This window comes from Staurois parvus, unplaced genomic scaffold (assembly GCF_062004578.1).
Source record: "Staurois parvus isolate SC_StPar_1 unplaced genomic scaffold, SC_StPar_1.0 ptg000249l, whole genome shotgun sequence".
NCBI classification, from domain to species: Eukaryota; Metazoa; Chordata; class Amphibia; order Anura; family Ranidae; genus Staurois; species Staurois parvus.
Window position 1 is genome coordinate 4,007,832 of NW_028318045.1, and position 72,089 is coordinate 4,079,920.

Genomic DNA, 72,089 nt, shown 5'->3' on the forward strand with positions numbered 1-72,089 from the left:
GTTGGATGCTAGCATGGGCCAGCCCCCAAGAACAGGGATGCTGTTAGAAACCACTGGGCCCCATACGACCTGACAGCCCCCCCACAAAAAACCCACAGGTTTCTAGGCTTCAGGTAGAATGAACACAGTGAGTGATCGGCATCAATCACTCATTGTGTTCATTCGGGATAGGAAGGAGCTGGTAAATGTGATATATTTCCCGTACCCTTACCCCACTCTTCATCCTGAAGGATCCTATTGTGTGCTTGCAGCTGCCAGTGGGAAGGATAGGAGGGAAGCCAGTAGCACTGTGGGGGTGGGGGCAAACAGGGAGGCCTAGGTAGCAGGCAGAAACGTATGGTGCACAGGGAGGGTGATGGGTGCATCAGGGAAGGGGGCAATTACTAGAACTGATCCCCTGTATGGCTCTCTGCAGCAACTGAAAGCCATCAGGAGGGAGAAGAGAAGAAGCCAGCTTTCAGCTGCTGCAGAGAACCATACAGGGGATTGGTTCCAGTAAATACTCCCCCCTCCTTGCGGATCACCCCACATTGGATTCACCCATCTGCCTGGGCCCCCCTGCTGGCCTGGGCCCCATACAGGAGGATCGCTGGTACCCCCTTATCCACGGCCCTGCCCAAGAAGAACAAGCGAGAGAGAGAGGAACACAAGCCAGGGACAATGATTCCTCCCCCTACCTTCTCCATAGCAGCTGATCAGGCACTCACTCCTATTCGAAACATCCTGGAGGTGGAGTCTGCTGCTAGGCTCACATTTTGATTGGCCGTCTCTTGGGGAGGGGGTGTGGCTAGCCTCGGAAGTGCACATGCAGGACTCCAGAGAGCAAAATGAGAGTGGTGAATGTGCTGTGCAGACTGTGGACTCTGGCTGACTGTACTAATCTGCAGTGCCCGGACTTCATACCACATTACACTACAGGTCATACACCATGACATCAGGAGAGTCTCCTCTAAATTAGAAATCAGGGGAGGTACAGGGTCAGGGATGAAGAAGATAATGGTAAAAAGGATGGTGGGGATGAGGATGATAAGTGGTTATAGATTATGCAATGGGCTGCTGGAGGAATGAGGATGATGATGGAGACAGGGATGAAGATGGATCACGTGGTGACAATAGAGGGATGACTGAAGAAGGAGTACATAAAGAATACGAGGATGACTATGATGGCTGGATTAAAAAGCAGAAAGCAATGAGGATGAGTCTGAAAAGGGATGAGGATGATTACAGAGAGGGAAATTGGAGATGAGGATGATGAGGCTAGATATGTAATAATAATCCAGGGATGAGGGTTATTTGGAAACAGTGTGGAGAAGGATAAGAACCTTGTTGTGGTGGGAGGTTTCATATTTTTTGGTCAAAATATAATTCTTTACTGTTAAAGAGCTAATAGAAGGATCACAAATTTCAAGCATCAAACAAAAACAGAGACCTACTGTAGGAGGCACCATATGGGAGAAAACAGAATTGTTGCAAATAGCTAGAATGTAGCAAACTGAAGAGAAATCCCAGCTGACACACTTGAGTCTAGGTTCACACTAAGAATTGCATGTGAATTGTACAGGAACCACACCACATTCCTGTGCAATTCACATGCGATTCCTTGTGGTGCGATTTGAGCCCGTTCATTTTGAATTGCTCAAATTGCACATAATCTACACCACAAAAGTGCAGGCCTATCAGAGATATACGAAAGTGTATGCAAAGTCAAAATCTTATTTTTTGTTTTGAAAAGAGTGTGGAAGGATTCAAACCCTTGTCATATTTTTATTTCTGTCTGCATCCCCACTGGGGTACCCACTCTTTCTATTTGTCCTTATTACCATTTTCATGGAGATAGAAAGTAAGGGGATATCTTTAAAGAATATGTAAACACAGCATTTCATATTCCTGATATGTGCCTGCTGTACCATGTACTTGTGTGAAAAAGTATCCTGTTCTCTTTGCATTGCTTCCTTTGTGTGAGATCCCTGGTATTCCTGCCAGTCTCCTTGATTTCCTACTAAAAACTGACCCCACTAGGCATGAGAGCACAGCGTGGTCAGTTCTCTTAACTGTGCTAGAGACTCAGTGTGTTCCAATGATCAAACTTGTGCTAACACCCCCCCTTCCTGCACAGCCATTCACTGGGAAGACCGGTGTACTGCTGATTCTCTATCCTCACTTCTCTATGTAGCTAAGAGCAGAGGGTATGTGATCACTTATAAAAAAAAGGGGAAAAAGGTGTTTATAATGGGTTTTTTTTATAGCTATACACAAATGTTTACCTTTCATTTCTATTTTAAACTGTATGGGTTGTTTTACAAGGTAAAGGTTTACATATACTTGAATTTTAGAGTTGTCACTATAACAGAAATAGAGGGGAATTATCTTGTTTTAAAAAGATTTAACTCTCCCCACTTCATGTTGCATATAAATTTCCACAACAGCACACAGACAGCAAAAAACACCTGACGGGTTCTCTTTTATTCTATCAAAAATTAAAAAACAATGTTTGCTTTAAATACACTTTAAAAAGACATATTAGAAATCAGATGATAATGAAGACAATCATGCTTTACATACTTTCAGCAAGCAATGATTTTATTATTTTTCAATATTTATTTAGTTCTATTTTTTGCATGCACGTTTATGCTGTTCTCATGCTTATGATAGCCGTGTATTCCATATACATAGGTACACCAGCACACAGCCATTCAGGTTAATGACAAGCTGTATGCTGCACCTGAGCTGCCTGGGCAGAGGAAATATGATGGGAGTTATGCTGAACGGGCTCAGCTGGCCTATGTGCAAGAGCCCTTAGAGTATCTTTTATATGACGTTCAAATTTTTTACATGCTTGTATGCTCTTTTATATTTTTGAAATTGTTATTACATGTTCAACTCTGGCTTCCTGGTGGTGATAATAGTTGACAATTAAATGGCTACTGTAACAAGTGACAATGCGGGAGCACAACTGGAGCATGGGGGCAGAACATTGTCACCCTATAACAGTAAGTGCCTGAGCAAGGAGCTTCATGGTAGGGTGATCAGGTATTATTTTAATGAAAGCTGCAGGTTTCAAGAGATTGAATATGACTTTAGAAATCCCATAACATGTTAAAGCTTATATGAGATTGTTTGAAGACGATTATTTTTTTGTTTTGCACAGCATAGACTAATAATACAGCTCTTCTAGAACAACAAAGCTGCCTCCAGACATTCATTGATACATCGTTATCTCACAGCAAGAAATAGTAATACAAGCTGAGCATAGGAATGCGCGGGGTAGGACGCCACATGCTGGTATCCTGCAGAGCAGGCATAACCAGATATGTAGAGATACACATTGACAACAAGACTCTAAAATTTATTAGGAACACAACACAAGTAATTAAGACCAAAAATACAATAATATCAAGGCAGGAAATCAGGTAAACCAGGGTCAAGTAGAGGTACAAGAAACAACAGGAAAAAGGGGTTATGAATGGGACCAGAATGAGATTAGATTCATAGTAAGTAAGTACAGGCAGCATGCTCAGGATAACTGGTATACGGAGCAAGAATGGGGCCGAAATGGGGCATGAGGTTCATGGGAAACAGGTACAGGCAGCAGGCTCAGGATAACTGGTACAATGTGCAGTAGAAATACCAGTAAAAATACTGAGTAACTGAGAGAGTCTTAAGGTGGAGCTAAATACCCTCCCAGCAGCCAGCATCAAGTAGAGACTATGGCCTCATTCACAAACACGTTGATAAGAGGCTATTGGGTACCATTTTTATGGCTTCCAAACTACCTATCAATGCCACCCTCAATTGTTAAAACAGGGACTGGAGGAACAGAAGAGAAAAATAATGGGGTGCCAGATCACTTCCAAAAAAATGGGTAATATTTTTAGTTTGCTCCATCAACTAAGCACCAATATAAATATTTTTTATCATTGACCTGCCTTCCATTGAAAGGCTGGGCCTACTTTTTGGTATCCCTTAAGTGTTTGATGGGCTGGCCCAGGTGTACTATCTTGTCGCACTATTGTAACCAGGAGTCATCTTCTCACAGTTGCTTTTAAATATTTGAGGGTATCCCCCCCTTTTCTCTTTACATCTGTTGCGTTAGTTCTTTGCAATGGCCTCTATTCACTCATTTTAAAATGCATTGTATAGAGCTTGTTTAAGGTGAGCCTGCAAAGCCTCAAAAGTGATAATTTAGCATTGTAAAAATTAAAAGAAAATCTCACAGGACATTTGAGGGACTTGAATGCCTGTGTAATGCATCCGAAGTGTGCATTAACAGCATATGCACATTAATGCATGTAAAAGACTGCTTTAAAATTCAGCCCCTATGTAAATGTAGCCTAATTCCTAGGACCTGATGACTTCTGGGAGACACCTGCTAGAGGCCACTGGGACTTCACTATTCAGGGTTCTGGACCATAGTGCTACTTGAGCTACGGTATTCTAATTCTTAAACAGTTAATAGGGGGAGACATTTATGAAATACCTTCATCCCTAGTAGTCGAGTTAGGAACAGTGTGGGTTGAGTGAAGCCAGGGAACCCATATTTTTTAAAATCTTTATGGTGTATATGATGACAAGCAATAAGTTCAAATTTGTATAAAGGCAGGGTAGTAGCTCTAACCTGTTTCCATTCTAAATGTGATGGAGAAGATTTTTTTTAGCCCTGGTTCACACCAATGTGATTTAACCCCATTTGTGGCAATGAAACCATTTAAATTGTTGCTGCTCAAGTTGCAACGACTTTGAAAAAGGTTCCTGCACTACTTTTCTGGGATTTCATTGCCCCTTGCATTGACTTCTGTTAAATGATGTCACAAGCTGCAATGAAATCGAACATCCAAATTGCACTGATCTGCGGTTTTGAAAAAGTAGCACAATTTCAAAGCTGCATTGATGTGAACCAGGGCTTAGGTGAGGAATAAAATCTTTATAGCTTAACAACAGTATATGTAAAAAGGTCAATCGGACGCTGCATTGCTCTCTATGGAGCAGTGGGCATAAACAAACATGTGTCCATTTACACCCACCTGTATCCGATCCGATCCTGTCCACTAAAAACAGACGAATGGGGATCAGTTCTCCATCTGTTGGGTGGATTTGATCGGATGACAGTTGGATGGACAGATGGTCTGTTTCCATCTGACAGCCCATAAAGGATAGCGGGCTGTGTTACACGGACCTGTCATCTGCTTGCTCAGCGGGGATCAGTGGGCAGATACCCTGCTGGGCAAGCGGATCCGCTGACAGGTCCGCTCCATGTAAAAGGGGCCTAACTTTGGAGGACATTCAAACTTTTAAACCCTGGTTTTAACATATATCTCTTACTGTTCTGGAGTGGTGAAGGTTTTCAGCTGCTAAGGGACTGTGGTATTTACACTCTGGTGTGCTGATATTCGATATTCATACCTTTAGATTATGAATAGTAGGGAGACCTAAAGTTACATCAATTTATTTTTATTTTATTTATTTCAGGTACTTGTATAGCGCTGTCAATTTACGCAGCGCTTTACATATATATTGTACATTCACATCAGTCCCTAACCCTCAAGGGGCGTACAATCTAAAATCCCTAACTCACATTCATGCATACATACACACACTAGGGACAATTTAGACAGGATCCAATTAACCTACCAGCATGTCTTTGGAGTGTGGGAGGAAACTGGAGACCCAGAGGAAACCCACGCAGGCACAGGGAGAACATGCAAACTCCAGGCAGGTGGTGCCGTGACTGGGATTCGAACCAATGACCCAAGTACTGCCAGGCAGAAGTGCTAACCATTTACATCAATAAAAGTGGTAGTCTTTGACCAAAATTGTTTTATGTATTTACAGTTCCAAAAGCATGCACACTGCTCAAAAAAATTAAAGGAACACTTTGAAAACACATCGGATCTCAATCGGTAAAAATCTCATGCTGGATATCTATACTGATATGGACTGGGTAATGTATTAGGAACGTAAGGATGCCCCATCGTTTGATGGAAATGAAAATGATCAAGCTACAGAGGACTGAATTCAAAGACAACCCAAAAATCTAAGTGAAAAAATGATGCAGCAGGCTTGTCCATTTTGCTGAAATTTCATTGCTGCAACTCAAAATGGTACTCAGTAGTTTGTATGGCCCCCACGTGCTTGTATGCATGCCTGACAACATTGGGGTATGCTCCTAATGAGATGACGGTTGGTGTCCTGGGGTATTTACTGCCAGATCTGGACCAAGGTATCACTGAGCTCATGGACAGTCTGAGGTGCAACCTGGTGGCATCGGATGGACCGAAACATGATACCCCAGAGGTGTTCTATTGAATTTAGTTCAGGTGAGCATGGGGGCCATTCAATGGTATCAATTCCTTCATCCTCCAGGAACTGCCTGCATACTCTCGCCACATGAGGCTGGGCATTGTCATGCACCAGGAGGAACCCAGGACCCACTGCACCAGAGTAGGGTCTGACAATGGGTCCAAGGATACCTAATAGCAGTCAGGGTGCCATTGTGTAGCCTGTGCCAATTCTGGTGTTCATTGGCAAATGCCAATCAAGCTCTATGGTGCCAAGCAGTGAGCACAGGGCCTGTAGCAATCGTGCCCACAGAGATGGACGCAGTCCTCCATTTTGTTAAGAATTTTCCATGTTGTACCATCTCTCACTCCCAAAGCAGGCTTTCCCCTCCAATCATCCTCCCTCCCTCTCTGTTGAGTGACATATGGTCTGGGTGATGACAGAGGTCACAGGCAGGCAAGAGCTCCGAGCTATAAAACCCCCAACGGAGCTGGGGCCTAGCTGTCTGGTAGCTGTGCAATCTGGGATATCGTAAAAGTGTAAACCAAGTCCTTCACGGGAGTTCAAAGACATTCCAGAGAAGGCATAAAACAAGACACCACATTCAACATCCATTTTCCCCTATGATTTCATATCTTGGAATATGAGAGACTTACATAAAAACCTGGCATATCTTCAGAATGAAAAACAAAAAAGATACGAGCGCTGGATAAACAACCAAAAAGTGACTTGCATGAAAGGCAAACACCAGGAGCCTCAAACTACAATATATCAAACAACCATGCAGCGCTAGTTAGACATAATATTGCATGCAAATCCTCATACGGTGCATATAATAAAAGTGCATATAGTGAATGGTAAAGTGAACACCACTTAATAAAATAACCTAAAATGTCCAGGGATAATAATGATGATAAATAAGTGAGTAAATAAATAAATAAATGAATGAAAATCTTCAACAAGAGAGTTCCTGCGGTGTATGATGTAAACCAATTTCAAGGTAAAAAGGTGACACAGTAAGTGACTTCTGTGACCATATTCTTCCTACAGAAATGAGTGTAGATTGCACTAACCAGAAAGCGCAATGGTAATGCGTATTTGAGTGTTAACCAACTCCTGGTCATCCGGCTAATGATACTGGAACTGGATCACAGAGAGTGGTCATCTGGCCTGCATCAGCTGGGCAAACATCTCAACCTCAGGAGCTCCAGGTAGCTGATGAGGAGAAGGTTTATTGGGATGATCTGGTGGCCACATCAGGATTGGTTAGACTCCCCCCGGTGGTGAAACGACTACACGTCCGCTGCTACCTGGAGCTCCTGAGGTTGAGATGTTTGCCCAGCTGATGCAGGCCAGATGACCACTCTCTGTGATCCAGTTCCAGTATCATTAGCCGGATGACCAGGAGTTGGTTAACACTCAAATGCGCATTACCATTGCGCTTTCTGGTTAGTGCAATCTACACTCATTTCTGTAGGAAGAATATGGTCACAGAAGTCACTTACTGTGTCACCTTTTTACCTTGAAATTGGTTTACATCATACACCGCAGGAACTCTCTTGTTGAAGATTTTCATTTATTTATTTATTTACTCACTTATTTATCATCATTATTATCCCTGGACGTTTTAGGTTATTTTATTAAGTGGTGTTCACTTTACCATTCACTATATGCACTTTTATTATATGCACCGTATGAGGATTTGCATGCAATATTATGTCTAACTAGCGCTGCATGGTTGTTTGATATATCTTCAGAATGGTCACGTTAATACAAATCATTTGGTATATTACATTCCCTAGCTGAGATCAACAATAGAGCAGAAAATAAAATCTCCTTAACCATCCCAGCAGGTATGTCATATCTCATATGTAGACATTCAGCAGACGATTCTGCATATTAATCTACCTGTGGGTGGAATGCTACATGTACCTAGGAAAAGTTATGGGCCAAAATATAAGCTATGAGAGTTTCTGGTTATAACTTAGGTCTCCATCTACACTTTCCTCCCCAAAAGAGACGACTTGGTTACTGCTTTAGGGAGACACCTTGTGGATTTGCTAGAAAAGCTAGGCTGAGTTGAGCTGTGAGAGACAGTTGATGGTCTCCCTGCTTTAACATCGAAACTAACAGTGGGAGATCAAAAGCATCCTTTTGGCTCTGAAACTTGGAAGCTGCTCAAACCAAGACTGACTGGCAAGTACTTTAACCCTCTAAATTCCTTTCTGTTATCTCTTTGCTGTGTTATTGCTCTCTGTATATATTTATATATATATTGGCTACATCTTTTTCTGTGAATATTTTTATTGCACTCTTTTGACCTTTTAGTAATAAATCTTTCTTTCTGAAAGTGTTGAACTGTTTCTAAAGCTCTTTAATGCAAATTACGAATTCCTGCCGCTGTGTGTGTTTAACCCTCTGTATAACCTGCCTGCAGTGACAGTGGTATACAGAAGATTATTTCAACCATCATAGTGTTATTGCTGATATTGCCGAGTTTCCTCTTCCTCTGTATAAAAAGGAGGTAGTGGCAGTGTGAAGGGTTAATTGCGTATTTAACCTGACCCAATAACAATCGCTTCCAGGCCGTTGGTACACAAACTGTGGTCCATTAGCTGGAAAATCTGTGTGCAGGGCGTAGCTGGGCGTGGCATTGTTACGTACGTGACAGCGCAGGTTTTAGATTGGCTAGTCCTTCAGTCACGAGTTTGGTGAGAAGGTGTCAAGGTCCTACCTTTTCCCTGAGGTTATGTTACTCCATGTGCTGGCGTCCATCTTGGATTCTGCTGTGCATGATGGGAATCCTTTTTATGCCTTCAGGTCTCTGAGGTCCACCCCCCAGAGGGGCGTGGCTGATGACATATAAGCCTGTGGCCCGCACATGCTCTTTGCACTTGTGTCTTGTGTCTTTGTGTTACTATTACTCTGTTCTGACTCTCGTGACTCTCCTGGTATTCTGATTCGGCTTGTGACTTGACTATTCTTTGTATTCTCCTTTGATCTGACCCTCTGTTGCTGAACCGGGCTTGTGACCTGTGATTCTCGTCTGCTGTCCTATACTGTTTTGTCCTGTTGTTGTTGACCCCGGCTTGTCTGACTACTCTTTTGTTTCTTCCACCAGCTACACGCCATTGGCGGCGGCCATTACCACAGCTGAGGTGTCTTGGGGGCCGCGACCTGGTTCCTGGCTGCGTCAAGTCCATCCCCATCATCAGGGGCCCTGGTGAAGGGCAGCCTGGGACTTAGACTCCGCGCCCTGAGGGACTTCGGTCTGTGGGTGGTGGTTGTCGTCAGCCAGTGCGTTACATTGTTAGGCCTGCCTGTCCGTTCCTCGGCTCCTGCCCTGACATTACACTAGTGCCATGAACCCTGACGGTGCAGGCACGCCTTCGCTCCCAACGCTAGTCGCCAGACTCGATCAACAGGATCACCTGTTGGATCAGTTCGCTCAGGCGTTGCAAACTCTGCTTGCACGCACTGCACACCTTGCTCCTGGTGCTATTAGGCCGGTAGTCACTTCGGTGGTCTCTCCCGCTGCTTCTCCGCCTATTGCATCCACCACCTCGGTGGCTGCATCAGCGGCACCCAGAGGTATGACTGGCTCTGCCCCTCTTCCACAGCGCTTTGGGGGTGAGCCGAATCAGTGTCGTGGGTTCCTCAACCAGGTGGGTATTTATTTTGAATTAATACCCCACGCCTTCCCGTCTGAGAGGTCAAAGGTTGGGTTCCTAATTTCACTACTCTCAGACAAGGCCTTGGCCTGGGCAAATCCCTTATGGGAGAGGAACGACCCGGTGATTCAAGATTTTTCCGGTTTTGTCGATGCCTTTCGTAAGGTATTCGATGTACCGGCTCGTTCCACCTCGGCGGCCAAGCTGCTCATGACCATGCATCAGGGTTCACGGACCGTGGCCGAGTACGCCATAGAGTTTTGTACCCTGGCGGCAGAGGTCGGTTGGAACAATGAGGCTCTGGTGGCTGCGTTTTCCCATGGTCTTTCTGACACACTGAAGGACGAGATTGCAGCTAAGGAACTGCCTGTGGTGTTGGAGGAGCTCATCTCTTTCCTGATCCTGATTGACACCAGGCTCAGGGAGAGGCCTTCACTCAAGGAACGCCTGCGGAGGCCTTCCAATCGACTGGCACCTGCGTTTTCTGTCCCACCCGTTCCACCCTCTCCTCCCACGCCTCCTGGGGATGGATTGTCTGGTGGTGAGCCCATGCAGCTGGGGTTTGCTCGCCTTTCCGAGGGGGAGCGGGCCACTCAACGTCGGGAGGGTCGCTGCCTGTACTGTGGTCTTGGTGGGCACTTTCCGCAGTCCTGTCCGGTCCGTCCGGGAAACGCTCGCACCTGAGATCCTGTCGGGGACAGATCTTGGGTGGAGTCTCCTCGTCCCCGGCGTTCCGCAGAGATAAGCCACTGATCACCGTTGTCCTCTCTTGGGCGGAGGGCTCGGTGACGGCCCAGGCGTTGGTAGATTCTGGGGCCAGCGGGTTGTTTATGGACAGCTCGTTTGCTGCCCAGCACTCCATTCCCCTGCAGGCTCAAGTTACCCCATTGGTTCTCGAGGCGATAGATGGCAGGCCCCTGCAACCACCGCAGGTTACCCATGAGACTGTACCAGTGGAAGTAGCTATTGGGGCTGTTCACAGGGAGTTGGCCTGTTTCCAGGTGATTTCTTCTCCGCACTATTCGGTGGTTTTGGGGTATCCCTGGCTCCAGATGCACAATCCAACCTTCAATTGGCAAACAGCCGAGATTCTCTCGTGGTCTCCACAGTGTGGGGCCGGGTGCATCCGTGGCCCGGTTAAGGTGTTGTGTGCCTCCTCGGACTCTGCGTTGCCCTCTGATTATGGGGAGTACCAGGACGTGTTTGATAAGGTACGCGCTGGTGCCTTACCTGCTCATCGTCCTTACGACTGCGCCATATCCTTGCAACCCGGTGCCACTCCTCCGCGTGGCAGGGTGTATCCTCTCTCGGTTGCGGAGAATAAGGCCATGGAGGAATACGTTGCGGATGCGCTTTCCCGGGGGCACATTCGTAAGTCTACTTCCCCAGCAGGAGCGGGCTTTTTCTTTGTAAAGAAGAAGGGTGGTGAATTGAGGCCTTGCATTGATTATAGGGGTCTTAATCGAATCACCACCAAGAATGCCTACCCGATTCCCTTGATTACTGAGTTATTCGACCGCCTTAAGGGGGCAACAGTCTTTACCAAACTTGACCTTAGGGCGGCGTACAACCTCGTACGGATCAAACAGGGGGATGAGTGGAAGACCGCGTTTAACACCAGAACCGGTCACTACGAATACCTGGTGATGCCCTTCGGGTTGTGTAACGCGCCCGCAGTTTTTCAGGAATTCATAAATGATGTCCTTCGTGACTTGTTGCAGCAGTGCGTGGTAGTTTACTTGGATGACATCCTGGTTTACTCTGCCTCCATGGAGTCCCATATCCAGGATGTCAAGCAGGTGCTGGAACGATTACGTGAGAACGAACTTTTTTGTAAACTTGAGAAGTGCGAATTCCATCGATCCCAAGTTGCCTTTTTAGGCTACATCATTTCTGTGGATGGATTCTCCATGGACCCTCAGAAGGTTTCGGCGGTTCTGCAGTGGCCTCGTCCCAATGGTCTTCGGCCCATTCAGCGCTTTTTGGGTTTTGCCAACTACTATCGGAAGTTCATCCGGAACTTCTCCACGCTGGCAAAGCCTCTCTCAGACCTAACCAAGAAGGGCAGTAATCCTCACGAGTGGCCACCCGAGGCCATCGTAGCGTTCGAGGCTCTGAAATCCGCCTTCGCGTCGGCTCCGATACTGTCTCATGCCAATCCTGGATTGCCCTTCGTCCTTGAGGTTGATGCATCCGAGACGGGAGTAGGCGCTCTCCTGTCTCAACGTCGGTCGCCCGATGGACCCCTACTTCCCTGTGGGTTCTACTCCAGGAAGCTTTCCTCTGCAGAGTGCAACTACCAGATTGGAGATAGGGAGTTGTTGGCAATCATTCTGGCTCTCAAGGAATGGAGGCACCTGCTCGAGGGCTCCGCGGTTCCGGTCCCCATTCTTACCGATCATAAGAACCTGACTTATCTTTCGGAGGCCAAAAGATTGACACCCCGCCAGGCCAGATGGGCTCTGTTCTTGTCACGCTTCAACTATGTGGTTTCATATTTGCCTGGTTCCAAGAATGTCAGGGCTGATGCGTTATCACAGCAATACTCTGAGTTGTCCAGGGAAGACTCTGAGCCAATCTCAGTTATTCCTCCAGATCAGATCCTGGCTGCCATTCGCACCAGTCTGACCTCTCCTCTTGGGGAGCATATTTTGGCGGCTCAATCTGATGCTTCCCCGGGAAGCTGGAGGGTAGATGTTTTGTACCCGAGGGATTGCGCACCCGCCTGCTGCGTACCTACCATAACGCCAAAACTGCCGGGCATCCGGGGAAGAACCAGCTGTGTTGGGTCGTCTCTCGCTTATTCTGGTGGCCAACCCTCCGTGCCGACATTGCCTCTTATGTAGCGGCATGTTCGATCTGGGCCCAGAATAAGTCTCCACGGCATCTCCCTTTGGGTCTTCTGCAACCCATTCCCAATGGGGAGCGTCCGTGGTCACACCTAGGTATGGACTTTATTGTAGACCTCCCGGTGTCTCGGGGTCATACGGTCATCCTCATGATTGTCGATCGGTTTTCCAAGATGTGCCATTGCATTCCACTCAGGAAATTACCAACAGCGCAAGAACTGGCCACGGTCTTTTCCAGGGAGATTTTTCGCCTGCATGGGTTGCCTAAGGTGATTGTCTCGGACCGCGGGAGTCAGTTCGTGTCCAGATTCTGGCGCGCCTTCTGCTCCCAGTTGGGTATTAGTCTCTCCTTTTCCTCAGCCTACCACCCGCAGTCCAATGGGGCTGCGGAGCGTTCCAATCAGGCCTTAGAACAATTCCTTCGATGTTATATTTCAGACCATCAGGACGATTGGGCCGATCTCCTGCCTTGGGCAGAGTTTGCCAGGAACTCGGCGGTCAACTCCTCCTCCGGGATGTCGCCCTTCATGGCCAACTATGGGTTCCAACCCGCAGTATTACCTGAGAGGTTCTCACCACAGGACATTCCGGCTGTGGAGAACCATCTTGCTGCCCTGCGTTCTTCATGGGGGCAGATCCAGAGGGCCTTGAGGGACTCAGCTCAGCGCCAAAAGTTCCAGGCTGATCGCAGACGGTTGCCCGCTCCTTCATACCAGGTCGGCGATCGGGTGTGGTTGTTTACTCGCAACCTCAATCTTCGGGTGCCCACACCCAAACTAGCTCCCCGTTTTGTCGGTCCTTTCCGCATTCTCCGCAAAGTGAATCCGGTGGCCTATGCCCTTGCCCTTCCGTCTGGGATGCGGATCTCCAATATCTTTCATGTTTCCCTGTTGAAACCTCTGATCTGCAATCGCTTCACTACCTCTCTGCCTCGGCCCCGTCCTGTCCGGGTTGGGCGGTCATGAGGAGTATGAGGTGAGCCGGATCCTGGACTCTCGATTGGTGCGCGGTCGATTACAGTTCCTGGTTCATTGGCGCGGTTATGGTCCTGAGGAGCGTTCCTGGGTTCCTTCCGCGGATGTCCATGCTCCTGCCCTCCTCCGCGCTTTTCATACCCGCTTTCCTCAGAAACCTTTTGTTGAGCCGCGGAGGGGGAGGGGCCCTTGAGGAGGAGGTACTGTCAAGGTCCTACCTTTTCCCTGAGGTTATGTTACTCCATGTGCTGGCGTCCATCTTGGATTCTGCTGTGCATGATGGGAATCCTTTTTATGCCTTCAGGTCTCTGAGGTCCACCCCCCAGAGGGGCGTGGCTGATGACATATAAGCCTGTGGCCCGCACATGCTCTTTGCACTTGTGTCTTGTGTCTTTGTGTTACTATTACTCTGTTCTGACTCTCGTGACTCTCCTGGTATTCTGATTCGGCTTGTGACTTGACTATTCTTTGTATTCTCCTTTGATCTGACCCTCTGTTGCTGAACCGGGCTTGTGACCTGTGATTCTCGTCTGCTGTCCTATACTGTTTTGTCCTGTTGTTGTTGACCCCGGCTTGTCTGACTACTCTTTTGTTTCTTCCACCAGCTACACGCCATTGGCGGCGGCCATTACCGCAGCTGAGGTGTCTTGGGGGCCGCGACCTGGTTCCTGGCTGCGTCAAGTCCATCCCCACCATCAGGGGCCCTGGTGAAGGGCAGCCTGGGACTTAGACTCCGCGCCCTGAGGGACTTCGGTCTGTGGGTGGTGGTTGTCGTCAGCCAGTGCGTTACATTGTTAGGCCTGCCTGCCCGTTCCTCGGCTCCTGCCCTGACAGAAGGGCAGGGGTATGACGCCGCGATCGTCACAGGGTCCACTGCAGGACGTCAGATCTTCAGACCACCCTCATGAAGTCACAGCAAACCTTCTGGCAATGGCACGTATTGATGTGCCATCCTGGAGGAATTGGACTGCCTGTGCAACCTCTGTATGGTCCAGATATCGCCTCATGCTATCAGTAGTGACACTGACCCTAGCCAAATGCAAAACTAATGAAAAACAGTCAGAAAAGATGAGTAGGGAAAGAAAATGTTAGTGGCCTCCACCTGTAAAACCATTCATGTTTTGTGGGTTGTCTCATTGTTGCTCATCTAGTGCACCTGTTGTTAACTTCATTAACACCAAAGCAGCTGAAATTAATTAACAACCCCCTCTGCTTCTTTACTGACCAGATCAATATCCCAGGAGTTTAATTGACTTGATGCTATACTCTGATTAAAAAGTGTTCCTTTAGCTTTTTGAGCAGTGTATAAAGTGTGCTTCTTCGCAACAGCACCTACTGCACATAATAGAAATGCAAAATCCCAGTTTATATAGTTTTACTGGGGCATAATAGACCTGGTGGAAAAGTTTCAGTTGAATTACTGGTCTTCAGAGAATATCAATATGTAAGTGGTGTAGTGGTGTAGCACTACCCTCACAGGAGCCGCTGTAATTAACAGTTTTTTTCCCACACAGTGCAGAGGCAGCTAGGCACACAGCAAGAGTCCGCTCACCCTGGCTCAAATATTAAAACTAAGGGATGTCTTTTTATTGCTGAAAAGAGGACAATGGGATATGGGATACTCCAAAATTTTGCAGAGGACACTTTCTCTAGGTGATAGCAACACACTCTCAGCTCTGGCCTAGGAGAATATTAGAGCATGTATAGAACATCTAAGTCTCCTGCAGCAGATGACCACAGGATAGGTTTGGACAGTTATTAGACGCAGACTGGAACAGTCTGAGTTCTTGCAGCTGAAGACCACAAGATGGACAGCACACTATGTGTCAGGGATCCGGGTATGACCAGAAATGTGTGGACTGACACAGGGAAGTAACAGGCTTCAGGAATGATATAATAATATAATTTATTATTAGCTACCCAAATATACAACGCACAGTAAACAAACCAACCTTCCACTAATCTTAGTATGTGCAGGAACACAAGCGCAGTCAGGGCAGGAGAGGTGGAAGGGTCAGGCCGGCCATATGGTTCTGTTAACGACCGTCTGGTGATACCCCTAGCAGTCCTCAGGACAGGATTCCCCAGGGCGCGGAGTCTAAGTCCCAGTCTGCTTATTCACCAGGGCCTCTGATGGTGAGGATGGACTTGGAGCAGACAGGAATCAGGTTGCGGCCCCTGAGTACACCTGCTCGTGGTAGAGGGATCCGCCAGAGGTATATGCAGGTAGGAAGCCTGATGTGAAGAGGCAGAAGGTGTGAGCAGGGATGGCTGGATCCGTGCAGGATGGATGGATCGTCTGGGTAGCGTCAGGCATAGTCAGGCAGGCCAGGTAAGCAACGTGCGGGCAGTGAGGTACCGGAGGAGCAGGCAGAGAATAGTCAGGGTCACAAGCCGGGTTCAGGAACTCACGGGCAGCGCGGTACAGAGGATCAGGCAGAGAGTGGTCAGGGTCACAAGCCGGGTTCAGTAACTCACGGGCAGCACGGTACAGAGGATCAGGCAGAAGGATGGTCAGGCAAGCCAGGGGTTAAACAGGAGATGGTCAGCAGGGCCAGGAACGATGCAGAGTCAGCAACAAATCAGATAGGCAGAGGAACAGGAACACAGGATACAAGGTACAGGGGCTCATGGGAAACATACACCAAGGCACTGATCACAGGCCTGGTCATTCCTTAAATACACCTCCTGCAATCAGCCCCAGGTGTTGGCTGACTGCAGGAGTGAGCTTCTGGCTGCTGAGAGCACCCACTGGTCAGCCCTGGTACTGCAGCCCACACGGCAGGTGAGTCCCACCACCAGTGTTGAGTCCATTCCTGACACTATGCATATTGGAACAGTTTGTAATATCCACAGCTGAGGGCCATAGATAAACTACAGCTCAGGAGATTGGGCTCTACTCATGAATCCCAGTAACAGCAAGGCCATGGGCTCGATCCTGGGGAGTAGTTCAGCAGCTGGTAAGGAAGACTTCAGGGCTTAGCAGCCCCCTGAAACATATGGTCCCCTTTCCTCCAGGGGAAGAACAAGTCTGAACAGGTTCAAGAAAAACAAAGGGGTGCGGTGCTGGAATCCCTAAAGACAAAATTCAAATGTATGCATACACGTAAATTGCACTAAACCCAAATGTGGATATAAAGTGACAAAAGTGCAAAATGCAAATCTAAAGGGGATATTAGTGAGCACTATCAATGTGCTGAGTGTTCATAACCATACATAGTCCTGAAAACAGTTCATAAATAAAAAGTGCTTAGAAGTGATGATCCATCTGAGGGGATCTCAGATAAGTGCTCCTTACAACATCCTGGTGAATGGTATCCTGGTTAGGAATACGCACTCACCAGATGCGCAACCTTTATGTGCATATAAGCATGTGTAAATCTCAAAGATGTCTGCTGAAGATCTCCTGGTCACAAACCATTAAGGATCCCCTTCCCCTGGGCAGTTTGCAGCACCTAAGGCCTCACTCCGGAATGGGCTCTGTACAGGTACTTCTCTGTACTGGTCCCCTTTCCTCCAGGGGAAGAACAAGTCTGTACAGGTTCCAGACTATTTACCCCCCCCCCCCCCTTCCTTATCACATACTTGGCACACCTCCCTAGGGACTGGCCAGAGGGTAGCAATTGCAAGTAATCATGTGGGAGATTTACTTTTCTCTCCCTAAAGTTTCTCAGCAGAGACAGGGAAAAATAATCAATCTCACTACCTGGGAAACCACTAACAGACCCAGCAATCAAATCCAGCTTTTCTAACTACAGAGCAGGCTAAACACTAAATTTACCTAGCAGTCTGCCTAGAGTGCTACGGTGGATTCAAATTTTGCCCACTTGAGGTCAGACGGTGGCATCTCCTGACTCCTCCATTCCTCTCAGGCTATTGTATCTAGAGGTGCATTCTTTTAAGATGACCAAATAGTAGTTGCAGCCTATTTTGCTGTGGTATTTTTGTCTGGGGAATTTCTCTAAATATAGGTACTCTACAGCTACATTTTGTAAATCAAATTGTGAAAAAACAGCATACCTCAATTGGTGGTATTGGATATGGGAGAGTACAGACAGTCCAAAGAGGTACATTCTTTTAGGAGGGCCGAATGTTAGCCAAAGACTGTTTTGGTTTGGTCTGTATGCATGAGGAGTTGCATAAAGAATGGGTACTTTAGGACTACATTGTGGAAACCAAATTGCATCAGGACCGCATTTCTCAGTTGGTGGTATCAGAGATATGAACATAGAAAAAAGTCCAAAATCCTCCTGAAATGGCTGGAGTGACCAGAATTCACCTAAAAAGAGTAATGGGTGTGGATATTTAACACCAAGGAAAGTCCAGTGAGTAATGTTTGAAAGTGGAGAGGAACTTATGCAGCACAGTTATGAACCAGATAGGGTTGTTGGGAGAAGTAGATCAGTTTTCCTTAAAAAAAATGCTTATATGAGATTTTAATAATTAGGTTTACATTTACTTAAACCCCTGTTAATATATGAGCCCTGCAGGGAGTGCATTGTTTTGAGTATCTTGTCTGACTGTTGGACATACACAAATCGAATTTCAGTTGTTTACTGCTAAATTGGCTGAAATTTGATCTATGGGTGGCCCTTTTGGCTCAGCCTGGCTTGACAAATTTTGATCTAAAGATGGATGAACCAGATAGAAAGTTGTTGGCCAAACAGTAAAGGCCGGTTCACACTGCCCTTCAGCCCAAACTGCTGCTACCGGCATAGCGTTTTGGGGCGCAGAGGTGGTGTGATGCACATGGTATTGCATCACACAGCCCCCCTTTTCTCATATGAAGTGTACCAAGGGATACTTCATTCATATCACAGTACAACAACATGGTGCACTGCGCTTGCTGTGCTATAACAAGTGAGACCATGCAGAGTCGTGTGATGTTATGGAACGCAATGTAACACTGGGAATGATCTACTAAAACTAGAAAGTACAAAATCTGGTGCAGTTCTACATAGAAACTAATCAGCTTCCAGGTTTTTTTTTTTCACAAAGCTTAATTGAACAACCTGAAAGTAGAAACTGATTGGCTACTATGCACAGCTGCACCACATTTTGCACTCCCCAGGCTCATGTACAGTGCAGCTGATAAACTCACGTTTAGGAGCTGTTCAGCGTTTTTTTCAGCAGCCCCTGAACTCACCCTAATGTTTTCCTATGTGTCCATGTACACATCTTTGTTTACAGTCATTTACAGGCATTTGAGTTTACAGTCGATTTTATCAGTGTTTCAAACGTAAAATGCTCATAAACGCGGCAAAACATGTTTATAAGCGTTTGCATCTGAATTTTTTTTTAACTCTTCCAGTTCCCTATACTGTCCAGAGCCTTTTTTCATCATGAAAAATACATGCAAAGCGTTTTTAAGGTACTCAGATGGACAAGACTCTGAAAACAGGATGTTCCTACCAAGCTTTTCACACATTGTAATGGACAATTCACACCTCAGACCTCTCCCACCCTTGGAAACAAAAGATATGTTAATGACTATTTACACCTCAAATTCCTCATGAAGACCCCCTGCCAGGTGACCTTAATGATTCACTCCACCAGACACCTTTCCCACCCTTGGAAACAAAAGAAATTTTAAGGAGCAACTCACATCTAAGCTAATTTCAACACATACTGCTGTCTCTGCTTCTACTCTCTGTGTTTCTCTGAAACAGTCTGAAATAGTTAATAATTTACCACTTTTCAGTGCATTCTGGGCATTTGGGAGTTTCTCCTGTGCTTATCTTTAAAAAGCACTTCTAAACACAAACACACATAAACACGCATAAACGCATTATGAAAACGCGGCTACACAGACGTTTTTTAACCTACGTTTTTCCAGCAGTCAGTTTCCATCGTTCAGAAGTGTCCCGTGTACATGGAGCCTAAAACTTACATTGTGAGAAGGAGCAGGAAAGTACAACCATTGTGTAGTACTGCCAAGTAGGAAGTAGAGCCCATATATATCAACAAATATGTCTGCCGCCATTTACGTACATAATTACATACTAATCATGGTAAAAAACATTTTTCAAACATTTGCTCCCATTGATAGATTAATAACATCAAGCTGATCTTTTACAGGTTTTTCCAATATAATGTGCAAAAATGATTTGAGTTGTAAAATATACTTTCATTATAAATCACTTATATGAGATTAAATATTCTTTGTACAATTATTCTCAATAAAATATGCCTTTGTTGCTTGAATGCAATTTCTTCTTTTTTTCTTTGTCAAGAGCTGTAGAATCTTTTTTCCTTTAGGAGCTCACAATACACAACCTACATGGTGCTCAGAAGCCTCCTTATTTCTCTTACAGGAAACCATTATGTTGAACAACAAAAATATATCGATAGCTACAACCGGCTTGCTGTTCTCTACCATCTCTGTAACAATCTGCTGTTTCCTTACAACAGCTACTGTACAAAATTCCATTATGTTTCCATTGTCCAATATATCAGTGACCTTTTATTTAAACATTGAAGGATTAAGATGATAAGAACAGGGAAAATACAGCCCAAAAGAAGGAGAGGAAAAAGGCTGCAGCCAAAATGGAAATGACAAAGAGATTATCTGGAAATCCCTGTTGTATTAACCTTCTAATGCCTGATGCCTGGACTTCCCTTATTAGGGATAAAGATGACAATAATATACACTATATAATGTGGCCAAAAGTTTGTAGACTCCTGACTGTCATACCTATAGGAGCTTGTTTAACATGCATTTCCAAAGCCATGGTCATTAATAAAGAGTTGGTTATGTCTTCAAGGCTATAACTGCCTCCATTTTTCAGGGAAGGCATTCCTCAAGATTTTGGATGTTGGACAAGAAGACCTTTCCATTGGCATTCCACTTCATCAAAAGTGTTCCACATGGTTGAGGTTAGGGCCCTGAGCAGGCTACTTGTGTTCCTCCACACCAAACTCATATCACTATGTCTTTACGGAGCTGGATTTGTGCACAGGGGCACAGACATCCTAGAACAGGAAAGGGTCTACCCCAAATTGTAGCCACATTGTTGGAAGCACACCAAAACATATTTGTTTGCTGTAGCACTGGAAACATATTTGGAGAGGAGTCTGCATACTTTTGTCTGTATAGGTAGGTATAATGGTCAGGTATATATAGTGTAAAGCTGAGTACACACCAGAAGCTTTTTTTTCTTCAACCCAGTGGGCTGAACTGACAAACCTCTGTACTAACACAAGCAATGTTAATGTGGCTATGTTCTGACAGGGGGACTGCCCTCCCACCAGAACACATTGATCGGTGGCAGCAGCCATTGACTGGTCAGATGTTGACTTCCCAGCATGTTAGACAGAAGCCAGTTGTAAGGCTGGCTTCTGTAGAACAGACAGCCATACACACGGGCCGAATGTTGCCAGTCCCTGCTGAGCCGACCATTTCGGCCAATTTTCTGCCTGTGTGTACCCAGCTTAATACACCAGTCTTTACTTGTTCTGCCATTTTATAATTGATAAGTGTGAGGTCTAATTTACAGGACTGCAGCTAAGCAGTTGAATACATAGCTGAAGCACACAGGCCATACACATCTAAACATGTAATTGTCTTGTCATTTAGTCTGACATTCATTGTCAAAATTGCAAAACAATCAAATAGGAATTTCAACCATCTGCAAGGAGCTGGAATCAAAATAGTTCTGATCGAACACAGGGGAAAAAGCTGCTCAATTTCAACAAAATTGCAGTAATTTGACTCGTTTGACTTCACAATTGACTTCTGGTGATCAGTCAAAATTGTGGGTGTCAGCTTAGTTTCTGGAGATTACTTGCATGTTTTCCATTCCTGGTGGCCTGAAAGTGGTGGAAGTTGACTTAAAATCGCCAAGTATATACAATTTCTTTATTTAGTAACACATGCTCTTGGCTGTCTTATATGGCTGTATAGGGTGAGTGACAACACTTTTCAATCTCTGCAATTCTTAAGACTGTTACACCTATCCACATCTTGTGTACTCTTTCGACTGCTTATAAATATAACCAATATGGTGATACCTAGGCTGTGCTCCCACCTGTTAGCTGACATGTGTGCCTCTCTCTCCAGACCACCACTTTTAATGCATTTACATTAGAGATGAGAAGACTGACAGGCTGCCTAGTCTTTGTTTTATGATGTCACCATGGAAAAAGTGTACAGGAAGAGAGCAGAGTGCTGAGATCTGATTTGAATACCTTTACTCAGTCTCTTTTGATTTTTTAGGATCTATTGCTTCACAGTGCCTTCAACTACAAAGGTCAGTGAGAGCTTGTTTTAAAGCACATTTACTGCTTGTTTAGACTACTTCCTGAATATTCAAAGCCCACAATTCTATTTTAAGGACTGTTGGATAATATAAAAACTAATATTTTTTTTATTTCACATATATAGATTTATATTAGAAGATTGGATGTTAGTGCTACCATATGTTTTTTGGCTCAAGCTCACATTGTCTAAAACCAGGATCTGGTAACCTCACTCATCAGACACTGGTTGGAGGTTAATGACATTAACCATTGTATAGGCAAGTTAGATAATGGTTTCATGCAATCTATAGCCGTAGAGAATAAGAAAACATTGTTATGAATGATTGCCTAGCCTGTCTGTTTACATAGGCATTTAGCTATTACAGAATCATCTCGCTAATGGTTTGCCACCAGCACTGCCTAATGAAGCTGCTGTTGCTAATGAGTAGGAAGGCAGTACCATTCTTGAAGGTGCTTAAATGTACGCAACTTGGGTGTCAAGATTTCCCCTCAGGAGGTACAAGGATCAGTACGTGATCACTTATCACCAGTTCACCAACCATGATTAGCTTTTCAGCTCCACAATGTTTGTTTTTAAAGGGCTGATATGCCTGTTATAATGAGCAAGGTTTAAAATGTATCTAAACCAAAGAACAAAAATATAATATATTGCAATGTACCAGTCTTTAGATGGATTGGCTGCATTTGTTTTTATTTTGCAGGCCTTTACTTTCATCTTGTGATCTTGCCACGCCACTCAGACTCTCTACTGTATTTATGAAGGAGCATTGTGTCACCCTTGGCTGCTAGATTATGATTCGGACTACAGGATACCTTTCCCTCTACTCATCTCCTCATCACTTTATCTCATGGGGAGGGAGGGGTTCTGTAATCCACAGCTTTTTTTTTCTGTTTTCCACCAGTCATTTTGCCAGTAACATACTAGGGCTCCCCAATCAGCAGGGAGTGTGAGCTTTGCTGTTTGGAGAGCTCTAGCTCTGATACAGCAGGGAGCATACTGGTCTTCTGCAGAGAGACCACTGCTTCCACATAGAAGGAAAAAACCCTTCTCTGCAGCATGCTGGCAGGGACAGGCTTTTCTTTCAGTCTGTGACTGCTTTCCAAAGAAAACAAACTGTAAGACTTTGTACAACTTTTAATTTGATGCTCCTGCAATTTATTTAGCTGATTTAAGCTGAAAGATTCAATTGGGATTTAACTTTATACAGAGAATTGCATGGGCTAGGCAATTCACATAATCTGTAGTTGCAACACAAATACTCCATACTAAACTGGGGCATTTATGAAGAACATCATAATGTAACCATTATATTCATTTTATGCTGAGTTATACTTGATATTTGTAACCTCTTATTATTTCCTCTCTGAAACGCAAAAAATATTGAAAAAGAAAATTTGTTTATCTTTTAAAAATAGGCTACGCTTCAATCTGTTTAAAGTAAAAATAAATGGATGGAACACGCTCCTGGCAGCATTGTTATCCAGACAATGCATAAACATGGTTTTTTAATTATGATTTTTATCTTGCCCTGTTTTTGACAATACTATTTGCTAATTGTGTGTTGGGAGGGTGGAGTGTCCAGATCGCCCTGCTTTGTCATTACTAGCGGCTTAATTATTTCACTGACGTGTCCAGAAATGTAAGCTCCTTGTTTTTTTTTAACAAAAAGATGCAAATTAAGGACAGTTATAAATGTCATTTACTCCAGGGGATGACCTTTAAAGGGCTGGCTCCCGCTGGCTGGAAAGGGTTAAAGAACATGTATTATGAATTTTTACATTGTTTTCTTGTTTAAACTTTTTATTGAATTTTAAAGCCAAAGGCCAATGTAGGACATTCAAATATATGTACAGAAAAAAAAAGAAAGGGGGGCACGGGTTGTCCCAAGGTATGAAGGAGAATGTCATACAAAAACATACATCTGGGAACCATAAGGAAACAATAGGGTACAATACAGTGTAAGGGGAAGTATACCAAAATTATGATCTAAATATGGAAAGCTACTCCAGAGAGCTACAGATACAGTAGGTTCCATGTAAGACAAGAGAAGAAGAAAGCAAAGACAGGATTAGGTAGGAAAGGAGATGGGGAAAAAGAAGAGACCAAGAGGGAGAATGGGGGGAAGAAAGGACGTGTGACTTCTAGGAGAGAGAAGGTAATCTCGGGACCGTACTAGGGTGTGGATTAGCCCTCAGCTCCACCATACATAGCAACGAATCATCAAAATTCGGTGGGAGAAAGTGTTCCACCCAAGGGGTCCAGATCTTCAAATAAATACTTGGGGACTGAGTCTACAATGGTGGCTTCCACTTTGGCATGAATCAACATGGTTTTCATTAATTTATAATCATGATCTTATGCAAAATAAGAAATTGCTAAAAACAAGGCCAGGGAAAGGCACCTTACACCTAGAATTTGTTGTTTTCCAAAATTATTTTACAGTTTAGTAAACAAGCCCTAACATGATCCAGGGAGAAAGCAAAATTCAAGATTTTGTGAAAGTGCAGTGTAAAGGAAATATAAATCCAAAAATGTATTTGGAATTGAATAGAGTAAGGAACGGTTGACTTCCCTTTACTCTATCCATTGACATAATGGAGGTAGAAAGGTGGATTCAATTAGTAGAGGCCAATATGACAGATCTGGCCTTCTTGGATAATCTTTGATTCCTCAAATGCCATCATGCTTATGCATGGGACATAAAATAATAGGCACCATGTATACCGGTGGTTTCACTATTTGACAATGTGACCCTTGTCACCTGTTTATACAGTAAGGTATGCAGTACTGCAGTTAAATTGATCTGCATTGATGCAAAACATTTCTCTTTTTACCCCTCCTGCCTTACCTCCCCAAGACAGGGATACATAAACCCAGTGTCTCGCTACGTCCCCTACTCTCCCCCTTATCTCTCCCCTAGTTATTTTGTTTGTTCAGATTTTCTTTGAAATGTCACATTGGGTTGGAAAAATGACATATGGACATGTACTAATGCTTTATTTCATAATTGTGGACTTTGTACCAAGTTTTACAAATTTAACTTTATTTGGATTCTTTTTTAATGAGCGGTCTCAACCAGTCGATCTGCCTGCTCAGCGGGCGATCTGTCTTCTGATCCATGCTAAGCAGGCGGATGACAGGTCTATGTCCACTCTGCATAGGCTGACAGCCCACTGTCTTCTAAGGGCAGTCAGATGTAAGTGGACCACCTGTCTGTTTACATCCAACTGTCATCTGATCCGATCCGCTAGGTGAATGGTGAACAGATCCTCGTCCATCTGTTTTCAGCGGATCTGATGCAGGTGGGTGTAAATTAACACATGTCCGTTTACATCCACCGCTCCATAGAGGGCAATGGATGGTCCGCCCCTGTGAAGGGGGCCCTTAACATTTGTTCATTTTTTGCACACATTATTATTAAAGTAAAACACCAAAATGATAAAGTGTTTATAGAGGCGCTAAATAAATAATCAATAATAAAATGTGCCGTGAATACCCATGAACTTAATGGTGACAACACAAACAAATTCATAAACTGTCCGTGATTACTTGTGACAGAAATCAATTTAAAATAAAAAGTGATAAAAAGTCAATGAAAACATATGATAAAGTGATTCAAAGTCCATGAAATCAAATCTTCTCCTTCACCATGTGCAGTAAACTGAAAACAAAGTGCTTCATAGGATTCCCCCACATGGATGTAAACTCACCACAAATATTTGCCTTCCATTCTCATGGTTGGCTAACGAGCTTCCTGAGATACTTTTCCCATTTAACAATGACTTATAGATAACTTGAGATAAAGATTCCACTGTATCCAAATACACCATGTAAAACAAACAAAGAATGCTCCAATGGTGTAGTATGAACAAACAGATCCTTTACAAAGTGATTGGACCTTACTCACAAGCAAACTGAAAAAACAAGCCCAAAAAATGTATCCTCTGATAAGCCTGAAGTAAACATAGACCAGGTGCTCTCACCACCTCCGGTTTCTTGGTAATAGATGCCGTCGCATCACTTCCGGTCACGGTCCACGTCACTTCCAGTCGCCACACGGTCATGCCCTTATTATTATTTATTGTGACCAATCACAGCTCACTTAGTAGTTCTCAATGGCTGCAAGAATGCAGACAGAGAGAAAGAGAAATGATTGCTTTTACATCCATGGGTGTAAAAGCAATCAGTGTAAAAAAAAATAAAAATCTTAATCACCCCACAAAAGTAGTACACTGTCACCATGGTGACACTGTACTGCTAGGGTGACAGTATGTAAAAAAAAAAATATACAATAAAATAAATAATAATATAAAAAAAAATAAAAATGTAAAAGAAAATGTTTAAAAATTATAATTTTTGGTTATAAACTAATTTGGCTTATTTTTTTTTTACTAAAAAGATAACGGAATAAATTTTGGCCAAGATTTATGATGAAATATTATTTATTTGCAAAATGTTATAAGAAAAACACTTTTTTTCAAAATTTGTGGACATTTTCATTTACATAGCAAAAGAAAATAAAAATCCCAGCTGTGAATAAATACCACCAAAATAAAGTTTTATCTGTCTCAAAAAATGGTAAAAAATTTATATGGGTACAGTGTTGCATGACCGCGCAATTGTCATTCAAATTGTGATAGCGCTGAAAGCTGAAAATTGCCCTGGTCAGGAAGGGGGTAAAAGTGTCCGGACTGGAAGTGGTTAAGCAACAGGAAATTAGTTTAAAGATAAAAAAAGCAAATGTCAACACATTTTATTCCTAACGAGGTATGAGAAAAGGTTCTGGAGACAAGAAATGGCACTAAAGGAAAAATTAGCTGAGAAGTGAATTATGGAGCAATCCAAACAATGAGACAACGCAACTGGCCGTCTAAATCTAAGCAACAAAAGGTGGTCATTGTGTAATGCTTAATTGTGTAATCTGGCCAGACTCAACATATGCACAGGAATTTAAAGTGACAGTTTATTTATGCAAACATAAAAAAATGCTTCCAACAAAGGCATATATTTTTCATTTTAAATGTAGATAGCTTTGAGTTACAGCCTAGGTGGAGGATCCAAGGGGTTCAACAGGGGCAAAAAGATCAGTTTGAAAGTTAACAAAGTGCCTTGAAGGAACCGCTGTTTCTTGGGTCCACTTCTGCCATTGCCAACAACTCCCTTAACAGCACCACGCTCACACTGGCACACCTGGACTCAAGAGTGAATATTTATTGCAATAAACGTACAATAATATAACAACTAAAAAGAGATTGAAAAGCATTAAATAACACTTCAACAAGTAAGAAAACAGTTATAAATAATGTGTTTATTAGTAATTACTTACCAGACCAATGAATTGCTCTTAATCTCTATACTAAGGGAGGTCCTGACTAAGGGGCAATGCTAGGATAGTGGCCCAACAATCTCTGACAATCCCTCTTCCACTGGCCACTGCGTTAAGGCCAAAATCTGGTATTGGGTGCTCAAATGTAAGTTCCTTTTAACCTGGTATAAATGCCTAAATGGTGTCCAATACTATACCTTAAAATGGGGTTCCGTAGGTTATGGCCAGCACCAACTCCAAGGGTGATGACTTCTTCCCTCCCATTCTCTGTCCATGGCTACGCTGCAGTGATGTCCTCCCTACGGTCAGGCAGACTTGACAGTGACATTCCCACAAAAAAGTCAGTGACTCAGCTGCTCTGCATCCCTGACAATGCAATAAATCATCCTGTTAGTAGTCTGCTGCACTATGTGTGCTCTAAAATGTCCTCCCTGCGACTGTCCCCAGCCCAGGAACAGTCCTCCCTTGCAGAGCTCTGATTTTGCTTGGATCTGTAGTTCCAGAGCCAATCTATAGCACAGGCTCAGTCTCCTTGCAGACTACATCTTCCACAAGTCATAGATCCTCCAAATAGGCTCTACCCATCTCAGGACGCACAGCAGTTAAGTTTTCTCTTCCCTGTGTGGTGGACGGGGCTTCCTTGGGCTACACGCACAGCCCTGCAGCAACAGCAACCATGTCCCCTCTTTCTCCTCTCTCTCAACTGCTCTGGCTCCCTGACAGCTGAAGAGGAGGAGAGGAGATAATGGGACGGCAGCAGTAGCAGCTACATATACAAACATATTAGGCCAAGTTAGGTGGCTAAGGTTTAGGGAAAGGGCATGCGAAGCCCTTTTTTTAACCTTGTTTTAGTCCTGTAAGCCCCATGTGCAAAACCAATGTAGAGCTTTAGTCCTGCTGCCTCTTCTGTGCCCCAAGAACCACAAATGTTGCAGACTTCAAGCCTTAGCAGCCAGTTATTGGAATAGGGGCCATAATGGTAATGGTATCTAGCAGTGTTTTTTAATATTGACCTGTATCCAGGTGCAGCCAGCTCTGTGTGTTCTCCTGCCTCTCCTCCACTCCCCCTTCACTTCAGTCTGTCTGTAGCATGTACACCTTCTCTGATCATCTCTTCTCCCCATTGTATGGCAGCAGTCTCAGACCATCCCCTGTAATATGTCTGCAGTATCTGACCATCTTCTGTAAAATATCTGCATTCTCCTACCATTTCTTGTTCTATGTCTGCAGTTCTGACCATCTTCTCCACCATGTCTGCAGTGTTTAACCATCTCATGTAGTTTGTCACGAGTCTTCACCAGACTACCTCTTATATGCCCATTGCCTCTGGCCATCTTCTGTAGTACATCTACAGTCTCTAGCCATTTCCTGTAGTATATCTGAAGTATATCTTTTTTTTTCTTTTTTCTCTTCCTCTTTTTTACTTATTTCTTTTCTTTTTTCACTTTTAAAGTTCTTCATCTAACACAGTTTTCTAGTACATCCAGATGTCCCTCATAAAGTCTCATCTTCCTGGTTCTGCCTGATGAGAGAAGTGAAGGAGATCCTAGAATCCCAAGGGTTTTAAGAATTAGGAAACACTTAGACGCTGTCTCTCTAGTTTTCATCAAAAACAAAGATTTCGCAGCACACTCACCAGCTTGCCTGCAAAAAAAACGAAACTGACCCGAACTAACAAGTCACGTCAAAAACAGAGCGTTTTGTTTGCACATATTTGCAAATATATTTGTGAACAGCAGTGCCCACGTCAAGACTCCTCTGTGTGCTGCAGTCCTAACTCTATAATGTTTTGTGTCTCCTTTATCATATGGGCTTCCTCCAGGCAAACCTGCCCTTAATCTATCCACTGCTATATGTGCTCCAACTTTGGAGACTATGAAAATTATAGAGTAAGAACTGCCGTATATAGAGGAGCCTTGATGTAGGCACAGCAGCTTAGGCAAATATTTCAAATGTGTGCAGAAAAAACTCTCTGTTTTTAAAGAGAATTGTTAGACAGGGTCGATTTGGTTATTTGCAGGCTAGCTGGTAAGTGTTCAGGGAAATCTTTGTTTGTTTGTGATGTGCATCAGACTTCCATGTGCACCAGTGATAGGTTGGGGTGGTTGTCACTTTTTCGAACAGTTTGTTTCCCTGGTTTTCCCTGTGACAAAATAAGTCTATATTTTCTATTATCCCAAATATAGGCAAAAATGGTGACACTACAGTTCAGAGGTATTTAACCGAAAACCAAAAGTGTCCTAGTTTGTAGGCTCTAACGAGCAGGGCCCTCTGTTTCCTCTTGTACCAAATTGTATTGTAACTGTAATGTCTACCTTCATTTTGTAAGGAGCTGTGCAAACTGTTGGCGCTATATAAATCCTGTATAATAATAATATAGTGAAAACCACCAATCACTAGATGCAGTTTATTTTTTATTGTATGTCTGTAATCTCTGGCCATCTCCTGTAGTATCTTTTCAGTCTCTAACCATCTATTGTCACGTGTCTGCAGTCACTGACCATCTCTCACAGTATGTCTGCAGTTTCTTACTCTCTCCTATACTATTTCTGCAGTTTCTGACCATGCAGTGTTTTTTATCTGTAGTCTATGACCATCTTTTGTAGTGTTTCTGCAATCTCTGACTACCTCTTATAGTATGTCTTCACTTTCTGGACCATTTCCTGTAGTATGCTGGAGTTTCATTAAATGTTCTGTTGTATGTTCACAGTCTCTTACCATCTCCTGTTGTATTTAAAATGATTATTACATCAATTGATGGTGTCAGTGGTCAGTTAAGGCACTCTGCATTTAGTAAGTTGACCAATGGGGGTTTATTTACTAAAGCTGGAGAGTCCAAAATCAGACTCCCTTCTGCATAGAAAACAATCAGCTTCCAGGTTTCATTGCCAAAGCTTCATTGAACAAGCTGAGGTTAGAAGCTGATTGGTTTCTATGCAGAAGGGAGTCTGATTTTGGACTCTCCAGCTTTAGTAAATAAACCCCATGATGTTTTGGAGCAATAGAGCCCATGGCTTTCCTGACTTTATTTATTTATTTCAGGTACTTATATAGCACCGTCAAATTATGCAGCGCTTTACACATATATTGTACATTCAGATCAGTCTCTAACCCTCAAGGGGTGTACAATCTATGGTCCCTAACTCACATTCATACATACACATACTAGGACCAATTAAGACAGGAGCCAACTCACCTACCAGCATGTCTCTGGAGTGTGGAGGAAACCCACGCAGGCACAGGCAGAACATGCAAAATCCAGTCAGGTGGTGCCGTGGTTGGGATTCAAACCAACAACCCTAGTACTGCCAGGCGGAAGTGCTAACCATTTAGCCACTGGGCTGCCCAACTTTATTGATCCAAACCCATGGACCAATGTTTTCAAGCAGGAGGTTTTTCTCCCAAAAGTGTTTGCCTTCTGTCTAAAAATATCATGGTACCAGGCTCATACCTTTTATAACCCCCACAAACTTATTTTGCTTCTTTTCCTCTTTAAGATTGCATTGCAGCATTTCCATTCCTCTCTAAGTCCCAGTTATTACACACCTGTCAGAAGCAGTAACAGGCGCTGTCTTGCATGCAAGGCAAGAACCGAGAGATCTTCTTTTTTAATCATGTTTTTGTAATCACTGAATTTTTTTCTATTACCATAAACAACACAGAATGTCTCTGAGGCTCCCAGGACAGTAACTGAAATCATTTCCAGCACAGCATTACATATTGTGCTTTATTAAAATTAACGACACTGCGTATTAATTTAGCGCATGTCTATCCGTCTATCTGTTTATTCCCCGCAAGTGTCTGTTCAATATCCCCATCACATCACCCACAGCGAGCAGGAGAAGAACTTCCTCTTATAATTACTTTTTTTTTATATTGGTATGATATACCATGATTTGGGGTGTCAGCCTTAGATAATTCACCTTTTTTTATTTATTTAGAACATGTCATGTTTTAGTTATTAACACTGTTATTTTCTTCTCTTATTTAAGAAAATATTCATTTTAACACCCTGGTCACACTAATTCGTCTTTGTGATCCAGTGAAGTCGCACGATTTCAAAGTCGGATGGTATTCCGACTTGAGGTGTGACTTGCAAGACATCTGCGGCCTGCAAGACACAGATGTCTATGTAAGTCGCACCTGAAGTAGTGCATGCACTGCTTTAGAAATCGGTGCAGTTCTGACCAAGTTGGAATCACACCGCTGTGACCGCTTTAATTGCAGACAATAGGGTGTGACTTACCATGCGATTTACAACTCGCATGGCATGGCAAATAGCAGGGCATGTCGCACCCAGTGTGACCGGGGTGTTAATGCTCTTTATAGCTGATCTCCAGGCAGATATTAAGAACAACAATTAATGCAGTCATATATTATTTTAAAAAATAACTAAATGTATTTTAAATGCAATTCGTGTAATTGACAGCAAATGTCTTGGTATCAACCTCCTGTACAGAGGCACTCAGACTGGAGGAGGGGGGCAGTATTACCTGCCAATCACACTTGTATGCTGATAAGGAACCAGATGACCATAAGGCAGACCATAGACAGTGTGAATTTCTCGATTCCCCCATCAACACAAATAGTGTTGACAGGGAAATCGACTCCGCCAAGCCATTGTGTTCTCCTGCCGAGGGGGAGCCGTCCCCACTGACAGAAGAGAGTTGTTATTGCTAGCAGCTTTAAGAGCCTCTAGTGATGATTGCAGGTAAAATCCGGCAGGCTGGTTGTACTCAGGTTGATAGTTCGATCACTTGGGTACATTCAGCCTGCCCATACATGGTTCAAATCTTGTCCAATTTCTGCTGAAGCAACCGAGATTGGAACCATCTATGGTTGGCTTAAGAGAGATCAGAGTGTGCAGAGTGATGAATTACCAGTGTGTTGATGTGTCTTTGTTGTCTAATCACAGGCTTGGTGGGCAGGGAAGTGATTTTGCTGCAGTGCCCAATTGTGGTAGAGAAAAATGAGGTCCCCACTTGTGCTGTGCTGTCTGGTAGGGTTGTGCAAATCTAAGGACTAGAAAAACAGGACTGCAAATCTTTAAAAGGTAAAGTGGATGTAAACCAGGGCGGGGGCAAGCTTTTGAAGAGCAAGGGCCTCTTAAGTGACTTGGTGACCAGTTGCAAGCCACAATGAGCGGAGCTGGCATATGACAGGTCCGTATCCACTCTGCATATGCAGAGCGGACACAGACACTGCCCTCTCTACTCTATGGGCCCTCCGATCCAATCCACCCAGATGGACGGAGACGGATCCCTTTCTGCTAAAAATAAATACAGATTGGATTGGAGGTAGGCGGGGGTAAACAAGCAGAAATCTGTTTACAGCTGCCGCTCCATAAAGGGAATGGAGGGTCTGATTGAGTCTCCTTGGAAAACCAATTGTGTGGAAGGGGCCCAAGGCTGCTTTCACACTGATGCACTCCAGTTTACCCTCACGGCGGGGGCAGTGCACCTGTGGATTTCCTGCGGGTTAGCTGCACTTTGCCATAGACTTCTATTCTGCAAGTGTGGTTTCTGCTCTGGGATGACGGGAACCTGTGATCTGGGCTTGCTGATGCGCCATCCCAGAGCAGGAGGTTGTGAGCCACATCAGAGGGCTCCACGAGCCACATGTGGCCCATGGGCCAGTGGTTGGGCCCCCTTAATGTAATACCTTACAAATACCCAGTGAAGTGACTTTTCTCAGGTAATACACAGAGGTGAAACAAATCTGCCGGCATACCTGTTTATCTGCAGTCCTGCCTTCTCTACATCAGTTCAAAGTCCAGAATTTATAGAGTTTGTCTGAGATTTCAGAAAACTGGATGGGGAGCTAAAATTAGACACTGCAGAGCTCACTGAGGAGAGCTCTAATAGCTGATTGAAGGGAAGAGACACACCCCCTCCACACAGCTCACAGGAACAGAGCTGAGGCTGTCAATCTGCTGGAGGTCCCTTCCCATCACCTTTTTTCCTCTTGATGTCAGGAATGGATTCTACTTGTTAGAAGTGATGGCAGGTGGCAGAGGAACAGAAGCAGCAGACAGAATTAACACTTAGTACTCTGGATAGAGAGAAGTACACAATATAGAGGGATATGCTTTGTTTATATTTTGTGGCTGAGGTTTACAACCACTTTAATACAGTATGTCCTTCAACCGACCATTTAGCTGTTTGCCTTCAACTTGTTCATGAACAATTAAGTCATTATGAAATCATAAGTGTACCCAATGAACAGCCTGCCCAACAGAGGACAGAGGCAGTTTGTGTTAAAAATTTATGAACCAATATACGTCCAGAATCAGAAAACAAATATGCTGTTCTTTAATATTGTACTACTTGAAAAAGTGTCATTAAAACTTGACTACAGGAAAGGCTGAATCAGCTCTTGGCTCCTTATAGTTTCCTTGTCGACTCTGGTGAGAAGATATCTAGACTCAGGTTCCTGGGTTGTCCCATCTCCTGTAGCCATTATCTTACTATGCTTAACATTATTAATTATATATATATATATTTACAAACATACATACATACACTACACTATATTGCCAACTACCGTATTTTTCGCTCCATAAGACGCACCTGACCATAAGACGCACCTAGGTTTTAGAGGGGAAAAACAAGAAAAAAAAATATTCTGAACCAATGGACTGCAGACACAGTACAGGGGATGACCAAAGACTGCGGACACAGTACAGGAGATGACCAGAGACTGCGGACACAGTGCAGGAGATGACCAGAGACTGCGGACACAGTGCAGGGGATGACCAGAGACTGCGGACACAGTACAGGAGATGACCAGAGACTGCGGACACAGTACAGGGGATGACCAGAGACTGCGGACACAGTGCAGGAGATGACCAGAGACTGCGGACACAGTGCAGGAGATGACCAGAGACTGCGGACACAGTGCAGGGGATGACCAGAGACTGCGGACACAGTGCAGGGGATGACCAGAGACTGCGGACACAGTGCAGGGGATGACCAGAGACTGCGGACACAGTGCAGGGGATGACCAGAGACTGCGGACACAGTGCAGGGGATGACCAGAGACTGCGGACACAGTGCAGGGGATGACCAGAGACTGCGGACACAGTGCAGGGGATGACCAGAGACTGCGGACACAGTGCAGGGGATGACCAGAGACTGCGGACACAGTGCAGGGGATGACCAGAGACTGCGGACACAGTGCAGGGGATGACCAGAGACTGCGGACACAGTACAGGAGATGACCAGAGACTGCGGACACAGTACAGGGAATGACCAGAGACTGCAGACAGTACAGGGGATGACCAGAGACTGCAGACAGTGCAGGGAATGACCAGAGACTGCTGACCTTTGGGGAGGGAGGGGGAGCGGGTACCTGAATTTGACAGGTACCCACTCCCACTTCCGCGGAGTTGTCCTTCCTTCCTTCTTCCCGGGCCGGCTTCTGTGACAGCCGGGTGCCCACTGCGCATGCGCGAGAAGCGCTGCGCTTTGTGAATGGCCCGGCGCCTTCTGGAACCTGTCATGTGCCCCAGAAGACACAGGATCATTCACAAAGCGCAGCACATGCGCAGTGGGCACCCGGCTGTCACAGAAGCCAGCGCGGGAAGACTGTGCAGCGCTGGAGCGAGGAACAGGTAAGGCCCTGCAGGAGAGAACAGCTGAGCGGCCAGCCCGGTATTCTGACATGGTGGCGGCAGAAATACCAGACCGGCCGCTTTATATTCGCTCCATAAGACGCACTGACATTTTCCCCCCTTTTTTTGGGGGAAAAAAGTGTGTCTTATGGAGCGAAAAATACGGTATATTGACATTGCAGACTGCTCCTACAAACATTTGTAAAAGAATGGGTCGCTCTCAAGAGCTCATTGAATTCAAGCATGGTACCGTGATACGTGGAATTTCCTTGCTACTAAATATTCCACGGTAAACTGTTAGTGGTATTATAACAAAGTGGAAGCAACTGGGAACAGCAACTCAGCCATGAAGTGATAGGCCATGTAAAATAACAGAGTGGGGTCAGCGCATGCTGAAGCGCACAGTGCGCAGAAGTCACCAACTGTCTGCAGAGTCAATAGCGAAAGACCTCCAAACTTCGTATGGCCTTCAGATTAGCACAACAGTGCGTAGAGAGCTTCATGGGATGGATTTCCATGGCCGAGCAGCTTCATCCAATCCTTACATCACCAAGTGCAATGCAAAGTGTCAGATGCAGTGGTGTAAAGCACATTGCCTCTTGACTCTACAGCAGTGGAGACATGCTCTCTGGACTGAGGAATCATGCTTCTCTGTCTGGCAATCTGATGTACATCTCTGGTTTTGGCGGTTGGCTGCACTTGCCTGACTCCATTGTGCCAACTGTAAAGTTTGGTAGAGGGGAGATTATGTTGTGGGGTTGTTTTTCAGTGGTTGGGCTTGGTCTCTTAGTTCCAGTGAAGGGAATCAGCATACCAAGACAAGGCATCAGCATAACAAGACATTTTGGACAATTTCATGCTCCCAACTTTGTGGGAACACTTTGGGGATGGCCCCTTTCTGTCCCAACATGACTGCGCACCAGTGCACAAAGCAAGGTCCATAAAGACATGGATGAGCGAGTTTGGGGTGGAGGAACTTGACTGGCCTGCACAGAGTCCTGACCTCAACAAGATAGAACACCTTTGGGATGAAACTGTGAGCCAGGCCTTCTCGTCCAACATCAGTGCCTGACTTCACAAATGCGCTTCTAGAAGAATGGTCAAACATTCCCATAGACACACTCCTAAACCTTGTGAACCACCTTCCCAGAAGTGTTGAGACTTTTATAACTGCAAAGGGTGGGCCAACTCAATATTGAACCCTATGGACTAAGACTGGGATGCCATTAGAGTGCATGTGTGCATAAAGGCAGGCAACCCAATACTTTTGGCAATATAGTGTGTGTGTATATATATATATATATATATATATATATATATATATATATGTAACACCCTGCTATAAATGTTTGATGCAGGATGTTGAAGCCAACACAAGATGGCAGTGTCCTGCAGAACAGTGGTATTAGTATGCTGAAGAACAGTTCTATGCAACATGTATGCTGAATCGCAAGACTTTACTAAGGAGCAGTGCAATGAGGCACTACATTTCCAAGAGGAGCTAGCATATGGATGGGGGGCATATACAGTTGCAAGAAAAAGTATGTGAACCCCTTGGGATTACGTGGAGTTTTGCATGAATTGGGCATAAAATGTGCTCTGAACGTCATCTAAGTCACAACAATAGAAGAACACAGTCTGCTGAACATAATACTGCACAAACATTAGATGTTGCCATGGTTTAATTGCACATAACATGTAAACATTCACAGTGCAGGGAGGAAAAAGTATGTGAGGCCCTAGCTTAATGACTTCTCCCAGAGCTAATTGGAGCCAGGAGTGAGACAACCTTAACTCCAATCAGTGGGATGATATTGGATGTGTTGCTGACAGCTGTCCTGCCCTTAACAAACACACACCTGTTTTGGGTTTACTGGTTTCAAGAAGCACTGTCTGATGTGAACCATGCCTCGCAGAAAAGAGCTCTCAGAAGACCTACGATCAAGAATTGTTGACTTGCATGAAGCTGGAAAGGGTTACAAAAGTATCTGCAAAAGCCTTGATGTTCATGTGTCCACGGTAAGACAGACTGTCTACAAATGGAGAAGGTTTAGCACTGTTGCTACTCTCCCTAGGCGGGGTCGTCCTGTAAAAATGACTGCAAGAGCACAGCGCAGAATGCTGCACGAGGTAAAGAAGAATCCCAGAGTGTCAGCTAAAGACCTACAGAAATCTCTGGCACATGCTAACATTTTTGTTGACACATCTACAATAAGGAAAACATTTAAACAAGAATGGAGTACATGGGAGGACACCACGGAGGAAGCCATTGCTGTCCAAGAAGAATATTGCAGCACATTTGAAGTTTGCAAAAGAGCACCTGGATGTTCCACAGCACTACTGGCAAAATATACTGTGGACAGATGAAACCAAGATTGAGTTGTTTGGGAAGAACACACAACACTATGTGTGGAGAAAAAAAGGCACAGCACACCAACATCAAAACCTCATCCCCACTGTAAAATATGGCGGAGAGAGCATCATGGTTTGGGGCTGCTTTGCTGCTTCAGGGCCTGGACGGATTGTTGTCATTGATGGGAAAATGAATTCCAGAGTTTATCAAGACATTTTGCAGGAAAACGTACGACCATCTGTCCGTCAACTGAAGCTCCGCAGAGGATAGGTGATGCAACAGGACAATGACCCAAAGCATACAAGTAATTCAGCAAAACAATGGCTGCAACAGTACAGAATACGCCTTCTGGAGTGGCCCAGTCAGAGTCCTGACCTCAACCCGAATGAAATGCTGTGGCATGACCTTAAGAGAGCGATTCACACCAGACATCCCAAGAATATTGCTACACTGAAACAGTTTTGTGAAGAGGAGTGGTCCAAAATTACTCCAGATCGTTGTGCAGGTCTGATCTGCAACTACAGGAAACGTTTGGTTGAGATTATTGCTGCCAAAGGAGGGTCAACCAGTTATTAAGTCCAAAGGTTCACATACTTTTTCTTCCCTGCATTGTGAATGTTTACATGTTATGTGCAATTAAACCATGGCAACATCTAATGTTTGTGCAGTATTATGTTCAGCAGACTGTGTTCTTCTATTGTTGTGACTTAGATGACGTTCAGAGGACATTTTATGCCCAATTCATGCAAAACTCCACGTAATCCCAAGGGGTTCACATACTTTTTCTTGCAACTGTATATGTAAAAAGCCTGGGAGACAGGACATGCAGTGAGAGGGGAAGAGATCTAGAAAGAGGAGTGTGTTGATTGCTGGAGAGCTGGACCAGGCCGTAGGATGAGAAAGAAGGAGGCAAAGAGAATCTTCTGATCACTGACCCTGCCACTTGCTCTAGAGAACTTATCTGCCAGCAGGTGCCTGGACGCAGTGCTGCAGGCAAGACCAGAGAATTTGAGTGGGTCCCATCTGGAAAGAGAGAAAGATTGCAAGAATCCACCAGATGCCATTCCTTGAGTACCAAGCCTTGCCTAGGCAAAGGAACACCAACACTTGCTACATAGCTGCTATTTCCTCCACACAGTTGCGGACATCGCATACAGTCACTATAAGTTGCGGCCTAGTTCCTCCAGCCGCTATTGCTTAACCACACTTGAGATAGCCTTGACACCAGCACTGATAGCAGGACAGTCATCCCGCAGGCCGAAGCATGGCTGTGTCACTATCATCATCAATTTACTCTTTAACCCCTGGTTAATATTTCTGTGGCCATGCGAGCCCCATTTTGCATGGGCACGAGAGCCCATTCATTTGAACCAAAGTTCCCAGTACAGTTGTGATTTCTAGTGTGATTTCTAGAATTAACGTGGAAGAAAGTGAAAAACTACCATTCGAATGGATAGAAGAATAGCCAAAATGGCAAGGACTCAGCCAACAATCAGCTCCAAGAAGATCAAAGAAGGTCTAAAGTTACCTGTGAGTACTGTTACAATTAGAAGATGCCTATGTGAAGCCAAGCTATCTGCAAGAAGCCCCCGCAAAGTCCCACTGTTGAAAAAAAGACATGTGCTGAAGAGGTTACAATTTGCCAAAGAGCACATTGATTGGCCTAAAGAGAAATGGCGCAACATTTTGTGGACTGATGAAAGTATGATTGTTCTTTTTGGGTCTAGTGGCCGGAGACAGTTTGTCAGACGACCCCCAAACACTGAATTCAAGCCACAGTACACTGTGAAGACAGGGAAGCATGGTTGTGGAAGCATCATGATATGGGGATGTTTCTCATACTACGGTGTTGGGCCTATTTATCGCATACCAGGGATCATGGATCAGTTTGAATACATCAGAATACTTGAAGAGGTCATGCTGCCTTATACTGAAGAGGAAATGCCCTTGAAATGGGTGTTCCAACAAGACAACGACCCCAAACACACCAGTAAACGTGCAACATCTTGGTTCCAGGCCAACAAGATTGATGTTATGGAGTGGCCAGCCCAATCCCCGGATCTTAATCCAATAGAAAACTTGTGGGGTGACATCAAAAATGCAGTTTCTGAGGCAAAACCAAGAAATAGAGAAGAACTGTGGAATGTAGTCCAATCATCCTGGGCTGGAATACCTGTTCACAGGTGCCAGAAGTTGGTTGACTCCATGCAACACAGATGTACAGCAGTTCTCAGAAACAGTGCTTATACAACGAAATATTAATTAAGTGATTCAAAGGAAAGCAAAATCTTCAAACATTTTTCAGTTTATATAGTGAATGTTTGAGTTTGTAAAGAAGAATACAAACACTGCTCTTTTTTTTTTTGAACAGTCTAATATTCACTTTTCTTCAATTTTTTTAGAGGAACAACACAAATTTGATCTATTTTTCTTCATGTTTTGATTTGGAATAGAATGTGTAGTGTTCCCAATGCATTTGTGTGTTTTTTTCAACACACTGCTATTATTTTGAACACAACTGTATATATATATATATATATATATATATATTATTTTTTTTTTATACTTTATACAATATTATACATTATATTATACATTATTATTATTATTATTATTATTATTATTAATAATGCTGTCTATTATTAGTATGCTTTCTATTCCTCTTATTTTTCAATACACAGATGAGCCTGAAAATGTAGGGGATAGCTTTTACTGCTGAAATCCCCAAGAATCCTACCACTGTGCACTTATATTTGTCATTTTATCCTATATGCCATTAAAGCCATCATTAATTTTACAAGTCTCAGGCTTGAATAAATACCTAACATGACACAATATACAGCAAAATGTTTTTTTCCAAAGATCCATGCTTAATCATTAAAAAGCCATCCTTGAGCTCCAATGACTTTGTCTATGTTGAAATGTCATCAGCCTACTGCACTCACAATTAAGGAGCTGCAGCATCTGTTTCAGACATGTGTAAATACTGCCAAGAAGTGTACAGGCTCAGGATTTACATGATTATGTCATTTCTGAGCTAGGATCTCAGTCCACGAAATACATAGTGACACTGGAGGATGTCTGAACAAATATGGCGCCATTCTTTTGGGTAGAAAAGCAGATGAATGCATTGCCAGTGGGAATACTGTGATCCCTGTGAGGGGTAATAGATAAGTGGATGTGTTACATTTACACATTACTTATAATGCATGCACTGAATGAAGAAATATATGTAAAGGTAGGTGCATTTTAAATATCACATCTGCCTGTATAACTAAGATACAGATTACTTTTCTAAATAAAAATACAAAAGTCTAACATGTGTTCTCCGCTGCACTGCAATATGCCTGGCCAACTCCAATTTAAATCTAAGTAAATTAATTCTTTACGCTCTGCAGCTTCGCCAACGCCTGGCTGTTAGCAGAGGAAGGAGGCGTTAAGAAGAGGGCAGCTGTGCTTTCATCTTCACGAGGTGCGAGCAGAGGGCCATGGAACAAGATGTCGTCTCTAGCTTCTAGCCTTTCAGATCTGACTTCTTCAAGGCCAAATGATCAGAGGGCCATGTCTAGCTCCAGCCAGGAGAGCAGACAGAAGATTGGACAGGCGTTCGGAAAATGTGAAGTCTGGCTTCCCCTTTTTATACTCCTGCAGAGCAACCTATTGAAGAAGGCGTTCTGCAATTTGTATAAATGTGCATTTGAGAAACTTAGAGAATCAAAGATTTTTTTAAATGTAATTACCAAGTTGGGTCAGACAAGTCAGGTTACCTTGGCCAACACATACAATAATAGCAAACTTAATTATACAGGATTTATAAAGCCTCAACAGTTTCACAGAACTTTATAAAATAAAGTGAGACAGTACACCTACAGTACAATCAAGAGATGAGGGTTTGGAGGACACTGCTTGTAAGAACTTACAATCTAAAATGGAGCATCAAGTGATACAAAAGGTATTCAATTGAGGGATGAGCTGATGGAGAACGTTAACTTTTTAGGTGGAGCAGGATAGGCTTCCCTGAAAGATGAGTTTTCAGGGATTGCCTAACAGCAAACAGAGTAGGAGCTAGTTAGACGGATTGGGGTAGAGAGTTTTAGAGGATACAAGAGGCTCTGGAGAAGTTATGGAGGTGAGCATGGTGAGAGGAGATGACGTAAGTAGAGGGCAGGAGGTCCTGGAACGAATAAGTAGGATAGTTTGGGTGATATTTTGAGATGACGTTGGTGATGTAGCTCAGGACAGAGTTGGTAAGTTGGATGAATCTGACAGCATTCAAGATGGACTAAAGAGGGGATAGGCTGTGTGGCGGTAGGCAACTGAAGTGGGAGATGCAGTAGTCGAGGAATAACAACAAAGTGAAGTCGTAGCTTTTTGGTGTTTTTTTTTTAGGAAAAATGTGTGGGCAGGGCCACTGCACATAGGGGTAACTTTTCACCTGTGTACATGCTCAGCAATGCCCAGGACCAGGCGGAGCCATGTTCATGTGGCATCAACATCATGGCAATACCCCACCTTAGAGATGAGCTGCACACTGTGTGTATCTGAGTGAGTTGCAGAGTTCCTCTGCAAAACCTTCCATCCCGTGTCACTACACTCCTTTCTCATAGTATGTTGCGTTTAGAAGGGACACTGCTGAACCAATGCCTTCTCCACCTGTCCAGCATACCTCTGTCACCTCACTACCAGTCACAGAATGCGGTCCCACTGAACATCTAGTACGGACCCAAAGCGTGTTCTAAATGAACTCTTTAAGCTCTCCCATATCATGCGGCTGGGCTATGGGTCTCCATAAAAAGGATTGAGTCCTAATACCTTTGAGGAACTGATTTCTGGGAAAGAAGCCAGATTACCAACCCCCTTGTTAACAGAGGACCCACCACTATGCCAGGTACCACGCTTTACCATGTCACCATGCTTCACCATGCTGGTACATCTCCAAACGTGCAGAGTTGTAGAAAGCCACAGGGAACAGAGCTTATGTCCTTTTCTGTTCTCCTCATCTATTTTTCCTCTCTTTGTGCTTAGTCAGTTTTTCCCTTTACACCGCCAAGCACCTTCTGCTGTTTGACTTATAGTAATGGGATGGTTCTAATACATTTTTGTTCAGCACTGGAAAATGAACAAAACCTAAAAATGTTTGCGTGAATGGCAGTTTCTCTATTTGCAGCCATACTTGAGCTCCAGTTCAGTGACTTCACCAAGGCTGAGGTGATGTCATCAATCTATTGCAGGCAGGAGGAAGCAATTCTGAGAGACTGTAGTAGAGGCTGATCTGTGTCAGACATTTGTGAACACAGTCAAGAACAGCACAGGCACTGGGATTTTCATGATTTTGTCATCTCTGAACTGGAATCCCAGTCTAAATAGAAAGTGACCATTAAAGATGATGGCTGAATAAAGATGGCTCCATCCTTCTAGGTAGAAAAGCATATGAAGGCATTGTCAGAGTGAGTACTGTCATCTCTGCAAGAGGTAATAAATAAATGGGAGTGTTACACTGACACAATTCTTGGCACGCACAGACTTAAAGGAGAAATCCAAGCTGGTGCTGAAATCTTCACCTGGTCTTTTCCTGGTTTTGGGATCTTTGACCATCTTGATAGAAATGCCCGTAGTGAAAATAAAGAAGAAATAGCGCAGGGCATGTATGACTAGGCCCAGAGTGGGGAAGGAGGAGCAGAAAGGGTTAAGGTTAGCTCCAGGGGGTTTGTTTTGATAGTAGGGGTATCTGGTTGGTCGAGGTTGGTGTAGGTGGGGTTTGCTGCACCTTAGGGTGGGGGGTTCGGTGAGGGGGTGTCATTTGAGCTGGACGTCAGGAGTGAGAGCTTCCCTCCCGCCCTCCCTGTATTGGTGAGTATTGGGTCCCTCCAGGAAGAGGGGGGTTTATGTTGGTTCATGGGCGGTTGTTGGTCTTTGGAGGCGGTTCTTATCTTGGAAGGTAAAAAACAATGGTGTGGGACCCATCGGTGGTATGGGATGCCCGGGGACATTTCCAGTTAACCAAGGTTTAACTGGAAGGTGGTGGTGCTGCACTGCGGACGGTATGGTTGTCTCCGAGCTGGTTGGTTGCAGCTGGAGGCCTAGTGTATATGGTTGTCCGCAGGTGCATTTCGGATAGTTTGGGGGTGCCTTGGAAGACCAACAACAATTCTTTGGGTTTCTGTTAAAAGGAATGGTTGGTGTATTTAAACTTGAGTTGTTAATAAAAGGCCATGTTGGCCATTTACTCCAAAATTGGTATCATGTTTTTTGTAAGTATAATTGGTTAAGGGGAAGGGGGGGGGGTTGGTGCGGAATGGTAATGGTAGTAATGGGAAGTGGACAAGCCTATCTCTGGTGCAATAGTCATGAAGAGATGAAGTAATTCTAGCACATCCATACTGGTATTCATTTATCCCAGCACACAGCAGATCCACATGCTCAGCTTGGTGTACACTGTCAAAAAGATTTCAAACAGACAGGTGAATGGTATGTCAAAGTATGCCTCTTCTACAATAAAAAGCCTTCCATTTCTCACACTTTTAATTTCTAGGTAAAGTATGACTTTACACAAGTCCACAGAAAACAGAGTTCATTGTGTGCACAGATGTTTCTGAAAGTGCTGAAGTCAGAAGGAAATAAATGCTGTGTAATAAAAGGGGGCATTTATGTATTTAAAAAGTCAGTGTGAAGAGACAGACGTTCAGGTCCTGCAATTTTGGTGTCATTATCCACTGGACTGTTATAAACCAGCACCATCATGTACTAAGATGTGTATTGGCCAGGGGCGGACTGACCATTCGATCACTCGGGCACTCGGGTTAGTAGGGGGTCCAATGAAATGCCCCTGGTACCTTTTTTATAGGCTTTTTTGAGTGTGGGACACAGGGGCCCCATGATCCCCTATTGCCCGGGGGCCCCATGAGTTGTCAGTCCGCCCCTGGTATTGGCTCAACCGTTTAGGTAATACTGTAGTTTCTGAAGGCTTTCTGGGTTAAAGTTGTACTCCAGGCAGTTAGAAAAGATACAAATTGACAACTCTGTAATCATTAATACTTCCTTAACGTGATACTAATCCCAGGACCCTGCATTCATTATATCTGGTCTCCCACAGTACACAGATCATGGAAATGCAATTATTTTAGTAAATATAAACTGCTAAATACCTTTTCTCATCAGCACTTACAGCATTCTTGTGGCTACCATCAGTGTCCAGCAGAGCACTGGTTAAAGCTTTTAGGAGTTTTCTTTCTGCTCTAGGAGGATGCAGGACCCCTGCTCTCTGTGTGGACAGTGCTGATTGGCCATGTGCTGATCACATGCACTCTCCCAAGAAAAAAAAACATCTCTAGCAATATACACCAAACCGAGCATGTGCAGAGTGTCTCAACACGATATGTCTTATCAGGAGATAAGAGGGGGGCACTGGAAGAAGGGGAGAATCAGAGAAGTCAGGATCAAACAGCCTTTTACACAATGCAGAGGATTAACTCCTTAGGTTCCACAGTGAGTATAACAAGCATGCTTTACTGCATATACAGACTGATTTTACTGTTGTGAGTTTAGTAACACTTTAATTGCATTTTTAATTGCAAGTAGTGTAAGTACCTGGAATCAGCCTCTTGCAGTTTTTGTACTGATTTTACTATTGTGGGTTTAGTAACACTTTAACTGTTACCAGAATATAAAGTACAGTTCAAGGTTCACTATGAATTCCTCAACATGTTTTGCAGGGAACTATGCCTGATTCTTCAGGAGGATAATAGCTCCTACTACAAACAAGGCAAATCTAAAAAGAACAAACACACATCAATATATAACAAACATACAGTATATAGTGTAAGATATATATAACAAAATCACAAAATGTGGTAGAACCTGATACAACCAAGCTGTATGAAGATGGATATAGCTCCAAAGTGTTCACATGTGGTAAACAATGAGTCAGGCAGGATGGAAGGACTCGAGGTCATCTAGAACTGTGGGGCGCAGGTTTCCCCCACTTGCGGATGTGGGAGACATACACCAGGATCCCCACTGAACCCCCAAAGAAACCTACAAAGTGATCCAAACAGGATTCAAAAATAACATTGGACCACCATATAGTGTAAAACAGGGCTTGAAATTTCCGCTCGCCAAATGTAAAGGAAAATCCCTTTGTGGTGAGCACCGATGGAGCGGGTGGTTTGCAATGTGATCCCCAGGCCCCACGATCGATTTGCGTTCAACTTGCGCTCCAATACTCCTTGTGTCAGAGCCTGGAATCAAACCTGGGCCTTCTGCAGTGAGAGACAGTGTTTCTTCTCACTGAGCCACCTGGAATGCTGGACAGCTCCCTTGACAAGTCTTTGGATGATCCTGCCTTTGCCCTGTTTTGTCTTGAACCTTGAACTCCTTGCTCCTCCCATGAACTTCCTATAAAAGCCATGTCTCTGCACTTCCTGGTTGCCAGATTATTGTGCCTTACCAGCCAATATCCTGCTTACTGTTCCTGTTGCTGTCTTCATCTACGTTACCGACCTTTGGCTTGCTACTGACTACGATGCTGCCTCATCCTATCTACTACAATTGGTGACTGACCCTTGGCTTGTGACTGACTCCGCTTCTGTTTGATCCCTGAACTGTTTGATCCGCTTTGGTTTCCAGCCTACTCATTCCCTGGTGGGGTGATCCTGAGATCTGCGACCTGGCATTCACACGCAGCCAAATCCATCTCCACCATTAGGAGCTCTGGGGAAGACCGGTGGATGCTTAGACCCCGCACCTCAGGTGAGCCTGCGTTATTCCCAGGGTGGGCCGCTGGTGTACCAATCCTGCTGGTTTCAGGTAAGCCTTACAACTGCTGTAGCAACTGGTCTCTGAACCTGACTCAGATCGTGACACCTTGTGAAGCCGACTGCCGGTTTCCATTTTCCGGTTTCCGACTTACAGTTTCTTCTTCTCCGCCGTGGGGGACACGAGGCCCGCTTTCTACTGCTTTGGGAGAAAATGACTTGTGTATGGCCAGCTTATGGTGAGCTGCTTGCATGCACACTACAGGTCATTACTCATTGGAACAGTTAGAATGGAGCACCACTGAATTGTTTGATGTTTTGTATAGAGAGAGAAAGGGCTAGAACCTATTTATTATACTGTTGTCTGTGTCTGGCCTGGTGAGATTACAATGACTAGGAAATTGGGTACAATGCCCCACCATTTACATTGTTTTTGTCAACATCCCAAATATTGAAACAGACAACAACTATGGAACTATCCCCCTGGGACTTTGTAAGGCAAAAAAAGTGTGTACACAGGTATAAAGCAATAAATGTTTATTGCAACAAATAATCTTTTGATAAAAAGAATTGAAAGACTCAGTGAGGTTGAGTTGCAGTACAACAATGTATGACTTAAAAGTAGAAAACATACGCGGTGTGCATGTCCTAAGAGTCTGTAATTATTACAGACTGTCCGGATATGCACACCATATATGTTTTCTACTTTTAAGCTTTAACAGGGCGTGGTTGGGGGGATGGGCCAGGGGTGGGGTTGGAGGCGGACCTGGGCAAGGTTGGGTGGAGCAACTGGTGGAGAGTAAGGTTTGTGCCTGGCTAGTAGGTCTAGACTTGAAATTTTAAGCCCCTGGTGTAAAAGAAATACCTTTCTCATATATTATTATTGGTGTCCACCTACCTAAATGTGATATACACTGTGTCCCCACAGATACAAACAGGGGAGCAGAAGAGAAGGAAAAAACAATTGAGTCATCAAGTGTTCATCCAAAACAGTGCAGGGAAGTTGTTCATGCGCCTGGGTCACCAAAAGGAGGCAGTAACTCTTAGGTCCTTGTCAACTATAAATTAACGTAGGCAGACCGAGTCTCCATGTCTCAAAATAAAATTGATTCAAAGGTATGTCTACTTATTGTCAGGCCCGGATCTAGCCTGTCTGATGTGGGGGTGCAGTAAAAAATGTCAAGGGGACAGAGGATGGGAGATCAGCAGGGCAGAGGATGGGGGTCACTGCTGGCAGGGCAGAAGACTTGGGTCACTGCTGGCAGGGCAGAAGACGGGGTCACTGCTGGCAGGGCAAAAGACAGGGGCACAGCTCTTTTTCCCATCCCTGCACTGTACACAGCCTGAGCAGAAGCAGCAGAGCTCCTCAACCCCATACAACGCATAACTGAGATCAGTATAGTATCAGGCTAGGGTAGTATAGTGTCAAATTAAGGCAGTAAAGTATCAGATTAGGGTAGTGTAGTGTCAGATTAGGGCAGCATAGTGGCAGGTTAGGGTTGGCTTTGGGGGGGCACAAACTAAAATCTGGGGGGGCATAGCCCAACCTTGCACCCCCCTAGGTCCATCCATGCTTGTTATAAAAGGAAAGAGGAAAAAAAGACTCATATAAAGGCCCAAAAAAGGTATTAGGGGGAATAACCCTTACCCTGAAATGGGAAAGTAATCTCTTGGAGCAGGATGTTGGCATGGTTGCAAACTGAAGTCCACCTCCAGTTTGTTTGACTGGGCATTTGGAAGAGAAGTGGATATCTGCAACAAAGAGCATAAAGGGCCGCACTGGATCATAAAAAGGATGAGTAGTGTTTTTTTTTTTCAATTTAGTTTTTTACATGGGGGGGGGGGGGACTGGAAAGACACATTTTTTTTAATTTGTTGCAAAGTTTTCTACCTGGGGATCCTGCCAGTACTTCCTGTTTTAAGACTGACAACACTAAGCCGCTGCCTCACAATTAGCAGTAGCCTTGTTAGCCTGTTGTCTATTGGATTGCCCTTCATGCCTATCAGATAGGCAACCTAGCGGCCAACTAAAAGAGGCTGACAACTTATTTGCTAATTGCGAGGCAATGGCTTAGTGTTGTCATTTTTCAAAGGGTTATTTGCAGAATCTCCAGGTAAGAAGCTTTGCAACAGAGTCACAATTTGCTTAGCCCCTTAATGCCAGAAAATAAAACAAATCTTAATACCTGAATGCAGTTTTGCAACTTTGGCATGTGCTAGTAAAACTGTACATATCATCACAGCTACTTGGTGTATTCAGGTGAATTATACCTTGTTTTTCAGGGTAAATTGAGCCTTCATGAGCATTCATTTGGTGGTAAGAAAAATGGTCCAAATTTAGTTTTTTGGATATTGAGAAAAAAACCCCAACAAAACAAAGCAAATTAAGTTGTCCTACTCCTGGCATTCATACCAGTATGCAGGGGCGGACTGACAACTCACGGGGCCCTCGGGCAATAGAGGATCATGGGGCCCCTGTGTCCTTGCCCAAAATCAAAAAAGCCTATGAAAAAGGTACCAGGGGCATCTCATGGGGCCCCCTACTGACCCCGGGCCCGTGGGCAGTGCCCGAGTTTCCAAATGGTCAATCCGCCCCTGCCAGTATGTGTATATTATTTGTTGCTTGTACAGTCCAGACCATGGAATTAATTTGCTTTGTTTTGTTGGGATGCATGCACAGTATAACATGTTGAGTTTGTATACTTATATCAGCAAGGAACAACTAGGGTGCATCTCCCTAACATAAACCCTGTTTATATGGGTGACAGTTACATGTATTCAAGTAGAAATAATAAATCACAATGGAACCCACAATCATTAATCAGTGTTGAGCAGGTGTTTACCACCAAGCATTGCAGAATCTCTTGTCCATACACCCAACTATACTATGAAGAACATATCATATCTTCTAAAATAATGGATTTGATTTGTTTCTGTAACTTTGGGCATTTCTCATTAAAAAGTTTTCTAAAAAATGAATTCTGGGACAGAGTTGGGTAATTATATATCAAATCTGGAAGCTCCTGGCTGAGGAGTAGGGATTATACCATCCCAAAGACAATTCCAAATCATAAAATTACGCATATAAATCATTAAAAATACAAAACTGCCACTGAGATTCACCCATGGGCTTCGTTTATCTCTCATATTTTAGCAATGTGATCTTGGCACCTGGGGTCCCCGGTTGGCCGATCTTGCTCAGAATTCAGTAATGAACACGAACTCTGGTGCGTCTGAGATTTTCTTTTTTCTGGATTCCAGTTTGCATGTTAATGGACGCCTCAGGAATTCAGCTTAGGTATTATTGACAAGTATAATAATGATTTTGTGCAGGATTAAGTTGAAGCGTTCGTTCTCTAGTGTATAGTGTCCTTCAGATCGGACAAAGGATTCTTGAGTTGTATTCTAGGAGAAAATGTACTAAAACCATTACAGCAAATAAAGAAATTCTATTCCACAAAACTCTGGGAATATAAGGCAGTACTAAACAGGGAGCCAAGCGTTATTAGGTGTAAAAACTTGAGAAAGTTTATTTAGCCACAAATCTTATAAAACACAACATATATGTTGACACCAAGAATTATAGAAAGTAACAGTGAAGCACGCATTTCAAAATACAAACTCTCTTCTTCATGGATGTACCTGATGACTTTATTCTATTATACAAAAACAGTCTGTATTTTAATATTTAAAATAAAAAGCAAATATATTGTCAGATGTTCCTGAATTAACAAATTTACCATCCAAAATGAAATGTATACTAACCCATATAGATAGGGAGGTTATTCTAGCCAAAAAGATACTTTAACAGGACCAAGAGTTATATATGAGTTATATATATATATATATATATATATATATATATATATATATAATAATTTTTTCTTTCCTCATATAGACATATTAAGTTGTAACCTGTCCTTCAACAGCCTGGGTGTGGATTCTTTGTCCGGCTGCACATGTTGACCTGGTGTGGGCGGAGGTCGAGGGCCCAGATAGTACCATCTCCCATGTCATATGACGCCCTCCTAGGATCGTGCCTCGCACATGTCTTACGGGCCACTCTCCGGCACTATCTGTCACCAGCTGTCTCCATGGGACACAGCCAATGACAGATCACTACACCAGCCCGCTGCCAGTGTCATATGATCACTGTGACCAATCACAGCAGAGCATATGACAGTTGTAAACATTGAATGGCTTCCTTTAATGTCATTCATTGCTTACAACTGTGCTACAAGCTGTGATTAGTCACAGTAATCACATGTACAGACTGGGCCAATCACAAGCCATCTGTAGCATGTGATCAGCTATGGCCAATCAGCTGATCACAACAAAAACTATCGAAATAATCAGTTTTCTTCAGTAAAAAGGCTTGCTTTTACTAATCAAATTCATTGGTATAAGCAATCCTAATGTGTAACAAAAAAAAAAAAACTCTGATCACTTGCCCAGAGTAGAACAATGTTACAAAAAAGTAATTTAAAAAATGAAAAAAGGCTTTTTTTTTTTTTTTTTTTACGTACTGTCGCCAGTCAGTGTCCTTAATCATCGCCGGACTATTTATATGATGACACTGTACTGCATTGGTGACAATATGAAAAAAAAATGTAGAATTTTTTTTTCATTTCTTAACCACTAGCCCACAGGGTACTTATACCCCCTTCCTGCCCAGGCCAATTTCCAGCTCTCAGCTCTGTTGCACTTTGGATGACAATTGCGCAGTCATGAAACACTGTTCCCATATGACATTTTTTATCTTTTTTTTGTGACAGAGCTTTATTTTGGTGGTATTTAATCCTGGCACTGACTGGCACTGATAGGCGGCACTGACTGGCACTGATAGGCGGCACTGACTGGCACTGATAGGCGGCACTGACTGGCACTGATAGGCGGCACTGACTGGCACTGATAGGCGGCACTGACTGGCACTGATAGGCGGCACTGATGGGTGACACTGAAAGGCAGCTCAGATGGGCACTGATATGTGGCATTAATGTGACACTGATTTGCACTGAAATGTGGCACTGATGGGCACTGGCAGGTGGCATGGATGAGCACTGAGAGCTGGCACTGATGGACATTGACAGGTGGCGTTGCTGGGGCTACACAGATCATTAGGGCACACTGATCATCAGTGCCCCGATGATCAGTGTACATGTCCCCTCCGAGGAATGCCGATTACTGGCTCTCCTCTCCTCTTGAGCTGTCAGCGTGACAGCTCGTGAGGAGAGAATTGCAGATAACCGGCATTTCCCTGTTTACATGTGATCAGCTGTGATTGAACACAGCTGCTCAAATGACCGAGCCGAAATATTCGGCTCTTTCCATGGATCGGTGATCCGCTGTGTCCGAGGGACACAGCGCACCGCCGATCGCCACGCTACGCGCTAATGGAGCCGTGCATGCGCGGTTAGAATGGGAGGACGTCATATGATGTCCTCCCAGAACGAGAGAACCACCTTTCATCAATCATATTACTATATGGCGGATGGGAGGTGGTTAAATTTCCACAAAATTATGACAAAAAAATTACAACTTCAAAAAGCTCGCCATGCCTCTTACTAAATATTTCAGACTGTCTACGTTCTGAAAAGCGGTCATTTTGGGGGTATTTGTACTGTCCTGGCATTTTTGGCCATGACATCTAGTCGAATACATTTTGGCCTAAATTTGTGTAGAAAGATTATTTATTTGCAAAATGCTATAACAGAAATGAAGAAAAAGGCATTTTTAGAAAAAACGGTGGTCTTTTTTTCATTTATAGCGCAAAAAATAAAAAAAACAGTGGTGATTAAATACCACCAAAAGAAAACAACTTGCTCTCCAGACCAGGTCATTTTTGCGATATGGCGCTGCGATACTTTAACTGACAATTGCGCGGTCATGCAACACTGTACATAAATGAAATTTATGTAATTTTTTTCCCCACAAATAAAGTTGCCTTTTGGTCTTTGATCATCTCTGCGGTTTTTACTTTGTGCGTTATAAACCAAAAAAAGACTGACAATTTTGAACAAAACACAGTATTTTTTATTTTCTGCTATAAAACATATCCAATAAAAATTTAAAAAATCTAATTTCTTCATAAATTAAGGCCAAAATGTATAAATTAAGGGCAAAATGTATTCTGCTACATATTTTTGGTTAGGAAAATCCCAATAAGCGTATATTGATTAGTTTGCGCAAAAGTAATTGTGTCTACAAACAATGGGACATATACTGGAATTTTTTAATGTATTGTTTTTATACTAGTAATGGCAGTGATCAGCAACTTATAGTGGGACTGTGATTTTTTTTTTTTTTTTTTTTCTGCGGACATTTTTACATTAACTGACACTTTGTGGGAACCAGTGACAGTAATGCAGTGATCAGTGCTAAAAATATGCTCTGACACTGTACTAATGACAGTGGCTGGGAAGGGCTTAAACACCTAGGGTGATCAAAGGGTTAACTGTGTGCCTAGCTATGTGTTTGGTGTACACTAGGTGGTGCTTTTACTAGGGGAAGTGATGGATCATGTTCCCAGCTTTGCATGGACACAGAATCCTTCACTCCCCCCTGTCAGAACAGAGCTCTGCCTTGTTTATATAGGCAGAGCTCTGTTCTGTGTCCTACTGGACAATTGGCGGGTGTTGGCAGACATTTGGTTATCGGCAGATCAGCTTCTGTTGTGAGTGTTCACAGCAGAGGCGATCCGGTGGAAGTGCAGAATCATGTATATAAATGTGATTTTTGCACAGGAGGGTCGCCCTAGCCGACCTTAAGTGGCTAAAGTCCAACAGTGTTGAAAATTGGTCTGGGCGGGAAGGGGGTAAGGTGCCTGGTAGGCAAGTGGCTAAAGAGCTACTGACAGCTTGGTGTCAGATACCACAGCATACCTTCGGAGGTCTAAAGGTGTCCATGCCCCCCCCCCCCCAAGCCTGCAGCAAACCAATGACAATGGCAGCATTGGATTGGAGCTGAAAGACTACTTTTTAATAATAAAAATTTGAGTTTTTTTTTTTAATATATTGTTGCTGTATCTTATGACTAGAGATGAGCGAAGTATTCAAAAATTCGATTCGGCTGATTCGGCGAACTCGAGGAATAAATTTGATTCGATGCGAATATATTCGCTGCGAATTTAACTTATAAAAGGGTGTTTCTAGGCTTCAGAGAGCCTTCATATTAGTGCAGAACACTGTACCTTTAATTTAAATGCCCTTGGAGTCTGCTGGGGAAGAGAAATAATACTGTCAGTCAGTATGACATGCAGATGAGTGCCGTCGATCTTAGAATTACCGCACACTTCACTCATTTGGGCAGTCACGGGGCCAAAACCAGAGTGTGGAGCCACAGTGTGGCGGTGGAGGCAGCAGCAATGGGAGGCCATACAGCACCCTATGACAAAATGGAACCCACCAGCAGTGTGAGGAGACCTGAAAGTGGCACATGGCAGAGTGTGGCGATGGAGACAGCAGCAATGGGAGGCCGTACAGGGACCCATGACACACTCTGGACCTGGCAGCAGCATGAGGAGGCGGTACGGGGGCCCATGGCAGATTACGGGCCTGGCAGCAGCAATGGGAGGCCCGTAATCTGCCAGCACCCTATGACAAAAAATGGAACACACCAGCAGTGTGAGGAGACCTGAAAGTGGCACATGTTTGGGGCATGATTCATGGCGGATTTAGTCAGTTGTGTCAGGAACTGGTGGTTTGAAATCCAGACTAATCCACGCCTGATTCATTTTCACAAACGTGAGTCTCTCCACACTTTGGGTGGACAGTCGTGTCCTCTGCGGAGTTACAATACCTCCTGCCGCACTAAACACGCGCTCCGATGCCACGCTACTGGCCGGGCATGACAGCCTTTCAAGGGCAAAATCAGCTAGTTGGGGCCAAAGGTCAAGTTTCGTTGCCCAGTAGTCAAGGGGATTGTCTACCTCGGTTGGCAGGGTGCTGTCCAAGTAGGCCTAAGCCTGTTGTTTGAGGTCCTGCTCCAGGTCCACCTGATGCTGCTGCTGCTGCGGCTGGTTAGTAGTTTCCTCACTGTGCTGGTGAAGAAAGCTACTCATCATCGACTGCAGACTGAGGCAGCCGCTGCTGGTGGAGCTGCCACTGCTCCTACCACCCCACCCCTCCCCTGCTGCCATGGCAGCGGAACGCGAGCGCACAGGGCCCACAGTGTCTGAGGATGGACGTTGGCGCACAAAGGCAGAGACCAACTGACTACATAGGTGGTTTTTATAGTACTTTATTTTGGCCTCCCTCTCAGCAGGTGTGAAAAAGGCCACCATTTTTGAACGGTAGCGAGGGTCCAACAAGGTGGACAGCCAAAAGTCATCCCTCTGTCTGATGGTTATTATTCGGCTGTCGCTACGCAAGCAAGCGAGCATGCTATGGGCCATTTGTGCCAAGGAATGCGAGGGACTCCCTGCCTCCATCTCCACAGCATACTGCCACGGTGCGTCTGGGTCCTCTGTCTCCTCCTCCTCCTCCTCTACCAGATGCTCCTGCTCCTCCACTCCTGTCCGCTGAGTGGAAAAACCACCCATTTCACTCAATAATTCCTGAGCACAAATGTCCTCCTCTACCTCCTCCTCTTCTTCCTGTCCTGCCCCCACAGGGGTCATGTGGCGTTGAGATCTGTGCGCCACGTCTACCGCACCCTGACCAGCCATTGTTAACAGCATTTGTTCCAGGACGTGCAACAGAGGAATGACGTCGTTCATCCCATAGTCCTGCCGACTCACGAATAGCGTGGCCTCCTCAAAGGGCCTGAGCAAGCGGCAGGTGTCACGCATGAGCTGCCAATGGCTGACATCTAAGTTACACAGGGGAGTACCTTTATCCGCTTGTAACATCAGGAAATCGGTGATGGCCTTTCGGTGTTCGTAAAGGCGGTCTAACATGTGTAGGGTTGAATTCCACCTTGTTGCAACGTCGCAGATCAGGCGATGCTGTGGAATTCTGTTCTGCCGCTGCAGCTCAAGGAGGGTGTGCTTTGCGGTGTAGGAATGGCTGAAATGCATACAAAGTTTACGTGACATTTTAAGGATGTCTTGCAGTGGGATGGTGGATTTTAGGAACCGCTTGACAACCAGATTAAACACGTAAGCCATGCATGGCGCATGGCACAACCTTCCTTGACGCAGAGCAGACACCATGTTCTTTCCGTTGTCGGTCAACATGGTTCCGATTTTCAGTTTGCGCGGAGACAGCCATCTATCGATTTCTCTGTTCATTACACTGAGAAGTTCCTCCCCTGTGTGACTACGTTCGCCAAGGCATACCAGGTGCAGCACAGCGTGACACCGTTGCGCCCTGCACATGTGATATGCCGGTCGGGTAATGGGACTTGGCACGGGGGTGGCGGCTGAGGACACGGCGGAAGAAGAGGTGGTAGAGGCGGACATCTTTTGTGGACCAAGGACGTGGAGGCAAAAGCGGCGTGACCTGTCCAAGTTGCTGGTGCGGCTGTGCCGGCACCACGTTCACCCAGTGGGCCGTAAATGACATGTACTGTCCCTGACCGTAGTTACAGCTCCACACGTCGGCGCTGCCGTGCACTTTGGCAGAGACCGACATGCTCAAAGACTGGCCCACCATCTCTTCTACATGTGAATGCAGGGCTGGCACTGCCTTTTTGGTAAAGAAATGACGGCTTGGCACTCTCCACCGCGGCACGGCACAAGCCATCATTTCTCGGAAAGGTGCTGAGTCCACCACTTGGAAAGGGAGGGATTGCAGCACCAGCAACTTGGACAGGAGGACGTTCAGCTTTTGCACCGTCGGGTGCGTGCTCGCAAACTGTTGTCTCTTGGAAACGGATTCCAAGAAAGACTGCTGACGGAATCCGTAAAGAGGAGTAGCAGGAGAAGAAGCATCTGAACGAGCGGAAGATGCCAACGAGCGACAACTCCCCTCAGCAGAGGTGTTGGAGCCTTGACTGGCTGATAGAGGGCGATTGACGTCGGGTGACGGAGCAAGTAACGGAGCGGGTGATGGGGCTGGGGCAGGCAGAACCGCCGTATCTTTATCACGGTTTTCCCAGGCCACCAAATGGCGACGCTGCATATGCTGACGCAACGTTGTAGTCCCAACATGGGCCCCCTGGCCACGCTTGACTTTCTGGCCACATAGTCGACATACGGCTACGTTTACTTCCTCGGGCGGCTTGACGAAAAATTGCCACACCGCCGAGTAGGAAACTTTGCCCCCGATACTCCTCACTGGCTGACTGCTACTTCCTCCGTGCACACCGGCACCACTACTGGCCGTGGTGGTAGGCTGCAGTGGAGCTGGTGCTCTACTCCATGGCCGTTTGCCTCCACTGACACTGCTGCGACCCTGCTGCCTCATGGGCAACCCACCGACTGTTTTGCTCGCTGCCAAGCTGCCACCCTCTTCTCCTGATGATGCGGAAGCAATAGACTGATGACGACGAGGCTGCATAGTGCGATCAGCCTCATCATCATCAATTAGGGTCTCCGCCTCACTACTAGCCCCCTCGGCTGCGTGTGGGTCAGGAGACAGACCTGTCTCTAGACCGGCTACCGAGCCACTCTCCTCGCCACTACTTCTTCGCCTGGCTGCTGAAGAGGCGGATGTCTCCCCCCGTTCCTGACCGCCCTCTGTTAGCTCTTCCTCACTGTACAGTGGGGCTGAGCCCACAGCATGCGATACTTCGCTTGGTGAGGGAACACCAAAGGACAGGGGCAGGTCGAGGACACGTGATTTCAGTGGGCTTGCTCCCGGGCCATGCCAACTAACGGTTGTGTCTGACGTACCCACCGACCGTTGGCTGTAGGTGTCAGAGGTGACCTGGGAAGAGGAAGACGACCGAGCCAACCAATCGATGACGGCAGGGTTGTCGGTGGAGACACGACCGCTGGATGACACCGGGAGCACTGGCCTCTGGCTGCGACTAGTGCTGCCTCGACCCCTTCCTCTGCTGCCACGTCTGCTCGCTCCTAAAACATTGCCTCCTCTGCCACTCCTCTGCATGTTGTCTGACATACTCTTTAATTCAACGATTATGTGTCCCTGAGTAACAATTCTGTGTCTGTCCCTGAGTAACAATTCTGTGTCTGTCCCTCAGTAACAATTCTGTGTCTGTCCCTCAGTAACAATTCTGTGTCTGTCCCTCGGTAACAATTCTGTGTCTGTCCCTCGGTAACAATTCTGTGTCTGTCCCTCGGTAACAATTCTGTGTCTGTCCCTCGGTAACAATTCTGTGTCTGTCCCTCGGTAACAATTCTGTGTCCCTCGGTAACAATTCTGTGTTCGTCCCTGAGTAACAATTCTGTGTCCCTCAGTAACAATTCTGTGTCTGTCCCTGGGTAACAATTCTGTGTTCGTCCCTGAGTAACAATTCTGTGTCCCTCAGTAACAATTCTGTGTCTGTCCCTGGGTAACAATTCTGTGTCTGTCCCTGAGTAACAATTCTGTGTCTGTCCCTGAGTAACAATTCTGTGTCTGTCCCTGAGTAACAATTCTGTGTGTGGCCCTCAGTAACGTTTCTGTGGCCCTCAGTAACGTTTCTGTGGCCCTAACTCTCTCCCTCAATACAGACAGCTCTGCCTCTCTTGAATGACTGGAGGCAAATGGAGAATTCTAAAATGGCCGCCATTTATAGCTCGACCATTACAGTGCTGGCTGGCTGCTGATTGGCTAATGCGATCACATGTCATGAATGAATGCATTATGGGTCAGCGCGCCTTGTCTGCGCGCCTTCCCAGACATCCCCGCTCCGTCGCCGCACATGTCGCCGCCATTTTAGGAAAAATTTCGATTCGCGCATCCGAAGTCTGCTAATTTTCGGATTCGTCGCGAATCGAAATTTTCCTAATATTCGAAACGAATTCCACTTCGCCTAGTTCGATTCGCTCATCTCTACTTATGACATCAGGAATGTGTTTATGCAGACTTAGGAAGGTCCTTTTTAAGCCCTATTCTATTTTCTAGTTTTCAGCAACAAGATGGAGAACTACTTATTATGACTGGGTCAGGTGGGTTGGAATAAACAGATCTAATGATCTCAGGGGTGATTCACCTTGTCAACTTCCACCTAAAATTGAAACATCAGTCTGACCCATTAAAAAAGTTCTAAATATAAATATATATTGATGTATGTAAGCAGATGCTAAAGAATCAAATATCGCTAATCTACAATTATAAATTAGTTTGGGGAAAACGGCCAGTCTCCAAACAGAAGATTTTAGCGATTCGAGGAGGCTAATAGCAGCCTCGTTCATTTGTGTACGGTGGAGCCTGTAATTTCCGGGATAAGAAATGGCTATTAGAGGCACAAGAGGTGAGAACAGAGCCGAAGATTAGGATAATTAATTACTAATTAAAGCAATATCACAGAGATTATACACCAGTGTGGCAGCTTAATGTTCAGATTTATTGTCCTTTAGACCTGGCTCTTACGAACTGTTTATTTTCTAGAAGTGAAAATCTTTAGTATTAGTGATTTTTCAGGGCAAATATGTCATGTTAATGGATTCTGAGTTCTGCTTGTGGCTATGCATACACACAATAGAAATGCTGAATATTAAAGATTTACTCCAACCAAACATAAAAGTGTAGGACATAAAATTTGTCCAGGGGACTATCCACTGGGGTTTTCTTTTTAGCCTAACATTTATCTTTTTGCTATTGGCTGATTCGCATTTGCTCCATGTTCTTGTGTTTTTTTTCTTGCTTTTCGATGTAAAGCAGTGACAGGTTCTTTGTTTTGCGGGTGTGCAGTAACCAGTCTGTGAGGAATCTATCTCCACTGTGATTGGAGGAGGTAGAAACCCCCTCCCTGACTTCTCCATCAAGATCTTAACCTCTGAAACTACTAAGCAACTTATTCACTCCCTTGTTATCTCTTGCCTTGACAATTGTAACTCCCTCCTCATTGGCCTACCTCATCGCAGGCTATCCCCTCTTCAGTCTATCATGAATGCTGCTGCCAGACTCATCCACCTTACTAACCGGTCCATATCTGCCACCCCTCTCTGCCAATCCCTCCACTGGCTTCCCATTGCTCAACGAATAAAATTCAAAACATTAACAATAACATATGAAGCCATGTATAACTCTGCCCCAAATTATATCATCAATCTTGTCTCCAAATATCACCCAAACTGTCCTCTCCGCTCCTCTCACGACCTCCTTCTCTGTAGCTCCCTTGTCTCCTCCTCCCAGGCTTGTCTCCAGGACTTCTCCAGAGCCTCCCCCATCCTCTGGAACTCTCTGCCCCCAATCTATCCGACTATCGCCTACTCTGTCCACTTTTAGGCAATCTCTGAAAACCTATCTCTTCAGGGAAGCCTTCAGCTAATAATGGAATCTTCTATTCCTCCTGTCAGATCATCCCCCACAGTTATTACCTTTTGTACCACTAGCCCCTCCCTCTTAGATTGTAAGCTCCAAGGAGCAAGGCCCTCCTTTCACTCTTGTATTGAACTGTATTGTTGCTGTATTATCTCCCTTTATATTGTAAAGCACTTAGCAAACTGTTGGCACTACAGTATATAAATCCTGTATAATAATAATAATAGAGGGGAAGGAGTGTTTGTTGTGTTGAGGGTGCATTGAGGTGCAAGGGGCATGAAGTTGCTTCTGTCTTTAAAGACTCCAGTTGTTGGGCACAAAATAGTCACCTTCAGCAGCTGCTGGTCGAGAAAAAGTTTCCAACAAACCCATCGAGTGAGAGCAGCCACACATGGATCACAATTTGGCTGGTCCCTGGTGAACAGTCCATCCATGGCCAGCTTTAGTTCACATTAATCTTGACATGGAGAGAAGACAAGAACCCATGTACAACCAGGTTGAGGATCCAAGGGATACGTGGGTCAATCTAGAAAACTAAAGCAGGTACTTTTGGAGATCACAATATAATTACACTTTACACAGTGTTGTTAAGTTTCACACTTTTTAGACCAGGACAGGTGCTCTTTAACAATATGTGGTTTAGTCAGCCTGATATCAATGGCTAATTTGTGAGCTATGCTTTAGTAACCATCCATTACAATTTCTTGTGCAAGAGAGGCTGGAAACACTCAGTCCCCAGGATGTAAAAAAGCTTCATATTTTCCTTTTCATTTCTGTGTATTCTTACGTTCTTTCTTCCTAAACCTCAGTGGAACATTTTGAGTTTGGCATAATCAGATAATTATGCATTCTGATGGCCGTGTGGCTAATAATTCACCTAGCCGTGCATAATTAGGTATCAGTAGAAGCCCCTTGCTCGCTACTCTTGCTTAATTAACTTCAAAAAGCTTCTGTCTCAAAGAGGAACATTAGATGAGGTGATGCCGGTATTGATTCGAAGTGTTGCCAGAGGACTCAGGGAAGCTTGGTGATGGTCCTGAATATCAACATGGAGGATGCGCTACACTGGCTCAGGGAAAGCGGGCAATGGACTGTGAAAATGTTAGGACAGCTGATACAGTGAAGAGTGTTTGGATGCTGGAAAAAAGGCGTGGAAATGTAAGGTTTTAGGTCATTTTATAAAGTTGTTCCTATCAAGAAATTAGACTTTTAGGGCTGGTCCACATAAGGTGTATTAGTCAGTGTCCTGTGTGATGGCCATTTTCACCCATGCACCTATGCATCGCCGTGTCGGCAGTTCCGTTCATGGACACAGCCACTGCTCCTATTGTGACATCCATGGCTTCAAATGCACCCTGAGTACATTTACATGTGTACATGGATTAAAAACACAGGATTTTCATGGCCACACATGCACCTCTGCTTTTTTTTTTTACTACTAAACGCAATGCTAAATTACAGCCCCCACCATACAGGTGTGAATTGCCATAATAATTTCTACTATGCAACATACAGATCCGAGCAGAACTAGATGCCGTACACAAGCAGCACTATGCAGTATTTTTTACACCTGTGTGAACGAGGCCTTAAATGGTCAGTCCAGCCAAACTGATAAATTCAGTCTCTGGTAGACATATGCAGTTTGTTTTGGTCGGAATCTAAATTCGGATGAATTTTTGGTTATTTGGATGTATACGATTCCCTAAATAACAATAGTAACGAATTTTGTTGAAATTCGTTTAGTTTCGTTTTATGTTTTCTAATGAATTCCAAATTTTATGAACAGTTTGAATTCAGATCTTCTTTGTGAAGAATAGCTGGTTGTTAGTGTTACTAAACCCACAAAATCATTCTGTATATGCAGTAAAGCATGCTTGTTATACTCACTGTGGAACCTAAGGGGTTCATTTGTTGCATTGTGTAAAAAGGCAGTTTGATCCTTTCTTCTCTGCCCCTCTTCTTGTTGAAATGACCACCTGATACAGGCTGAATCCATGGTCACATGCTCCATTTAGTGGGTATTGCTAGAGAGGTGTTTTTTTTCTTGGGAAAGTACATGTGATCAGCACAGGGCCAATCAGCACTGACCATACAGAGGCTCAGTACTTTCACATCTTCCTAGAGCAGAAAGAAAAGTCCTCCTACAAGCTTTAACCAGTGCTCTGCTGGACACAGACAGAAGTCACAAGACTGCTCTAACTGCTGATGAGAAAAGGTATTTAGCAGTTTATATTTACTAAAATAATTGCACTTCCATGTTGTGTGTAGAAGACCAGATATAGTAGATGCAGGGTCCGGGGTTTAGTAACACTTTAAGGAACATCCTTAAAAACCGATGACTCATCACCTGTCAGAGTTTCCTGCTGATAGCTTAAAGCGGAGTTCAACCTGAAAAAAAAAAGTCAGCAGCTACAAAAACACACACACACACATGTACACGTATACACACACACACACACACACACACACACCTATAAAAAAGTTGCTGTACTTCGTTGTTCACTCACAGATCCAGGTACTGCACTCTAGGGGGAGGCAGAGAGCACAGCACACACTCCTTGCTTTGCTGTCACTGCGCTCAGCTATTGAGCAGTCTGACGGCTCCCTTTGCCAATGACAGATCCGGCCTGAGCGCCGAGCCTGCTCAGCAAGACAGCCCTGGGGGGGGACACTCGCCCCCAGCATAATTGGCAAACAGGCGAGTGGAAATTTCAAGCCCTGGTTTAAAACTTTAGCTTAGGGTAAAGTTTCAGTACCACAAGCGGTAACCCCGAGCTACACTCAGGCTTACTATGCGGCGCTGCTCCGGGATCTGTTCTTCTCTTACCTTGTCCTGCGCTCCCGTGATGTCCCTCCTGCAGTGTCTCCTGTAATGTCCTCCGGTGGATGCCGGCATCTGTCTTCTGGGTTCCGTCCCCTACGACGTCGGGACATCCGGGGGACGGAATGGCGGGAAATTTGAAAATGACAAAAAGTGACATTCACTAAAATCACATAGTATAACATTACTGTATCAAACCATTTCACATACATTTTGTCCCTACTGCTTTGTCCTGTGCCCTGCCTGCATTTTTGCTGTTCTTTCTGCCTGGAAACTGAGAAACGTCCATGGCGTCCAAAAAGCATCCCTTTAGGTCAAAATCGGTTTTAGACCAGCTAGAGAACAGCGATAGTAAATTAGAACTACTTGCAGAATTGAGTGATAATGATTTGTGGGGAAATTCGTCATTAGACACTGAAAACGATTTTGCGACTTTGCTCAGTGATGTGCGAACTTGGAGCTCTATTTCAAATTTCAGTGTTTTTGGTTTGATTTATATTATTGAATTAAATTTATTATTATTATATTATTTTTTATGATTATTTATTAAATTATAATTTATGATTTCGTGTTTCAAATTTTAACATACCCGGGATGTTTACTAGACTCTTGTTCACACAGATTTCAGTGAGTTATTCCTAAAAATTACAGGCCTACAATAAAAAAATACAAATTTCCATGCAAAAAAATGTACTGCTTTGAGCGCAGAAATATGGACATAATCAGACCGCTAGGGAGGTTAAAACAAGCTGCTACTGCTAGCAGGCTTCACCACTTCGTGAGTCTTGTTGAAAGCCTGCTGGGTCCTGCTAGCAGCTTGCTTAGCACCTTAACGACAGAGGGTAAAATAAATGTTAATGACTGAACACAATTTTGCAACTTCGACATGTGTTAGTAAAACTGTAAATTTCATCGCAACTATTTTGTGTATCCTGATGGTTTATACCTTGTTGTTTTTTTTTTTTTTTGATAAATTGAGATTTCTTTTGTTTGTAATATGTAATTGATAGCTCCTGATTTTTTGCTGTTTGTTGGCCCAAAATAGTAAAATAAAATATATATCTGTATATTTCTGTTATTATAATTTACTATCAAAGAACAAATTATTTTGCACCTGACGTGTAGGTATATGTTATTTGTTGTTTGTACCTGTAGTAGGGCCTAGAGACAATGGTGTGCCTTTTGCTTTTTTTTTTTTTATATCCTACCTAAAAGACACAGACACTAATTTAACCTTCCTAATGGTAATCCTGAGTGTAGCTCAGGGTTAATTTTCAGTACCAAAAACAGTAACCCCGAGCCACACTCGGGATTACTCCATAGTGCTTCTCCTGCTTTCCCCCTAATCCCTACCTTGTTCTGCGATCCCACAATGTCATTTTGTTTCTTTTCCCTGCAAAAGAAACAAATCAATCTGTAGTAAAAAGCAGCACACAGTACACACATTAACACTTGTCAGGCACACAATTAACCCCTTGATTGCTCCTAGATGTACTTTGATCACTGTATTAGTGTCACTGCAGATTTCAGTGGCAATTAGTCAATTCCCACCCAGTGTCAGTTAGTGTCAGATTGCACACCTCACAGTCCCACTATAAGTCGCTGATTTTTGCCATTACAAATATAAAAAAAATACGAATTCCATCTTTTGTAGATGCTATAACTAGAGATGAGCGAATTATTCAAAAATTCGGTTCGGCTGATTCGCCGAATTCGCCGATTAAATTTGCTTCGTGCAGAATATATTCGCTGCAAATTTAACTTATAAAAAGGGTGTTTCTAGGCTTCAGAGAGCCTTTATATTAGTGCAGAACACTGTACCTTTAATTTAAATGCCCTTGGAGTCTGCTGGGGAAGAGAAATAATACTGTCACTCAGTATGACATGCAGATGAGTGCCGTCGATCTTAGAATCACCGCACACTTCACTCATTTGGGCAGTCACGGGGCCAAAACCAGAGTGTGGAGCCACAGTGTGGCGGTGGAGGCAGCAGCAATGGGAGGCCATACAGCACCCTGTGACAAAATGGAACCCACCAGCAGTGTGAGGAGACCTGAAAGTGGCACATGGCAGAGTGTGGCGATGGAGACAGCAGCAATGGGAGGCCGTACAGGGACCCATGACACACTCTGGACCTGGCAGCAGCATGAGGAGGCAGTACAGGGGCCCATGACAGATTACGGGCCTGGCAGCAGCATGAGGAGTCGGTACGGGGGCCCATGGCAGATTACGGGCCTGGCAGCAGCATGAGGAGGCGGTTCAGGGGCCCATGGCAGAGTGGCGGAGCGTAAGCAGCTAAAATTGAAGGCCATACAGAGGCCTATGTTAAAAAGTCCCCCCAGCAGCAGCGTGGGGAGACGACTATCAAGAGTCCAATGGCAGAGTGGCGGAGCAGAAGCAGCTTCAATTGAAGGCCATACACAGGCCTAGGTTAAAAAGCGGAAGCCGTCAGCAGCGTGAGCAGACGACAGAGGCACATGGCGCAGGGTGGCGGTGGAGGCAGCAGTATTCGGAAGCCATACACAGGCCTAGGTTTAAAACTGGAACCCAGCAGCGTGAGCAGACGACAAAGACGCACATGGCAGAGGATGGATCTGGCAGCAGTATGAGAAGGCGGTACAGGGGCCCGTGGCACAGTGTGGTGATGGGGGGCTACAGCAACTGGATGCCAGAAAGTGGCCGATAGGGCTATATACTGCATGACTACATAGGTGGTTTTTATAGTACTTTATTTTGGCCTCCCTCTCAGCAGGTGTGAAAAAGGCCACCATTTTTGAACGGTAGCGAGGGTCCAACAAGGTGGACAGCCAAAAGTCATCCCTCTGTCTGATGGTTATTATTCGGCTGTCACTACGCAAGCAAGCGAGCATGCTATGGGCCATTTGTGCCAAGGAATGCGAGGGACTCCCTGCCTCCATCTCCACAGCATACTGCCACGGTGCGTCTGGGTCCTCTGTCTCCTCCTCCTCCTCTACCAGATGCTCCTGCTCCTCCACTCCTGTCCGCTGAGTGGAAAAACCACCCATTTCACTCAATAATTCCTGAGCACCAATGTCCTCCTCTACCTCCTCCTCTTCTTCCTGTCCTGCCCCCACAGGGGTCATGTGGCGTTGAGATCTGTGCGCCACGTCTACCGCACCCTGACCAGCCATTGTTAACAGCATTTGTTCCAGGACGTGCAACAGAGGAATGACGTCGTTCATCCCATAGTCCTGCCGACTCACGAATAGCGTGGCCTCCTCAAAGGGCCTGAGCAAGCGGCAGGTGTCACGCATGAGCTGCCAATGGCTGACATCTAAGTTACACAGGGGAGTACCTTTATCCGCTTGTAACATCAGGAAATCGGTGATGGCCTTTCGCTGTTCGTAAAGGCGGTCTAACATATGTAGGGTTGAATTCCACCTTGTTGCAACGTCGCAGATCAGGCGATGCTGTGGAATTCCGTTCTGCCGCTGCAGCTCAAGGAGGGTGTGCTTTGCTGTGTAGGAATGGCTGAAATGCATGCAAAGTTTACGTGACATTTTAAGGATGTCTTGCAGTGGGATGGTGGATTTTAGGAACCGCTTGACAACCAGATTGAACACGTGAGCCATGCATGGCGCATGGCACAACCTTCCTTGACGCAGAGCAGACACCATGTTCTTTCCGTTGTCGGTCAACATGGTTCCGACTTTCAGTTTGCGCGGAGACAGCCATCTGTCGATTTCTCTGTTCATTACACTCAGAAGTTCCTCCCCTGTGTGACTATGTTCGCCAAGGCATACCAGGTGCAGCACAGTGTGACACCGTTGCTCCCTGCACATGTGATATGCCGGTCGGGTAATGGGACTTGGCATGGGGGTGGCGGCTGAGGACACGGCGGAAGAAGAGGTGGTAGAGGCGGACATCTTTGCTGGACCAAGGACGTGCAAACGTGGAGGCAAAAGCGGCGTGACCTGTCCAAGTTGCTGGTGCGGCTGTGCCGGCACCACGTTCACCCAGTGGGCCGTAAATGACATGTACTGTCCCTGACCGTAGTTACAGCTCCACACGTCGGCGCTGCCGTGCACTTTGGCAGAGACCGACATGCTCAAAGACTGGCCCACCATCTCTTCTACATGTGAATGCAGGGCTGGCACTGCCTTTTTGGCGAAGAAATGCCGGCTTGGCACTCTCCACCGCGGCTCGGCACAAGCCATCATTTCTCGGAAAGGTGCTGAGTCCACCACTTGGAAAGGGAGGGACTGCAGCACCAGCAACTTGGACAGGGGGACGTTCAGCTTCTGCACCGTCGGGTGCGTGCTCGCAAACTGTTGTCTCTTGGAAACGGATTCCAAGAAAGACTGCTGACGGAATCCGTGAAGAGGAGTAGCAGGAGAAGGAGCATCTGAACGAGCGGAAGATGCCAACGAGCGACAACTCCCCTCAGCAAAGGTGTTGGAGCCTTGACTGGCTGATAGAGGGTGACTGACGTCGGGTGACGGAGCAAGTAACGGAGCGGGTGATGGAGCGGGGGCTGGGGCAGGCAGAACCGCCGTATCTTTATCACGGTTTTCCCAGGCCACCGAATGGCGACGCTGCATATGCTGACGCAACGCTGTAGTCCCAACATGGGCCCCCTGGCCACGCTTGACTTTCTGGCCACATAGTCGACATACGGCTACGTTTACTTCCTCGGGCGGCGTGACGAAAAATTGCCACACCGCCGAGTAGGAAACTTTGCCCCCGCTACTCCTCACTGGCTGACTGCTACTTCCTCCGTGCACACCGGCACCACTACTGCCCGTGGTGGTAGGCTGCAGTGGAGCTGGTGCTCTACTCCGTGGCCGTTTGGCTCCACTGACACTGCTGCGACCCTGCTGCCTCCTGGGCAACCCACCGACTGTTTTGCTCGCTGGCAAGCTGGCACCCTCTTCTCCTGATGATGCGGAAGCAATAGCCTGATGACGACGAGGCTGCCAAGTGCGATCAGCCTCATCATCATCAATTAGGGTCTCCGCGTCACTACTAGCCCCCTCGGCTGCGTGTGGGTCAGACAGACCTGTCTCTAGACCGGCTACCGAGCCACTCTCCTCGCCAGTACTTCTTCGCCTGGCTGCTGAAGAGGCGGATGTCTCCCCCCGTTCCTGACCGCCCTCTGTTAGCTCTTCCTCACTGTACAGTGGGGCTGAGCCCACAGCATGCGATACTTCGCTTGGTGAGGGAACACCAAAGGACAGGGGCAGGTCGAGGACACGTGATTTCAGTGGGCTTGCTCCCGGGCCATGCCAACTAACGGTTGTGTCTGACGTACCCACCGACCGTTGGCTGTAGGTGTCAGAGGTGACCTGGGAAGAGGAAGACGACCGAGTCAACCAATCTATGACGGCAGGGCTGTCGGTGGAGACACGACCGCTGGATGACACCGGGAGCACTGGCCTCTGGCTGCGACTAGTGCTGCCTCGACCCCTTCCTCTGCTGCCACGTCTGCTCGCTCCTGAAACATTGCCTCCTCTGCCACTCCTCTGCGTGTTGTCTGACATACTCTTTAATTCAATAAGCACCCCAAAAATAAAACCGGATTTAACTCTTTGAACGTACAATAGTGGTTGTGAAGCAGAAAGTCAGTTTATTTAGCACAATCGGTCAATTGCAGCTTGCCGTTGGCTGGAAACTGTACGTTTATGTCACTGGAATGCACTAATCACCCAAAAAATATTACCGCCAGCCGGCGTGTAAATGGATTTAACTCTTTGAACGTACAATAGTGGTCGTGAAGCAGAAAGTCAGTTTATTTTGCACAATCGGCAAACTGCAGCACCAACTGTGCACGACAGCCACCAAAAAAAAAAGGGTGTATGTCACTTTAAATTTTCGATTCTTTGATAGCTGTGTCCCTGAGTAACGATGCTGTGTCCCTGAGTAACGATTCTGTGGCCCTAAAGTCTCTGTGGCCCTAACTCTGTCCCTTAATACAGACAGGTCTGTCTCTCTTGAATGATCGGAGGCTAATGGAGAATTCTAAGATGGCCGCGATTTATAGCTCCACCATTACACAGTGCTGGCTGCTGATTGGCTAATGCGATCACATGTCATGATTCATGACTCATGAATGCATTATGGGTCAGCGCGCCTTGTCTGCGCGCCTTCCCAGAGATCCCCGCCCCATCTTCTCTGTCCATTTTCTCCTGTCGCCACACATGTCGCCGCCATTTTTGGGAAAATTCGATTCGTGCATCCGAAGTTTGCTAATCTTCGGATTCGTTGCGAATCAAATTTTTCCAAATCTTCGGAACGAATTCCACTTCGTCATGTTCGATTCGCTCATCTCTAGCTATAACTTTCACGCAAACAAATTAATATACACTTATCAGGATTTTTTTACCAAAAACATGTAGCAGAATACATTGTAGTCTAAATGTATGAAGAGATTAGATTTTTAAAAACATTTTATTGAATATGTTTTATAGCAGAAAGTAAAAAATATTGTTTTTTATTTAAAAATTTACAGTCTTTTTTTTTTGTTTAATATATATAAAATTATATAAATTTCATTTGGGTACAGTATTGCATGACTGCGCAATTACCAGTTAAAGTAGCACATTGCTAAATAGCAAAAAAATGGCCTGGTCATCTTAGCTCAAGTGGTTAAAAGCTTCAGCAAATTTGTAAATGTTTTGTCAAAGCTTGCTGTTCATACTGCTCTTATAGAAGCTGAAGCCCATGTGAAACAGGCCATCTAGAAACACCTGCTTTAGAGGCTGGAGAGGGATACTATCCACTACAGGGAAATCTCTATTTCAGTCTCACCTTCTATAAGAAACTGGTAAATGATCAATTTTGGGTGGAACTTACCATTGGTTGTCTCTTGCTCCACTAATATATTGTTTATTTCCTGTTTTAAAAATGAAATATAAGCTTTAACATGTTAATGTAATTTTAAATGTCACTTTTAATATTTTTAAATCTGAAGCATTAATTAAAACAATATCTCGTGATCCTGCAATGAAGGTCCTTTTAACTTCCCTTTATGTGATGACAGCGCTCAGTCCCTGTCTTCCAATTTTGCTTCTGTGTTGTCACCCTGTCACTCACTCTCTTGAAGTGGAGACTTAAGAGTTACTTTGCTGGCTCACATTTTGCCGGCATGGACCACCTTTGTCACCATCAGAAAAAAGGTCCAGAGCAATAGAGCGAGTGCATGTAAACAGAAAGTGGCTGAAAGGGTCCAGTGGAGATCTGTAGCACTGAGATGCATCAAAGAATGAAGAAAGATTAAAAACAGTATTTTAAGGGAAAACAACATGGCAACTGTGTATGATGCATTTAGCTGCAGGTAATTAAATGTCAGTCACTTAGGGGGTCACATCTTTAATTACAGCATTGTAGTCAGTGGAAAGGCTAAAAAACTTTGACCTCTAGTACTCATTATTTTCTGTTTTTCCATATACAATTAATAAAAAAAACTGACAACGATAATAAACAGCCTTCCATTAGGGATAAAAAATGAGGTGGAGCAGGCAGGGAGCAGACAGGTTATGCAGAATATGAATGCTGCTGGAAAATTTTTGAATGCTGTCAGTAAAAGTGATAATGACAGCAATAGAAAGAAGCAGAGCCTATATAAAAGTCTGATGCAGTCAGAGGGCATATGGAAGCAGAATCCAGTGTGTTTTACTAAGCTATGTATACCCAAAGAGAAACTGTCACCTTGCCAATGCATTCCAAATGAGGTGCTGAATACAGATTTTTCAGTGGATCAATCAAATCATTACTGGCCACACTAGCCAGAGTTGAGAATCCACATGTACGAAATCCAATGAGAGTGGCTAACAAATGTCCAAGAGTCAAAGTGTTTATTGGTTAAATTAGCAGAAAAATATAAAACAGCCAACTCATTTCGGGAACCAAACACATTTCCCCCTCATCAGGGCCTGGTGACTTTATAATTGACTAAATTACTCAGTAAGGCTAATAGATCTATTGTTTTCTGCTGAATGAGGATTGCCAAGAGGCAAACCTTCATGCAAGGCATATAGTGAGGCATAGGCAAGTAGGTGGCTGTGGGCCAAAGTGTGGCCCTACCTGCCTCAGATACTAAGGTAGACAGAGCAATATAACTCAAACCATGTAGTGTTGAGCCTACAGTGTCCTGTGGAGTTCTCTTAAAGCAGCAGAGAGAACGTTGTGATTGGAGGACAGGCTGGTCACATGACTTTGACAGGGTCCTGACTGGGCTTTCCTTCTGGCTTTTTCACCCTTCTTTCATTTGGAATTTGCTAAAATGCATATTGACAAGCCACAGTGCTTCTGGCAGAACATACTTTGAACAGATGAGACAAAACTGGGCATTTGTGTAAGTCACATCAGCTATATGTTCATAGATAAAAAAAATGAAGTTTTCAAAGTACTCAATTCCTACTGTGAAACACGTAGTAGGTTCAGTAATATTTTGGGGACTGCTTTGCTGCATCTGCCACTGGGTGCCCTGAAGCCCTTCAAGGAATTCTAGAGTGAAACCTACTGCCCAGTGTCAGAAAGTACTATCTCAGTCACAGGTCATGGGTCTCCCAACAGGAAAATAACCCAAAAGACACACCTATGTATACCAAAGAATAGCGAAGAATAAAACTTTTGACCAATATGAAGCCCTGATATGAATCCTATTGAATATCTATGGAAAGAATTGAAACATGCCATCTGGAGAAGGCACCTTTCAAACCTGAAGTAGCTGGAGCTGTTTGCTCAAGAAAAGTTGGCAAAATTACTCGAAAATCTACAGAAATCACTTGTTTGAAGTACGTGCCTCTAAAGGTTGTGCAACACAAATATTAGGTTAAGGGATCCATCATTTTTGTTCATGCCCTTTTCATTTTTTAAACTTCTACTGAATCAAAAGTAAAGTCAAATTTTTAGTAAAAATGTAATAAATAATTATAGATGTCAAAGTATATTTGAACCCTCACTTTGTAAAACAACCCATTCAGTTTAACACCTTCCCGCTCGCCCTATTGCAGATTGATGGCCAGGCGGAACACTTGCCATTGTGACTGGGCGTCAAATGACATCCTGTCGGAACGAGCTGCTCACGCAGCGGCGCGATCTGTCACTGTCCACAGCTGATGACATATCAGTGTCATGTGACTGCTGTGACCAATCACAGCAGATCACATGTCAATTGTATACAATGGATGGCTTCCTGGCATGCCATTCATTGTATACAATTATGTTGTTAGCTGTGACTGGTCAAAGCAGTCACATGATACAGACAGGGCCATTCACAGCCCATCTGTATCATGTGATTAGCTTTGCCCATTCACAGTTAATCACAACAAAAGACTGAATGAATCCATTTTCATTCCGTAACAATGATTGCAAATATCAATGAAATACATTGGTATCAGCAATTATAATGTGTTAAAAAAAAAAAAATCCTGATCACTTGTCCAGAGTAGTTCAATGTTACTATGGTAACATTGTATTGCTTTGGTCACAGTGTGTTGAAAAAAAATAGTAAAAAAAGAAAAAATAATGTAATAAAAAAAAAATACAAATTAAATTATGTATTATTATACAGGATTTATATAGCTCCAACAGTTTGTGCAGCACTTTACAATATAACGGAGACAGTACAATTACAATACATTTCAGTACAGAAGGAATGTGAGGGCCCTGCTCACAATCTAAAGGAAGAGGGAGATGATACAAAAGGTGATAGCTGCGGGGGATGATCTGGTGGAGATGATTCAAGTACAGTTCTTAGGTGGAGGTGGGGTAGGCTTCTCTGAAGAAGTGTGTTTGCAAAGATCGCAGACAGGGTGGGGGCTGACCGGATATGCTGTGGTAGGGAGTTTCAGAGGATGGGAGAGGCTCTGGAGAAGTCCTGGAGGCGAGCGTGGGAGGAGGTGATGAGGGAGCTAGAG